This window comes from Arachis hypogaea, chromosome 18, assembly GCF_003086295.3.
Source record: "Arachis hypogaea cultivar Tifrunner chromosome 18, arahy.Tifrunner.gnm2.J5K5, whole genome shotgun sequence".
Classification (NCBI taxonomy): Eukaryota; Viridiplantae; Streptophyta; class Magnoliopsida; order Fabales; family Fabaceae; genus Arachis; species Arachis hypogaea.
In genome coordinates, this window is record NC_092053.1 from 21,766,817 (window position 1) to 21,838,905 (window position 72,089).

The 72,089-nt window shown below is 35.6% G+C and overlaps 1 protein-coding gene and 2 long non-coding RNA genes across 24 annotated transcripts; 2 read left to right on the forward strand and 1 right to left on the reverse strand.

The window, feature by feature from the left end:
* Positions 1 to 18,960: 18,960 nt before the first annotated feature.
* Positions 18,961 to 32,033, reverse strand: LOC112773123 (uncharacterized). 22 transcript variants are annotated; one of them, XM_072224145.1, is made up of 10 exons: positions 31,553 to 32,031; positions 29,768 to 29,899; positions 27,713 to 27,844; positions 26,610 to 26,831; positions 22,613 to 26,067; positions 21,903 to 21,999; positions 20,190 to 20,422; positions 19,820 to 20,090; positions 19,568 to 19,620; positions 18,961 to 19,255 (listed from the first exon to the last, which is right to left on the reverse strand). In XM_072224145.1, exon 5 carries the CDS (start codon positions 26,023 to 26,025, stop codon positions 24,130 to 24,132), a length of 1,896 nt encoding a protein of 631 aa, XP_072080246.1. In that variant the 5' UTR covers positions 26,026 to 26,067; positions 26,610 to 26,831; positions 27,713 to 27,844; positions 29,768 to 29,899; positions 31,553 to 32,031; the 3' UTR covers positions 18,961 to 19,255; positions 19,568 to 19,620; positions 19,820 to 20,090; positions 20,190 to 20,422; positions 21,903 to 21,999; positions 22,613 to 24,129. The 22 variants fall into 22 exon arrangements, with proteins under 22 accessions (XP_072080246.1, XP_072080247.1, XP_072080249.1 ...); XM_072224146.1 differs by lacking the exons at positions 19,568 to 19,620; positions 19,820 to 20,090 and having other exon boundaries at positions 20,132 to 20,422; positions 22,613 to 22,836; positions 23,508 to 26,067; XM_072224148.1 differs by lacking the exon at positions 19,820 to 20,090 and having other exon boundaries at positions 20,132 to 20,418.
* A 761-nt stretch (positions 32,034 to 32,794) lies between these two features.
* LOC112771830 (uncharacterized) lies at positions 32,795 to 35,072 on the forward strand. The gene is made up of 4 exons (XR_003187237.2): positions 32,795 to 32,968; positions 33,060 to 33,114; positions 33,203 to 33,331; positions 34,830 to 35,072. It is a non-coding gene; the product is annotated as an uncharacterized lncRNA (long non-coding RNA).
* A 4,630-nt stretch (positions 35,073 to 39,702) lies between these two features.
* On the forward strand, positions 39,703 to 41,587 carry LOC140181162 (uncharacterized). Its single transcript, XR_011875907.1, has 2 exons — positions 39,703 to 39,833; positions 41,332 to 41,587. It is a non-coding gene; the product is annotated as an uncharacterized lncRNA (long non-coding RNA).
* Positions 41,588 to 72,089: the final 30,502 nt, after the last annotated feature.

The following is a 72,089-nucleotide window of genomic DNA, read 5'->3' on the forward strand; positions in this document are numbered from 1 at the left end:
GATGATTTTTCTGCAGTTGGTTACTGTGATGCAGATTTTGCCTGTGATAGAGTTGGTAGAAGAAGCACATCAGTCTTATGTTGCTTCCTTGGGAAGTCCTTAAATGTTTGGTCAAGTAAGAAGCAGCCAACAGTGGCTTTATCCACTACAGAGGCTGAGTATATAGCTGCTTCTTCTTATTGTTCTCAGCTCATGTGGTTAAAAATACAACTTGCAGATTACAAGTTAAATGTTGTAAATATTCCCCTGCTATGTGATAATATGAGTGCCATTAATATTTCTAAAAATCCAATTTTGCACTCTAGGACTAAACATATTGAAGTGAAATTTCACTCAATAAGAGAACATGTTCAAAAAGAGGATATTAGCATTCAATTTGTTAAATCAGAAGAGCAATTGGTGGATATTTTCACTAAATCACTAGCTGATGACAGATTCTGCATGTTTAGGACTAGCCTAGAAATTTTGAGCTATGATTCATTGTTTGAAAGTTGCTGATGTGTTTGTTGGAGTTTTTGTCTCATGAACAGGTATGAGACAATTCAGGGCAAATGAAGAACGTTCTCTTCAATCAGCGTATTCTAGACTTGTTGCATGTACAGATTTATCTGGGCTAACCTCAAAATCAGATCTGGAGTGGTCCAATGTGTTTCCTTAAATCCAACCATCTCTGGGCCCAATATGAATGTTACATTGGTTTTGTTTTGGTTTTTTGTTGGACTAGTTGTTTTATTTTATTTTTTTGTTTTGTTGTTTCTCGTTTGAGTCCAAAAGGATTTTAAACTTTAAAATTGATTTCCTTTTTTAATTTCTTGAAAAAATCAAATCTTTCTCTTTTATGATGTCAAGTCATTTCAAGTCAAATCAGAAGGTGATGCAATTGCATGGTTTTAGAAAAACTTTTTTGGTACAGTTACCAATACTCCCTTCTCTCCCTCCATAACTCCTCCTCAAACTCTTCGGTTTCCTCCACTACCTTTATTACTTCTCTTTCTTCTTAGCCAGAAACCACCCAGATATACAAGCTTCCTGCAAAACCTAGGCCCTCTACTCGTTCCAGAGACCGAACCTTCACTCCCTCACCTTCTCCTCCTACCTCTCCTCCACGAACTGATCCCATGGCACGGACCAAGACCACACTAAGATTTCTTGCCTCTGCCAAGCCGATGCCTCCACCAAAAGAACCCCCTTCAAAACCTAGTTCTTCGAAACTAAGCTCATCCAAAGGCAAATGCCCTGCTGCTAAAGAACCAGTTCCTGAGATAACTCAGCCTAAACCTAGGTCGGTTCCCTTGTGTTCTCAAAGAGGTAAACCTCGTCTCCCTCTCAAATCTGTTAGAGAACCAGACATTGATCCTTTTGCTCATAAATCCCATTTCATGACATCTCACTCTAACTATAACTCTCATAGATTTAGGTCTGCCATGAATCATGACTTTTATGAAGGTATTATTAGGTACCGTACCCTGTGTCCCTCTTTTCTTGCTGACTTGCCAAACCTAAAAAAGAAAGGTTTTCCATTTGTTGAAAATTTGGAGTTTTTAGACTGGAATCACCTCTTTAACATCAAAAAGCCTGTTTACCCACTGTTGGTAAAAGAGTTTTATGCAAACATGACATATCATGAGGGTACTGTTCACTCTTGCTGACATAGTTTTAAATAATGAAACAATCAGTGATTCATTGAAGTATACTGATGTTGGGCCATGCGCTTATACCTCTGTTAAGTGGGATGAAGGAGTTGGTGTTTCTTACAATGATGCTTTGACTTATATTTGTGAACATTTTTCCTTGATTGATGGCATTACACCCACTCACAAATCCCTAGGATATGAACGTGCTCAGTTCTACCGTATTGTCAACCACATCATTCTCTCTCAAAGTGGTTCATATCGAAGAGTTTCTTACACAGACACACTTGTTTTGTATGCCCTGCTCACTAAAACAGAAATTTCTTTTGCTTATTTGATGGTTAGATACATGTTTGACTCTGTTAAAAGTGAGAAAGATAAAGCCCTTCCGTATGGCATGTTTCTAACTTGTATTTTTTAGCATTTTGGTGTTGACTTGTCCAATGAGGATTATGAAAATAGACATTCATATCTAAAGGGAGGTGGTGCAGTGAAACAGCAAAAAGGACCTGCTCGATCTAAGAGAGTGGTTCTAGATGACGAAGACGATGAGTTCATTCCTGAGGAATCTCCTCCTCCTTCCACCGAGGGCACTTCCATCTCCACAGGACAAAAATCTGCTCTGCTGAATGTTGTCAAAGATGTGGTTTAGGAGTTTGTCTCCCAATCCAATCACTTGATTGCCATGAATAAAGAACAAAGGAAGCTAGCAAGCAAGCATGAGAATTTCCTCCGGAAATCAAGAGATAGAGTAGCTGTATTCATGACGTTCATTGACAACCTTCAAAAGGATGAAGACCCTGCCACTGATGCTGATGAGGAAGTTGATTCGGAGGAAAATGGTTCAGATGCTTAGGATTGTCTCATCAAGTTGCTGCTGACTACTTCTTTTTGTCTCATGAAAACTGTCTCTTTTGATACTTTCAAACTTATGATTGTTATTTCTGGATGACTGTAATATCTTAACCACTGCTGCACTTAATTTTAATTTATTTGATATTTTGGACTGTGCTTTAACACTTTCTTGCAGGATTTAAGGTGCTGTTTTTTTATTGATCTTGTTTTGGCTCCACCCTTGATGACAAAAGGGGGAGCAATAGCAGCTGCTGTTAGCTAAACTTTATTGCTACTATTATTTTTCTAAATTGTGAATTTTGATTGATTGCTGCTGCTGATAGTTTTGAGCATATAAATTTTGATTTGCAACTATGCTGCTGCAGGGAATGTAATGACATGACAATTGGAACTTGCTTTCATATATTGTTGGGTTGCTCTTGGTTAATCTTGATGATTTGATTTCGCTACTGACATAATATGTTCAGCATTGGGTTGGATTTGTAATGTTATTTTTAAACTCCCTTAGTCAAGATAATTTTGTGTAGTTTTTTATGGTGCTCTCTATAAGTAAATGCAAATAGGAAAGAAAAGAAGAGCATAAATCCAGAGGGAGCTAACATTGAAAAAGAAAGGGGGAGCAACACAAAAGCAAGTAACAGCAAATCAAAGGGAGTTTCTAAACTTTATTCAAATTCATTTCCTTTTGATCATTATTTAAATTATGTTTGTCATCAAGGGAGAAATTGTTGAGTTGAGAAATCAACTAAATTAATTATTGATGAAAAACATTATTTTTGGGCATTTATCTAACTAATGTTAATTATTTGTAATTAAGCATTGCAGGCCACAAATCAATACAACAGCCCAAAGTGAATGAAAACAAAAACAAGGCTGGCGGGCTACAAACCAATAAAAGCCCAAAGAAAACAAAGCAAGGAACCAAAGGGCTGAACTTTATTTTAAACCCGATCCAAGCCCGTTTCCATAACTCCAAGCTGATCTCTCCAATTTGCTCTCACACCAAAAGCAATGTTCACTTTTGTGTTTTGGTCTGAAAATCAAAAAAGTAAGACAGAGCTTCTTCCCTAAGCTATTCACCAAAGAAGCAAGAAAGAGAAGGTTAAGAAAATGGTATAGGTCTAATCACCCACATCAATCTGTATCAAGAAGAGGTCAGAAGCTAAAGGTGATTTTTATTTCCTTCTACATGCATCTCATTTTCTTCTCTTCACCTTCAAATCTCTGCTACTCCATATTGGGATGAATGGGAAAGATAAAGTCTGTTCTTCCTTGCTGTGCATCTACGACCACAAATATAACTTGGGGACCAAGCTATTTTTCAATGGCCAAGATCTGGCTAACCATTGAAGGATTTTTTTTTGTGTTTTTTGTCCTGAGGCTTTCGGTCAACCAAGAAAGTCAGAACCAAAGTCCCTAATTTGAGTAAAAATGGAAGAAAGGGAACGGCAGAGTTGGTGAAGCACAAAGCTCCAGGTTTGACCTAGGGAAGAGCAACATGCAAGGAGATACAAAAGAAGTTGGTTCACCATTCTGAAGCCAAGGAGAGATAATCCAGAATATTGAGGTTTTGTTCTGTGAAGAAGCTCTCTGAGGAAGTTCATCTACTTGGACAATGCTTTCTTTCAAAGGAGCATTCTGCCAAAAATGAAGAACTGAATCAGAGACATGCTAATCTGGTTTATCACATAGCAAAGAGGATGTTGATGAAGTCAATCTCCTTCATGTTTTATAGATTGTAATTTACTTTTCTATGTTTATCTTTCTGTAATTTTTTGAGTGAAAAGGCATATTGAGAGAGCTCAAGTAAAAGCCAATGAGTTGAAAGAGGCTGAGTGATACACTTGAGAGAAAAGTTTAGAGTTATTTTTAGATTTCTTTAGGTAAGTCAGTGACTTGTATCTTGTACCTGTGAGGTACCCCTTTCTTAGTTGGTTGAGCACTAAGAGTGAAGATTTAAGTATTAGCATAGCCAAAGTCAAGTTAGGTTAGAACTTGAGTGTGAAAGGATTGTGTCAATCCTGTGAAATTGGTGTATGTAATACTTTAACTATAGTGGAAATTCCACCACTGTTGTGGAGGAGATTGGACGTAGGTTACATAGCACAAGGCAACCGAACCAGGATACATGATGGTGTTAGCTTTTCTCTTCTCTGCTCTGTCCTGTTTTCTGATATTCATGAGACAAAATGAAATTGTCTCATAAATTTTCCGCTACTGAGTCCAAACAGTTTCAGATTGCAAGCTTGTTTTAAAAGGGCTAATTCAGTAACTTAAAGAAGGTCATAGATTCAACCCCCCTTCTCTAAGCCTTCTACAACCTTCAGTTTTTCTTGAACTTTCTCCTTGACAACTAAGAACTTGATGTCTATATGCTTTGATTTCGTTGAGCTCTTATTGTTATTGGAGTATAGTACTGCTGACTTATTGTCACAAAATATCTTCAATGGTCTTTCAACGTCATCTATTATACGAAGTTCAGTGACAAATTTTCGCAACCATATGCCATGTTTGGATGTCTCAAAGCAAGAAACATACCTGCCTCCATTGTTAAAGAAGCTACAAGAGTCTGTTTGTTATACTTTCATGCAATAGCTCCTCCAGCCAACATGAAGACACAGCCTGAAGTAGAGCGTCTACTATCTTGGCATCCCGCAAAATCAGAATTAGAGTATCTAATGATCTCCAGATTTTTTGATCTCCGATAAGTAAGCTTGAAATCCTTTGTTCTCTTCAGATAACACATTACGCGTTTAACAACTATCCAATGATCCATGCTAAGATTGCTCAAGTATCTACCCAACACTCCCACTATGAATGATATATCGGGATGTGTGCAGACTTGAGCATTTATTAAGCTCCCTAGTGCTGATACATAACGTTTATCATGCATTGCTATCCTCTCAAGATCATTTTTGAGGCATTACTTGAGAGTGAACTCGTCTCCTTTAGTTATGGGTGTATCCATTTGTCTACAACTTTCCATGTCATTTCTACTTAATATTTTTTTGATAAGTTCTTTTGTGACAATCCAAGAATACCTTGAGAGTGATCTCTTAGTATCTCGATTCCTAATACAAAAGAGGCATCATCAAGATCTTTCATTTCGAATTTGTTCGATAGAAATTTTTTAGTTTCATGCAATAAGCCTATATCATTACTGGCAAGAAGAAAGTCATCAACGTATAAGACTAAAAATATGTATTTACTCCTACTGAACTTACGATATACACATTCATCTGTAATATTTACCTCAAAACCATATGAGGTAATTACTTGATGAAACTTGTGATACCGTTGACGGAAAGCTTGTTTGAGATTATAAATAGACTTCTTTAACTTACAAACCACAGATTTTGAATCGTCTGATACAAAATTTTCTGGTTGTACTATATATATCGTTTTATAAATGTCACAATTGAGAAATGTTATTTTCACATCCATCTTATGTAGCTCCAAGTTAAAATGAGCTACTAGTGCCATTATGGTTCTAAAAGAGTCTTTTGATGATAACGGAGAGAAAGTCTCTTTATAGTCTATACCTTCCTTTTGAGTAAAGCATTTAGCCACTAGATGAGCTTTATATCTCTCGACATTACCGTTAAAATTCCTTTTGGTTTTAAATATCTATTTACAACCAATTGGTTTCACACCTTCAGATAATTCTACGAGATCCCAAACGTCATTATCTTTCATAGACTTTATCTCTTCTTTCATGGCATTGATCTATTTTTCAGAGTTAGAGCTTTGCATGATTTAGTGAAAGTTGATTGGATCATTTTCGATTAAATCAATGCCATCCTCGTATTCTTAGAGATAGACTACATATTCAGCCGAAATTGTACTTCTCCTTTCTCTGTTAGATCTCCTTAATGGCACTTCTTGAGATTCTTGAGCTTGTTGTATGGGTTGAGGTTGAGGATGATTCTCATTATTCTCCTGTACTATAGTAGCATCTTGAGCAACAACAATATTCTTATTATTCTCTTGTACTGTAACTGGAACTATAGTAGGATTCTCATTGTGCTTTTGTACTGTAACTGTATCTTGAACAATAATAGATATGAAAATATGATCATTATCAGTTATAGAATCCTCATCAAAAGCAACATTCCTAATATTACCTTCCCCCAAACTCAACATCCTCAAAAAATCTTGCATTTTTCGTTACAAAATAGACCTTGATGCAGGATTGTAAAACTTGTACCCCCGTGATCGCTCAGCGTAACTAACAAAGTAGCAACTAATTGTTCTTGAGCCCAATTTTCTTTCATATGGCCTATAAGGCCGCGCCTCAATTGGACATCCCCAAATGTGCAAATGCTTTATATTGGACCTTTTCCCAATCCAAATTTCATAAGAGGTTTTGTTAACTATTCTGTTTGGCACCCTATTAAGGATATACACTGCGGTCATTAAGGCTTCTCTCCAGAGTGATTCAGGCAAGGAAGAATGACTAATCATACTTCTCAGCATGTCCTTAAGAGCTCAGTTCCTTTGCTATTCGTGCTAGGTTTCCTGGTATGGTATGTTACGGAACAAAACCACACTCCTCTAGAAAAAGCGCAAATAGCCCGGGACGTTGCTCACTGAATTGTCATACCTTTCGTAGTATTCACCACCACGATCAGATTTGACAGCTTTAATTTTCTTTCCAAGTTAAAGTTCAACTTCAACTTTGAAAGACTTAAAAGCATCCAAGACTTGAGACTTTTCATGAATTAAATATAGATACCCATAACAAAAGTAATCATCTATAAATATAACAAAATACCGTTATCCATTCCAAGAGACAGTAGAAAATGGATCACATATATCGGTATGTATTAGTTCTAAGACATCTTTAGCTCTCTCAACATCTTATTTTCTTTCGTTTGTCCTTTTTTTTTCTTTATGCACTCAATGCAGACTTCAAAGTCTGCCAAATTTAGGGGTCCAAGAATTTTATCTGACACAAGCCTCTAAATTCGCTGTTTAGAGATATGACATAGGCGTTTGTGCCATAATGATGTCAAATTCTCATTTAGTTTTCGTTTTATACTTGTTTGCAGTATTCATTATTATAGAAATTCAAATAAAGTCTATATTTTAATCCGTCAAACGACTAGAGCAAATATTATTCGAATTATTAAAGAGACTGACTTTATTATTTTTGAACGAACAAAAATAACCCGATTTGTCCAAATAAGAAACAGAAACTTAATTTCTTCTACATGACGGTACATAAAATGTCTCAAATAAATCCAAGTAAAATCCACTCGTGGAATATAATCTAAAGGTTCCTATAACTTCCACTGCAACTATATTGTTGTCTGCCACATAGATGTATCTTCAGCATCACTTGGTGGTCGGCTCCACAGGCAATCCTGCATAGTAATAGTTACATGTGTAGTAGTAGCAGAATCTACCCACCAAGTATTAATAGATGCATAACTTAAATTAGTTTCACAACAAACAAAAGTAAGAATTATACCATTCTTTTCACGCCAAGTGGCATATTTGGTATAATTTTTCTTCATGTGTCCCACCTTCCTACAGAAGAAACATGTTGATGTTTGATACTGTTTCTTAGCCTTTTTCTATTGAGAAAGTATATTCACAGTAGTATCACGTTTTCTTTTATATTGAGAAGAGTGAAACTATATGAGCACTTTCAGTCTTATCTCGTTGTAACCTCTCTTCTTCTTGCACACAGCAAGATATAAGCTCATTTAGGGATCAGATGTCCTTTAGAGTGTTATAACTCATTTTGAATTGTCTAAAGTGTGCAGGAAGAGAGATAAAAATAAAATGCACGAGTAAATCCTCAGACAACTCTAACTTTAGTGCTTTTAATCTGGAAGCAAGATGAGACTTTCCATGATATTCTCCTTTATGTTCCCTTTACCTTTATACCTCATGGAGACAAGTTTGCTCAAAAGGTTACTTGCCTTCGCCTTTTCATTCTTAGCAAAGAATTTTTCACATCTTTTAAGAATATTTTGGCATCTTTATCCTCAGTAATTAAGCCCTGAAACGCCTCAAGAATTAAGCATTTCATAATCACGATGCTCATTCAATTGGATCTCTCTCATTTCTCTATTTTAATCTCATTAGAATTTTCTGGAGTGGAAGTGAGTTTCTCCTCTCGAAAAGCTATATCCAGATCTATACAATTGAGGACAATCTCCACGGTATCCTTCTAAACTTTAAAATTTGTACCATTTAATATAGGAATACTGCTAGCTTGTGCAAAAATATTGGTAGCTGAAGCCATAGTAACTGAATTAGAACAAAAAAATATGCAGTAAATATTAGTTAAATAATGGAAAAAAAAAGTTCATATTGAGATATTTAGAACAAAATTAATTTTCAATCTTTGGAGAAAAAATTAATTATAAATGATACTCTCATTGTAGTAATAAAATATTTTTAAAAATTTTCTATCACAGATTAAGCCTTTCTTTGAACTGACTGAATACATATATAGAAACCTAAACTTCGTAACCTATTCATTACCGCATATATTTTCTATTAATTGGTCAAATCAATAATCTTCGTTTGGGTCAATTATTGACCACATAATTAATAGAAAATAAACAAAAGTGTATAATGTTTATTATTTGCTGGCCAAACAATAAACTTTCTTTGGTCCTATTATTGTTCGCATAAATAACGAACATCAGTTTATTTTTAATTTTTTATTATTAAAATATTATTAATATATACATATAACTTGACCAAATATAAATTCCTTTTTAGATCGATTAATATTTATATAAGTAACATACACAATATTTTTTATATTTTAAAAGAATAATTAATTAATTTTATGTCAAATTAATAGTATATACAATTAAACGGAATAATCATAATTTAATTTTATGAGTATTATTTTATATATATAAAAAAAACAAATAAATAAAACATACTTTTATTACATTATAAGCACACAACAATATATGCTTTCGAAGTTCGAACAATATATATATAGATATATCAGCAACCCAAATGACGACATTAAAAAGAGTATTATAATTGTGCAACTCTCTCGACATTAAAAAGAGTATTAAAGAGTATATATATAAGTCGACGCCGATGAATTTTGCCACTCTCTCGACGCCATTTTCTGTCACTGCTCGCTGAAACTCGTTAGCGTCCTCACTGCTTCTACCTCTTCTTCTCGTCGCCGTTGGTTCAGATAGGCTCTATCGTCCCTTCCGATTACATTGATTCTCGTCATCGCCGCTTCTACCTCTTCTTCTCGTCACCGTTTCTACCTCTTCTTCTTCTACCACAACTTTCATGGCTAAGATTACAGTTCTGACTTTATCGAATGAGCACTAGGACTTTCTTCATTGACTTCCAATGTCAATTAGGACTTTCTTCACTAATTTTGACAGAGAAATGGAAAATGACAACGTCGACATGAATGCCGAAGATAACAACGAACCTGTATTATCTCTTTCTTCTTTTGTTGCTATTTTCTGTTTCTTTGAGTTCACCTGATTTCATTGGATCGCGCTTCCCTCTTCTGTGCTGTGTTAGGAAATTATTTGATTTCCTAACTTATTTGTGGGCAATACATATATTAATTATAATCACAAATTATACTATTTCAAATTAAATGACTTATATAATGGTAATCTCATTTATTGTTATAAATGCTAAATTGAATAAGTCATTATTACTTTTGATTTGGAATTAAATGAGAATAAAACCAGATATTATCTTTTGTTCCTTAGATAATTATCTTTTTGGATTTTAGATATATTATCTTTTGGGCTTTAGATACTATTTTATTTGGGCTTAAGAGTTTAATGGGTGCCATGCTCAAATATAAATAGACCTTCAGGGTTTCGGTCCCCAAAATGCCAAAGCCGCCTTTGTTACTCTTTCCCCATCAAAAGAGTTGCAGTTCAGCATCCTAGGAATACAGAAGGCTTTGGTTGAGGAAGATCGAAAGAACCACAAGATCCAAACTCTTCCGATCGTATGATTCATGTTTATGAATTCAGGTACGCTTCCGCATTATGATATGACATATTTTTTTGATGATTCAATATGGATGATCTGGATTATTGAAATTAATTTATTCCAACAAGTGGTATCAGAGCCATCCATAATTGAACCATTGAAAATATTAAATTTTTTTTTTCACCGGATCAAAACATGTCTGCGTTGTTTGGAACGAATTCAATTTTGTGGATCCGGTGAATTCATATTTGTTTTAATGTGTGTACATTGACCTTATGAATTGCAGTGCCTTCTTTATATGTATTAATTTATTTGCTAATGTATTTTGTACATGTGAATGTACTGCGCCTTTGATTCTTATGAGTATGGATAATGATCATGCACCTCTTCACTGTCTGTTTCATGGATTCATTCTTTTTGGAGAAAATAGTGATAATAAGTTGCCGATAATATATACGAAACTAATCGGCGTTCTTATTTTTTTTTTTTAATTAAGATTTGATTCCTTGTGCGGTTTAAGAAGTTTTTTTTTATTTAATTGTTACATAAAAAAACTAGTAACAATTTGGATTAGTATACCTATCTATTTTATAAAGATTTGGTTTTAGAATAAATTGATTGAACATTATGCTGCCAAAGTAGCCTCTTTTGTGAAGATTGATTTATTCAAAACATAAGGAATATGGTGATATGTAATTCATGCGAATATTGGTCGGCCCAAAGGAAGGCCTATATTTGGCCGAATTACATACACATATTAATGGTAAATAAATATTTGGGTAACTAAGAATAAAGTAATACTTATTATTTATGTGAACAATAATCGGCCCAAAGGAAGTTTATTGTTTGGCCAAATAATAAGCATTGCACACTTTTGTTTATTTCCTATTAATTATGCGATCAATAATCGGCCCAAAGGAAGGTTATTGTTTGGCCAATTAATAGAAAATATATGCGGTAATAAATAGGTTGCGAAGTTTAAGTCTCCATGTGCGCATTAAGTCGGTCCAAAGAAAGGCTTAATGTGTGACAGGAATTTTGACAATATTTGATTACTGCAATGAGAGTATCACTTACAGTTAATTTTTCTATCTAAAGATTGAAAATTAATGTTGTGCTGGATATCTCAATATGGATTTTTACCCATTAATTAACTAATATTTACTGCATGTTCTTTTTGTTCTAATCCAGAAACTATGGCTTTAGCTACCAATGTTTCTGTGCAAATTAGCAGTATTCCTATGCTGAATGGTTCAAACTTTAAAGTTTGGAAGGATACCGTGGAGATTGTCCTCGGTTGTATGGATCTGGATATAGCTCTTCGAGAGGAGAAACCCACTTCCACTCCGGAAAATCTCAATGAGGTTAAAATAGAGAAGTGGGAGAGATCCAATCGAATGAGCATTATGATCATGAAACGCTCAATTCCTGAGGCGTTTCGGGGCTCAAATACTGAGGATAAAGATGCCAAACAATTCCTAAAGGATGTTGAGAAATTCTTTACTAAGAAATTCAGTGCTCACATGGCTTTATCTTCTCAGTATAAAAGAAAGTGTGATACTACTGCGGATGCGCCTTCTCAGCAGAAAAAGGCTAAGAAACAGGATCAAGTTTCAACCTGTTTCTTCTGTAAGAAGGTGGGACACATGAAGAAGGATTGTACCAAATATGCCACTTGGCGTGTAAAGAAGGGTATAATTCTTACTTTCGTTTGTTCTGAGGCTAGTTTAAGTTATGCACCTGTTGATACTTGGTGGGTAGATTCTGCTGCTACTACTCATGTAAGTGTCACTATGCAGGGTTGCCTGTGGAGCCGACCGCCAAGTGATGCTGAAAGATACATCTACGTGGCAGACGGCAATATAGTTGCAGTCGAAGCTATAGGAACCTTTAGATTATGTTCCACGAGTGGATTTTACTTGGATTTATTAGAGACATTTTATGTACCGTCATTTAGACGAAATTTGGTTTCTGTTTCTCGTTTGGACAAATCAGGTTATTTTTGTTCATTCGGAGACAATAAAGTCAGTCTCTTTTACAATTCGAATAATATTTGCTCTGGTCATTTGGTGGATAATCTATATAGGCTTAACTTAAATTCCTATAATAATGAAATACTGCAAACGGGTACAAAACAAAAACTGAATGAGAATTCGGTATCGTTATGGCACAAACGCCTAGGCCACATCTCTAAATAGAGAATTCAGAGGCTCGTGTCGGATGGAATTCTCGGACCCCTAAATTTGGCGGACTTTGAAGTCTGCATTGAGTGCATAAAGGGGAAAAGGACAAACGAAAGGAAATTAGGTGCCGAGAGAGCTAAAGATGTCTTAGAACTAATACATACCGATATATGTGGCCCATTCCCTACTGTCTCTTGGAATGGACAACGGTACTTTATTACGTTCATAGATGATTACTCTCGTTACGGGTATCTATATTTAATTCATGAAAAGTCCCAAGCCTTGGATGTTTTCAAGTCTTTCAAAGCTGAAGTTGAACTTCAACTTGGAAAGAAAATTAAAGCTGTCAAATCTGATCGTGGTGGTGAATACTACGAAAGATATGACGGTTCAGGTGAGCAACGTCCTGGGCCTTTTGCTCTTTTCCTAGAGGAGTGTGGTATTGTCCCGCAATACACTATGCCAGGCAAACCTAGCATGAATGGTGTTGCAGAGCGAAGGAACCGAACTCTTAAGGACATGGTGAGAAGTATGATTAGTCATTCTTCCTTGCCTGAATCACTCTGGAGAGAAGCCTTAAAGACCGCAGTGTACATCCTTAATAGGGTGCCAAGCAAAGCAGTTAACAAAACCCCATATGAAATTTGGACTGGGAAAAGGCCTAGTATAAAGCATTTGCATATTTGGGGATGTCCAGCTGAGGCGCGACCTTATAGGCCACATGAAAGAAAATTGGACTCAAGGACAATTAGTTGCTACTTTGTTGGTTACGCTGAGCGTTCACGGGGGTACAAGTTTTACAATCCTACATCAAGGTCTATTTTTGAGACGGAAAATGCGAGATTTCTTGAGGATGTTGAGTTTGGGGGGGAAGAAAATATTAGGAATGTTGCTTTTGATGAGGATTCTATAACTGACAATGATCAGGACCTTGTGCCTATTATTGTTCAAGATACAGTTATAGTACAAAAGCACAATGAGAATCCTGTTGTAAATCCAGCTACAGTACAAGAGAACAATGAGAATATTGTTGTTGCTCAAGATACTGCTACAGTACAGGAAAATAATGAGAATCCTCCTCAAATCCAACCCATACAGCAAGCTCAACAACCTCAAGAAGTGCCATTAAGGAGATCCATAAGAGAAAGGAGAAGTGCAATTTCGGATGAATATGTTGTCTATCTCCAAGAACATGAGGATGGCATTGGTTTGACAGAAAATGATCCAATCAATTTTCTTCAAGCCATGCAAAGTTCTAACTCTGAAAAGTGGATCGATGCCATGAAAGAAGAGATGAAGTCTATGAAAGACAATGACGTTTGGGATCTCGTAGAATTACCTGAGGGTGTGAAACCAATTGGTTGTAAATGGATATTTAAAACCAAAAGGGATTCTAAGGGTAATGTCGAGAGATATAAAGCTCGTCTAGTCGCTAAAGGCTTTACTCAAAAAGAAGGCATAGACTATAAAGAGACTTTCTCTCCAGTATCATCAAAAGACTCTTTTAGAACCATAATGGCACTAGTAGCTCATTTTGACTTGGAGCTACATCAGATGGATGTAAAGATAGCGTTTCTCAATGGTGACATTGATAAAACGATGTATATGGTACAACCAGAAAATTTTGTATTAGGTGATTCAAAATCTATGGTTTGTAAGTTAAAGAAATCCATCTATGGTCTCAAACAAGCTTCCCGTCAATGGTATCACAAGTTTCATCAAGTCATTACCTCATACGACTTTGAGGTGAATATCATAGATGAGTGTGTATACCGCAAGTTCAATGGGAGTAAATATATCTTTTTAGTCTTATATGTTGATGACATTCTACTTGCCAGCAACGATATAGGCTTGTTGCATGAAACTAAGAAATTTATATCGAACAAATTCGAAATGAAAAATCTTGGTGATGCCTCTTTTGTATTAGGAATCGAGATACTAAGAGATTACTCTCAAGGTATTCTTGGATTGTCACAAAAGGACTATATCAAAAAGATTTTAAGTAGATATGTCATAGAAGGTTGTAGACCAATGGACACACCCGTAGTTAAAGGAGACAAGTTCAGTCTCAAGCAATGCCCTAAAAATGATCTTGAGAGGACAGCAATGCATGATAAGCCTTATGCATCAGCACTAGGGAATTTAATGTATGCTCAAGTCTACATACATCCCGATATATCATTTATAGTGGGAGTATTGGGTAGATACTTGAGCAATCCGGATATGGATCATTGGATAGCTGTTAAACACGTAATGCGTTGTTTAAAGAGAACAAATGATTACATGCTTATTTATCGGAGATCAGAAAATTTGGAGATCATTAGGAACTCTGATTCTGATTTCGATTTCATGGCATATGGTTGCGAAACTTTGTCACTAAGCTTCATATAGTAGATGACATTGAAAGGCCATTAAAGATATTTTGTGACAATAAGTCAGCAGTACTATACTCCAATAACAATAAGAGCTTGGCAAAATCGAAGCATACAGACATCAAGTTCTTAGTTGTCAAGGAGAAAGTTTAACAAAAACAGATTTTCATAGGACATATAGGAACAGAGTATATGCTAGCAGACCCATTACCAAGGGATTGACCCCTAAAGTTTTCATGAGCACACTGCTCGGATGGGTGTCAATATTTTTGATGCCTTGGTTTAGTGGGAGTTTATGCTATATGTCCTATGACAGATATTGAGTTATTTTTCTGCAGAATTAAGTTGATGGTTTATTTCATGTTATGTGAAATGTTCATTTTGCAATATTTGTATTGTGTTTGATCTCAATAAAGTTGGACCAGCTGGAAATAGACATGCATGAGATCACTTGGCATGTAATTTCCATATTACTCATCCAAATTTGATCTATGTCGTTGAGTATATTAGGATGGTGATTGGCGTGGTTTAGTCACGGCATTTAATGTGATAAAAGCTGCGGTAGTTCCATATCTAATGTATGAGACGGACCAGATTGTTAAAGTAATGAGAGAAATAGCATTCAGATGCGCGCATAAAGTTTATAAAGATGTGATTATGTCAAGAAATAATATATGTATAGCCCAAGTGGGAGATTGTTAGGAAATTATTTGATTTCCTAACTTATTTGTGGGCAATACATATATTAATTATAATCACAAATTATGCTATTTCAAATTAAATGACTTATATAATGGTGATCTCATTTATTGTTATAAATGCTAAATTGAATAAGTCATTATTACTTTTGATTTGGAATTAAATGAGAATAAAACCAGATATTATCTTTTGTTCCTTAGATAATTATCTTTTTGGATTTTAGATATATTATCTTTTGGGCTTTAGATACTATTTTATTTGGGCTTAAGAGTTTAATGGGTGCCATGCTCAAATATAAATAGACCTTCAGGGTTTCGGTCCCCAAAATGCCAAAGCCGCCTTTGTTACTCTTTCCCCATCAAAAGAGTTGCAGTTCAGCATCCTAGGAATACAGAAGGCTTTGGTTGAGGAAGATCGAAAGAACCACAAGATCCAAACTCTTCCGATCGTATGATTCATGTTTATGAATTCAGGTACGCTTCCGCATTATGATATGACATATTTTTTTGATGATTCAATATGGATGATCTGGATTATTGAAATTAATTTATTCCAACATGCTGCTCATGTTCAAATCCGAAACCCTAATTTTGATGATACGCCACTGCTATTGTGAGTGCAGAATTTTGATGACATGGATAAGTGCTTGAAGGATATAGAAGATGAAACAGCTGCTCTTAAAGAGATGCAAGTCAAGGTCGAGAAGGAGATGGGATCTGTTCAGGGTAGCTATTTTAATTTTTATTTTGTAAATGATTTCTCATTCTGCATTGATCATAGACACATGTCCTAACTCCTTTCCCTACAAGATGTTTTGTTTCTAGTTGGATGATTACGATTTGGCTTGTTTGTTATTGGCTAATGAGAAGCGCTCTCTCACTTAGCTGTGAAGAGAAGCTATATTCTTGTATACTCATTTGAATATTCATGTTATGAACAAATTCAAACTGAATTTTGTTGACCTCTGTTTTAGAGTTCACAGGGCTTTATGACTTCATGCTTAATATTATTGCATTATAATACTTTTAGACCATTTTTTATGTGGTTTGTTATGTTTTTCTATCTCTTTTTCATTCCTTTTCATTCCTATTTATGTTAATGTGTAAACAATGTTATCCTAGTATATTGTTAGACTCCATTTTCTGTTATTGATTCTAATCTCCCAATAGATCTCGGAACTGCATCTGCTAGTCAGGTCAACAGAGAGGAGATAGATTCTCATTCAGTCTTTATAAGAAATGTGAGCTCTCTCATTCCCTCTTTACTTGAGAAAATTTTATGTTGTTTGGCTGTCTTCTCCTCAGCACTCATGATATGGACTGAATATATTCATGTCTTAACTTCTTTTGAAGATATCAACGTCATAACTTTTGTCTAATTCATTTGGTTATGAGCCAATGTCTATTGGAAGATAAATACATTAGACTTTGCATATTTTATCCTGGGAAGTTTAAATCTTTCGTTGCTGTTAAATAGTTCTTAGAATATCTCTGATTCGGGGGGTTAAAATTAGGTTCGAAATTTTCATGAGTTCCACATATAATCTTACACATCAAGCTCGTCAATGAAATTTTGCACCCATTTTTACCCCTCAAAACAAAAATACTCTAATAGCCTCATAGATTGATGCTACATGGCTTAAATTTCTATATATATTTCTAATACTGGTAGCTAATTTTGCAGATAGATTCAGCTGCAACTATCAAACCTGAAAAGGTTGAAGACATTTGGAACTTGAGAGGAATATTAAACACTTCATTTGGAACTTGAGGTCATCGACAAACTTATTTTGTATAAAATCAGGTTTATTTTACAACGAAAAAATCTAAAAAATGCTGTTTTACCTTACTGACGGATTTATAAACGGATTTTCGGTCTGTATTCATAGTTGGAAATGCTTTTCCTGGCTCCAATTATCGACGAAAAATCTGTCGAAAAATTAGACGGTTTAAGCGAAATTGAAGTGACGATTACCAAGAAAAAATCCGTCGGTAACGAAAAAAATCTGTCGCTAAATTACCGACAGAAAATCTATCGAAAAATTTGACATTTTTTTAGCGAAAGGGGACCATTATCGAGGGAAACTCTAGTGGTAATGGGAAAAAATCTCTCGGTAAATTACCGACGGAAAAAATCTGTAAGTAATTTTTGACAAAGTTTTTACAGGGAAATAAAATCTGTCGTTAACCAAAAATTCATCGATAAAAGAGACCAAATTTGTCTATAAATCCATCTATAATAAGCAATTTTCTGATTGTGTGCGTGCAACATCAATAAACTACTGAAGAATATAATATAGAAAAAAATTTAAATGTACTAAGTATATTGGTATTATAATAATTTTAACAATTGATTTTAATTATTTAAAAAACTATATAATATAAAAAAATTTTAAATGTACCATTACGTTGGTATTTCAGTAATTTTTAATTGTTAATCTTTATTATAAAAAAATATATAATATATATAATTAAGATCAACGATTAAAATTTACTGAAACACAAGTGTATCGATATACATAAAAGTTTTTCTATAATATATATTAATTAAAATTAATGGTTAAGATTAATGAAACATCAATATTTAGAATACATTTAAAAATCTTTCTATAATATATAATTTTGTTGTTCTACAATTTCATAATGTAAACAACGCATATATATGTTCATCCAGTAATAAAAAAAATAAAACTAAACATTTTCTATAATGGATGACTCCGATACCATTTGTTAGAACAAATAATTTTATAATCCTTTAAGAACATGTTTTCTTCAGCATGGCATTTGATAATTTAAGAACATGTTTTCTTCTGCAGGTAGGGGCTGATGTCCCAACAGAGAGTTTTGATTTGTCGCCTGTGGACCGTATCTTTGTTCGCATGGGTGCCAAAGATAATATCATGGCTGGCTAGAGTACATTTTTAATTGAGCTTTCAGAAACTGCAACAATGCTGGTGAGACCCCGCTGGCATCAACTTTAATAACATGAAATAAGGGTTAAGTAGGCACGAAAATAAGAAAGACTTGGGACAAGCTTTATGAACCCTTTTATTTGGCTTGTTACATATTTTAGATCTATTATGTACATGAATTTGATCTGATTAAGGTATTCATACTCTAAATGTGTTTGATGATGAATACAGTCTTCAGCCACTTGTAATACTCATGATTCATTTTTTTGAAAAACAACGTTTTTCTTCCTCCTATTTGTATTTGGTATTGTTAGGTTGGTGGGTGATAGAAACTAGAAGGTATGAATGCTGCATGCGTAAATGGGAAATTCATTTCAATTTGACGAGGAGCATCCCTCAAAAAATTTAAAAAAAAAATGACGGGAAGCATCTTCATAATGCTCCTGGTTAATATACATGAATAATGTTTATATACTTGTTGCATAAGCATCAAGCCGTCTTGACTTGCTTTCGTCACTTGTATCAGACAATGATATTGCGCATTCATAATCCCCGTAGTGTCGCTGAACACGGTTGTGAATGGCTCCGATCGTCCTAATAATTATGTACATGGGTAAAATTTATTCCGCTAGCCTTTAGTATAATAACCTACATAAAAGACAAGTTCCATTCAGTTTATCATATATGTTTTACTTATTGTTACAAGTGTAAATGGAATAGGCCCAATTTTATTATCAGCTGGTACATCTTTGGTCAGAAACAAGCATTGATAGATCATCAAACACGTCGCATCGGAGTTAGGTTGGATTAAAAACATTTATTATTTTAAGGTAGGATTAAAAATAGGATAATGTTATCTAACTAATAGTTTCGGTAGCAGATGTTTCTAACTCTATGTTCTATGATTCAATTGAACAACTTGGGACAAACTTGAAAAAAAGGAAAAAACTGTTTACATACCTGGGCTAATTGGATCTTCTAAATTCTCAATTCAGACATGCATTTCCATATAGCTACAGAAGCATATGAATGCATATTCATCTTACTTGCACGTATATTTTGGAAATTAAAAGGACTAAAATTTTCTAAAGAAAAATAAAGTATTTGATAGGATAAATAATCATAGTTAAAACAAAAAAGTCTATGATTCAAGATCCTAGGCTATAAAAAACTGTAGAAAATTTAAAATATAATATAGTTTATAACTCTCACTTTTTGTTCTTGATGACATCCGCTGGGTCCACCAGGATACGGCAAGACATGGGAGAATTGAGGATATAATGTAATTCCGATAGTAGAAGGATAATGATTAAAAGTACGGCATGCTACTTTGAACAGGATGAAAGGGAATGGAGAGAGCTCCACTATAAAGTTGATAAGAATGGACCATTGGATAATGATGTATAGGATATTGTGGCAATCCTAGTTTCTTGTGTTTGGTCTTTTTTTTTAATGTTCCTTGAGTTAGAATAATCTCTTTAGTCTGAAAATAAATCAGAATTTTCAAACAGTTACAATCCTTACCTTGAAACCAATTCCTTCGATTCCGCTTCTGCAGCAGTATAGTTTCTCGGTACCTTACCTTGATGCCTACAGCTCAATTTGTTTTCGAGTGAGGGCAGCGATTTTTCTTTTGGTTGTTCTTGTGGCGTCGTCTCTGGGTGGCGCCTTCGGAGTCCGATATTGCCGAAGGACAGTGTGGACCGCAGCTCTGCCGCAGAAGGGGAAGATGTTGTTTCCGACCAGAATGCCGATTCCGCCATCCGGCCCCGAGGAAGCGAGATTGTGGCACTCCAGTCAGCCATCTTGGTCTCACTCATATTACAAAATTTAAAAAAAGAAACTAGTAAGACAAGCTACAGTCAAGTAATACTTTTAAAAAAATAAAAGTAAGATAAACCAGAGTCAAAAGAGAGTGCAACCAAACTAAGTGCATCAACCACCAAGACAATGGCTTTCCAAATTCTAATTCTTTTACAATTTATAGTTTCAACAATGCTATGAATTTATTACGACCATGTTAGTTCTCCATATCCAAGGCTTGCGATTGATTTCAGACAGTATTAATATGACTCTTTTTGAGTTGTTATAACTATGAGTATCACATTGTGGAAATTATAAGGATACCAATAATTGACAACCTAAATTTCATAAGCAATCAATGCATATTTTTACAAGTAAAAAAGATCATGTATAATCTTACCTAAGAGTAGAAGAGATAAGTGTAATTGACCCATGGAAAAAGTTGTGGTGCATTTTGTATTAAAGGAAGTATCTAAAAAATATTATTCTTAGGAGAATTTAACATATCGGCTGGATCTTACATATCTACTATACATAGATATATTGACACACAAAAAAATGACATTTATCTACCACTGTTGGAGCACTCACAAGTTTACTCCGACTCATAATGTACATTTTGGGATATTTCAATATCACCACCATATCCTGAAGTAGTTACCGACATTAATAAAGATAATGCATACATCAAAATAATAACAAGTTCACTAATATATTTTCTTGTTTTCTATCTTCTGATACTGATGATATAGTATAATGTAAGCTCAATTAGAATCAAAAGTGTGCTAAAAGAGCACTATAATGCTCCAAATGGAATGAGTAAGCTAGTTTTAGCAATAATCAGGAATAATCAGGAACAAAATAATCAGAAATAATAGCATGAATCTTGCACCTGAGATGAACATTAAAAGGGGAAAAATTGGCACACAATTAAGCAATAAGTTGATTTTAACAAATTCAAATTGTCACCTAAAATCACAGGCCAAGTCCAAATTAGCAACAAAAAACCCAATATTAACATCAGTTTCATTTTACTGAGTAATTCTTTAATACTTCATAGGTAGCATCATGCAAGATGCTAGAATTATATTCCATAATTAATATGGAGATATAAAAAGCTAAGACTATGGACAATGAGATGATTCAAGGGTAAGTGAACAAATTAATTATTTGAAATGGCCAAAATACGTGACAAATTAATTATCTGAAATGGCAACGACAAAGCTTGAAAGTGAAAATCTATAAAAGATGCACCATGTGGCACTTCTATATATTTCCTTTTTTACATGGCCTACTGAAGCAAAAAATTTTAACACAATTATTGCTTTTAAGATTAGAGAACAGAAACTCGACCAGAATGACAAAAGACAAATGCCATATGATAAAACAATTTCAAGGCAAAGTAAGGGGTCCAATAACACTTTCTTTATGTTTGGAAATATAAAAAAGAACCGAGTTAAACTGTAAGTCTGTAACAAAATTATTATCTTACCTGTTATACTGTTATGACGCTTGGGAGGGACTTTCATAACAGTATTCAAAAACTTATTGATGGAACATATGGTAAAATCCTTTTTCCCTCACTGGTCCTGCAGAAAAAGCCATGGATACAAAGACATTTCCAGCCTTAGAGAATAACCAAGGGCATAAAAAAAGTAAAGAACAAACCTTCAAAATATAAACACTTTAAGATATCACTTAACAACACTGCTATTTGTACTCATCTATTTATATATAGTTATATAGACATCAAACTTGACATGTAAGTTGAAGTAATAATAATGTCAAACTGATACAATATTTACACAAAACATATATTAAATCTAAGAGCAGCGCTACCATTGAGGTTTGCAAAATGCCCATTTCAGCACACTATTTCTTAAGACAAAACACTTAGAAACAAAAACAACTAAAAAGTTAGTGGAATAAAATAATTGGCACAAATAATGAAAGGAAGGAAGAAGGGTAGTTAAGAGAAAAAGAATTTTGAATTAATTTAAAGGAACTATAAAATATTATAGGTGAATCTTGGAGTAATGGTTGAATTGTCTTCCATGTAATTTCAAGGTGACAGGTTCATACCGTAAATTCATAAAATCAGCCACCGTTAACTTCAATTGAAAGAATACCATTAGCATAAATGAGAGAGAAAGGGTAACCAACAAAAACAAAGAAAACATTTACATTATACAAACAAGTTACCTCAAGGTATTGAGATACTAAATTTTGCTCTGGAGTCACCCATTTCAGCTCCAAGCTAACAAAACTGAGATTTCTTTGGACTTCTGGCAATAAATTTCCCACGTAATACCATATTTGTTGGATGAACCAAACTGCAACGAAAATCTCATCGCAAGTTCTCCAGAACAATTTAATTTTAGAACTGATTGCCCTCCCCGTAGATGTATCAAGCCAACATGCATTTCCTGAGACAAGTGAACAAACTTTGTAACCATTTCAAAATATCCAGCAGACTAAAATCTCATCACTATGTTCCAATTCCAATCTCGTAGGAGAAATGTAGTTCTCCTTATCACTAACAAGTTCAGCATATTCAGTGATTTCTAGAATGGTGAGTTAAATTACATGGCAATATAAGCATTAATCTTGCCACCACTAGAGCAGAAAACTGAAGTTGTCGGCTTAACAATATGAAGAAAGCACATAGCAGAATGGAGATATTCAGTGCATATAATTTATCATCACCTTATCGGAATTTAGAATGACATAGGTACAGTTTAGTATCTGAGTTACCCAGGATGAAAAGAAACGAGAAAAAAAGTAGAGAAAGATGCCAAGAGGAAGGAAGACTCAAAGGAGAATAAAAGAAACATCACACTTCATAGAAACACACCCCTTTTCTCATGTGTTCCCACATAAATTAATACAAAGGTGCCCCTATGGGTCTCGCTTAACAACCTAAGTTGATATTTTTGCATAACCATGGGTCTCACTTCTTTATAGGCAGAGTCAGAAATCGATTTGACTTTGATAACAAAAAATCTCCAAATTCAAATACACACCACCACAAGCACATTTATTTCATCAATCAAGGGAATTCAAGAAGTCAGCAGCATTTTCAGTTTTCTAATAGCACCTGATGATAGGAAGAAAACCACGGTGGTCATGAGATGACAAATCCCACGAAAGTAATCAAAGCAACAGTATACATGACATGTCCCTGTTCAAGGAGGAAGCTAATTCCAGATATAGGCTGTATTTGTTTACAGAGACAGGACACTGAGACAGGGACACAGAGACACAAAATTGCGTTTGGCAGAGGAGACATGGACAGAGACAATGTGTTCAGAGACACTGAATTAGTGTATTTTGTGTCCATCCTGACAGGAAGGACACGGAGACACTAACAAGGGACACAACTTATTTTTTATTTTTTCTTTCATTATTTTTGTTAATTTTTCATAATTGTATTTTTTATTATTATATTTTTCATCTCATTTTTTGAATGAAAAAAAATGAAAATAAATTGGATTTTCATAATTTGTTCTAGTTTATCACCAAACAGAATACAAGAACACAATTTTGTGTCTCTGTCCATCAATGTCTTGTCCTGTCCTGTTCTCAGTGTCTTGTCCTGTCCTGTTCTCGAAAACAAACGCAACCTAAGTGTACGACCAGGTAAAATTTCTCATATTTCCACTTCACTGCACAATAGAAAGCTTCAAGTAATAGAAAGCTTCAAGTAATAGAGATTCATGCTATAAGAACTCGACACCAACTAATACATCATCATCTGGCATATCTCCAGCCCTTCTCATTTTGTTATGTAGATCAAGAAGTAAACCCCCAAGTAGCTCAAATTGAGAATGGGACTTATCACCAACTACAAATATTTGCACTGTATTGCCAACTCCAATCCAACTACAACCCGGCTGCTTCTTTAGCCCCTTGTCCTTCATTTTCATCCTAACATTGGCAGCTTCTTTCCATTTCCCTACGGAAGCATACATATTGGAAAGTGATAAATATGTGCCTGCGTTCTCTGGTTCAATTTTCAAAATTTTCTTAGCTACAAGATTCCCAATAATTTCATTCCCATGTACATTGCATCCAGCAAGGAGCGCTCCCCAAACAGATATTGATGAATCTTCCCCAAGTCTCTCAATGATATCGAAAGCTTCTTTCAGCCTTCCTGCTCGTCCACAAAGATCAACTAAACATGCGTAGTGTTCTTCCCTGACTTCAATAGACCTGTTTTTCAAAAGCTCGTCAAAGTATTTAAGCCCCTCCTCAACTAAACCAGCATGACTGCAAGCAGTGAGAAGTCCAACAAAGGTGACATCATTAGCTTGGAAACCTTGATCTTTCATTTCATTAAATAGGCTAATTGCTTCCTTGCCACATCCATGGTGTGCATAAGCAGCAATCATACCATTCCATGATATCAAATCCCTTTGGCTTAATAACCCATCATCAAACATCTTCCTAGCAGTACGCAGCTCTCCACATTTTGAGTACATATTTATCAGTGCTGATACCACATATGTGTTTTCCTGAAAAATAGTTTTACTTATCAATTGATGAATTTGTTGCCCCTCAGCAAGACCAGCTAAGTCAATGCAAGCACCTAACACTGTCACAAAGGTTCCAGTGTTGGGTTTTAACCAATCATGAGATTGCATTTTGTTAAACATTTTCAGTGCTTCTTCACTTAGGCCATTCTGCACATAGCCCGTCATCATTGCAGTCCAGGTAATCACATTCTTTTGTGGCATCTCATGGAACAACTTTTCTGCCCTATTCAACTCCCCATTCTGAATTAAACCAGTGATCACTGTATTCCATGAAGGCATGTCTCTCTCAGGCATCCTTTCGAACAACTCTAAAGCCTCATTCAATCTTCCATTTTGTGCATAACCTGTGACCATTGCATTCCATGAAACCACATTTCGAACAGGCATCACATCAAAGAGTGTCCGAGCATCATCAATTCTCCCATTCTTAGCCAATCCTGCAACCATGGTAGTCCATGAAACAACATCTCTTTCCACCATCTGATCAAAAAGCATCTGTGCTTCCTCAATCCTCCCACATCGAGCCAAAGCTGTTACGATTGTATTCCAAGAAACCACATTCCTCTCTGGCATCCTCCTAAACAAGTCCAAAGCCATTTGTGTCTGCCCATTATGTGCATACCCATCCATCATAGTATTCCAAGAGACAACATTCCTCACAGGCATCTCATGAAACAGCCTCTCAGCTTCCTTGATCATATTGGACTTTATGTAACCGCTAACCATAGCAGTCCAAATGACAACATTCTTCTTTGCATCCACTCTGTCAAACAACTTCCTAGCCTCCTTGATCATGCCACACTTGATGTACCCACTTATCATTGTGGTCCACAAACCAATGTCCCTTTCAGAAATTTTATCGAATACCTTGCGTGCATTGTCGATTTTCCCTTCCTTGCAAAGGCATGAAATGAAAGAATTGCATTGTTTCATTTCCAACTGAAGATCAACCGTGGATTTCAGCCTAATTGCAAGGTTTCTCAGCATTGGAAAGCCACTTATGAAGCATTGGTAAATGTGTGTATTGTGATAACGAATTTGCATCAAAGTCAATGACGACAAATAGTGTAGCTTCTTCATGTTTCAATGATAATCAGTAGGTGTTCTGGCAGTCTCAAGTACCTGTTCAATAAAACAAATGTTTATCTTTTTTTTTTTTTTTTTTGATAAAAGAATTTCATTCTGAAATTGACTTAGGGTTGTGGTTACTAGCAATTACGCATGATAATTGAATTCCAAAAGCTAATTACACATGACCCATTGGGAAACATGTTGAGTTCACCCAATGAGGGAACTTCGCAAAAAACAAAGATAGATATCTAGATCCTAAACTCGTGGTGGTCATTACGGGACAGAAAAAGTGAAATAGAACATGAGACAAGATAAGCTCAGCTATTGTATATGCAATAATATAGATGGAATGCAAAACATAATATTAGAACCCAGAATCTCATATACAAAGAAACATAAATATAGATGCCTGTCATAGTGTGGCCACCACACCATCTTTGGAATCACCACGACACCACCTTACTATTATTAATTGGAGAAAGGGATTATATGCGAAGACAGACAAAGAAGTATGTGCCTACTTTGCGATTGTAGATAAATATGTCTCTAAAAATAAATCTATTCAATCTATAATACCTTTCTGAAATTCAAACCTTTTTTGCAATGCAAGGAAATCAGTTGCCTTTTTGGATGGTTGAAGGGGACGGGTGTCGATGGAGGTGCATCCGAGGAAGAACGGCAGTACGGCGTGGAAGAGCGGCAATGGGGCAGCGAAGTTAATCAACCCAGCCGTACCTGGGCTTGCTGGACCACCATGCAAGGCAGTGAACGGGGATGATGTTTCGCAGCAGGAAACATGATCTGGGTTTCTAGGTCTGGGCCAGATTTAAGAAAGGAGAGGTGAGGTGTGAGGATTTGATATTGATTATGTAAAATGGATTCAGTTTCAAAATGAGAAAGGGATCCAGTTCCAAATTCAAAGACATTTTAACTGTTTCAAAATTTGTTTGTAAATCACAATCCTTTATTGGAGTACACTGTTGGGTCTAACCAACTCTGGAGAGAATTTTCCTCTCCTGAATTAACACACTTTAACAGAATTTTCTAACTGAATTGAAAACTAACTAACCACTAGTATTTATAGGCAGCTATCTATCAAATATCTAATATATCCACAGTTAGTCCCAGTCCCACGCACAAGATCTCAGCTTCAAACACCTCCGTGGCCTAATCAAACAATAGATTCACTGTTGCACTAATGCAAATTGGCAAATGAAGTTGCAGAAGTTCAGAAAAGGACAAAAGGTAACCTCCTGCTGTTCAAAGTGGCACAGGAAAAAGGTGCATGGGTTATGGGCTTCTATGCACATTAAGAGTTTGTGTTAAGCATATTCATGAAAGGGTGATGTTAAACTGTTTATTGAAAAATTAATCCAGTTCACCTTTTGCTTAAAGCATGCATTTTTTTAATGCTTCTACAAGTCCTACTATCTGCTAGGTTGACGGCTATTAGGAAGCAATTAGAGGTTCCTGGTGGTTATCTATTTATGAGATGAAAGCATATAATCACTGTCTTTGAAAATTAATTATATTACCTGCCACTGCCAACATATCTCACCAATGAACAAACCAATTCTAAATTATTTTAAATTTTAACTAACAATTTACATATGCATAATCTTTACACTCACATGACTTACCTTTTACTGTCACCCTAATTAATCAACAAGTTTTAACTTTAAAAACAAAACCAAACCTGATGATTTGCTTTAAGGTAGCATGTTGCCACCCAAAGGCTCATATGGCTCAGCATCATCACTAGCTTTCAGGAGAGGAAGGAGAAGACATTGAGGAGGATCTGGAAACAAGGAAGGTGCAACGTGTTTACCTGTGTTTCAAAGCAAATCCAACTGAATGTTAGTCACATAATTATCTTATATCTATCTTCTATCTATCTATCCTATCTACATAAAGATATCTCATATCTATTTATCTTCTTTCTATTGATTTATCTATCAAACATAATGTTTTACCTGTGCTGCAGGAAGAAGAATGTCTCAATGTTTTATAATTGGAGACAAAGTGGATGGCATTACAAAATAGTAGCCTACTTTCTTCCAATCGTTCCCCAACGCACAACCAACACTAACAGTTATGCATAGATACTTTTAAGTTCAAGATAAAAAGGCATAATGCCTTAAGCCCTTCTGTTTCAGTTATTTATTCATAATATTTTTTTGGTGATTGCTTCGGTACGATTACTAAATCATTAGTATGCTAACTGTACCTAAATTCAGATTTATCTTGAAGGAAAAAATATAATTATTAAAGGCAAGAGACGGTGATTTTTTTAATTAAAAAAATATATATATATAAAAGGAGTAGGTAGCAAAGTATTTAAAGTATAGCACCTTTTGCCGATTATTGGATTTAATCTTACTGTGATAGTTGAAGTTTGGTTTGTTACGAAATACCATTTAGATGAAGAATCCAAATAAATTTCCATTTAATACAATACAGTACAGGTTTCTTTGCGAAAACTCCAAGGTTCTGAAAACCGGACCAGTCATCGAACCACTCTAGTCATTGGTTCACTGGTTTACTGGTCCAACCGTGATCCAACCAGAAAAACCGTTTTATAATAAAATAATAAATAAATTATAAATAAACACTCTAAAACATAATTATAGTCTAATATAAATGTTAAAATATCTTCTAAATTTAAAGCAATACATGAAATGTCATCAACCAAAGTCTTAAGATCTTTAGAAAAAAGTACAAATTTAAATCCAAATATGAAATGCCAACATAAAAATGTCATCAATCATCAAAATATGTAAAAATTTGCTGCAGATTTGCATATGAAATGAAAGTAAAAGCTCAATTTAGTTCTCCAAAGATTTTAGCACCATCAAGTTGGTCCTTTACACTCTCAACATTTTGTACAACAATTTGGTCTCTCTATTTAAAATGGCATCAATTCAGTCCTTCAGTCTAATCTATTTAAATACCAGTTGGTCCTTAAATTGATGATTATTTTGTTCTACAAAAAACCAACTCAATGTTAAAAATCTTGGAAGTAACTGATTTGATATCCTACATGTCTTAAACCAATTTGAACATTTACTCTACCAATTAACATATATAGAGGGATAAGCGAGATGAACTATGTATTTCCTTTAAACAATACCACAAGGTTAATTTCAATATTTGAAATTCATTCCCAATATTACCCAAAACTAAATAAGCATACAAAGTTGACATAATTGGGTTACATACGACTAATTTCATTAATCTTGTACTATTAGGCAAAGGAACCTCAATCATTCACAACTTTAAAAAAAAAAAAAATTGGTCAATAAGAAACATATCATATTCAATCATCAATGCATAATAACAAGAATCATGTACAAACAAGCATTGATTTTCAAAGATTGAGCCAAAAATTTCATTAAAAGCTCTTTGAGGCATATTGTCGAACACTTGGCGTGCAAAAGCATAAATAACACAAAATAGCACTAACAAACATTCTTTGCAACACCAATTCAAAATTCAGCACCAATGACATGAAAAATCAGCAGCATTTCGCAGTAACTCAGCAAAGTATCAGTCAATCAATCCAAACAAATTGAAATTCAAACACAAGAAGCTCCTAACAGCAAATTTAACTATGTATAAACTAACACTAATTCTAAAACCTAAACTGAACTGACAGCAGCAAATAATCCTAACCAAATCAAATTAACACTAGAATCAACATATAACTAATCCTAAATTAACTAAAATAGAGAAGAAAAGGTGATCTGAGAACCTGAGTCAAAGAACAGAGCAAGAATTCAGGAGAGAGGGATGCAGTGGCAGTGACCAGCCGCTGCTGCGTCTGAACTCCCTGCAACTAGAGTGGCTCCTGTTCTGATTCTGCGACTGGGAAGCAACCAAGGTTCTGAAAACCGGACCAGTCATCAAACTGTTTTAGTCACTAGTTCACACTGGTTTACTGGTCCAGCCGGTCTAACAGTGATTCAATCGGAAAAACCATTTCATAATAAAATAATAAATAAATTATAAATAAACATCCTAAATATCTTTCAAATTTAAAACCCTACATAAAATATCACCAACTAAATGTAATTAATCATCAAAATATGCAATAACTTGCTGCAAATTTGTTGACAATTAACATAATTATACTTCCATTAAAAATAGCTTGATCGAATTACAATGCACAAGTTAAAGATAGAGAATATTGTCTTAATATAGCTAAGTCAAAAAGTAAAACATAAAATGATAGTGTTGCACAATAAACACACAATAGAGCCTGAAACAAACACACAACAGAGGCTGAAACAAAAACACAACAAAGCCTGAAACAAAAAGAATCCAACACGGAGGAGGGGTAGCAAGTCGGCAGAGATCAAGAACAGGGACAGTGAAACCAAACAATGAAAACAGAATTTTTTTATATAACAGAACAATCAAAACATGAACCATACAATCACTAATTGCAAATTTTTTCTTCATAAGAACAGAACAATGAAAACATGAAGCATATAATAAATCAAAAGATCACCAATTGAAAATTTTTTAATAAGAACAGAAGTTAGAACAGTGAAAATTGAAGAAAGATTAACAGTTTTCAACCCAATTTTAACAAAGATCATCACAATGATTAACAACAAAAAAAAGCAATGAAGGAACAGTGAATCAATAACATAGGCAGTGCAAATTCAAGAAACTTTAATAAAATTTAACTACAGAAATAGACAGTAAAACAGAAATAGAGTTATCAATTTAAAAATTATCATCAAATACAATTAGTGAGCAATACCAATCAACCAAGTACTGACTGGGCATTCGGAAAAATAAAATCAAAAGAACATTTAAATCACAGCAAAAACACAACAACAATAGGAACATTTAAAACAAAGCAACCCAAAAAAAAAAAAATTCTAAAAATCACCATGGCTCTAAACAATGATTTGATACGTGTATGCTCAAAGAATTAAAAGCTAAGCTTACACGAAAGTGAAGAATACCCAAACCAAAGAACCTTCAATTACAGCTTAAATCAAGAACAGAAAACCACAACAAAAACAAAAAAAATTAAAAGTATCAGAAGAACAATAGAAAAACAACACAAGAACAATTAGCAAATTCACAATAACAGTTAAAATTTACCAGAAGAACACTAATGCAAGTGGAATCATCATGCTAATATGTTTTCTGCAAAGATGCTATTTGTGCAGCTAAAATTCCCTAATTACTAAGATCCAATTATTCTAATTTCACATGCAATCAACTTATAAGTTTCTAAAAGCTAGAAATTATAGAACCAACCAGAAATATGGTTAAAGCATTTCATCAAACATGTTGAGTGCGGTAAAATTAAAACGAAATAAGAGAATTCAAAGCTTCATATCAATGTGATATAGAAGAGAACATAACTATTGTAACTTTAATTCAGTCTATGAAAAAATCCAAACCACTACCAAATCAAATAGTTACTTATTGTAATAGAAATCAGAAGTTGCACAGTTTGAAGCAGAGTATTGGTGTTGTGTGAGTGTATTGTCTGTGGCGGGTTTAGGGAACTCACGGCGGCGACAAAAGAGAGCAGTTCGACGGCTAGGTGGAGCGCGCGGGTTGGTCGCAGAGTTTGAAGCAGAGCAACGTGGCTTCCAGACGAACGCGAATGCGAACTCGAATGGTGAACGGCGAGTGAACGCGAACAGTGAACGCCGAGAGAACGTGAACGGCGAATAACGCGAACGAAGACGACGGCTGAACGAAGACGCGAACGTGAACGGCAAACAAACAGCGACGGAAGCGCGGCTGAGCAGACAAATACGACGAACGCCGAGCTCGAGGAAGCAGCCGCGATCGGTGACAGCGAACAGGGGTTGAAGACTTGGAGCACGAGGGAAGCTAGATAGACGGACGGATGGCGAATTTGAGTGCGACGGACGGCGGCAGTATGCCACTCCTTGCGGCGGTGGTGTATAGGCTTAGTGGCTTACAGTGCAGGTTTTTTGGCTGGGGTTGTGTGATTTCTTTCTGAATGAAAAACAAAGGGAGAAAGAAACGAAAGAGCTTCCGTTTTTGTGTAAGCCGGGCGGGTTTCGGTTCGGTCCGACCGGACGGTTTTTGGCTGATTCAATAGTTTTTTATCGGTTTTTTAAACAACGGTTTTACATGTCTGACCGAATTGTTAATATTGTCGGTTTGCGGTTGAATCGGTCCGACCGATCAGTCCAGTTCGATTTTCAGAACATTGAAAGCAACAAATTCAAGTTCCAACAACAAATTTAACAAATCCTAGTTCAATCACGATTTACAACAACAAGGCAAATTTATTGATTAGCATTTCAACAACATGCAAAAATATGAAGGGAAATTTGGAAAAGAGAAAACAGGAGAAGATGGTGCAGGGACTCACCAACGGTCGATGGCGAGTCGACGACTACCCCATGGAAGGCGAACGAAGCAAGAGTCAACCTCATGAGTTGTTTCTGCTGCCGGCGACGAGACAGACAAACTACGAGATGCCAACAGTATGACTGAGACGAGACTCAAATGAGACTGAGAGGTAAATTTGAGCAGAGACTGTAAACCCCGATAAATTAGTAGATAATTAATCAATAAATTAGTTTTTAATAAGGAAGATTAGAAATGTGAATATTAAATTAAATTAGGATAGAGCCCATCGAAACGAGAATTTTGACACTAATTTCTAAGAAAACGGCCCAAGATTGGACGAACGGGCCGAATCGGTTGAACCGAGCCCGTGGGCCCAACCGGACCAACCCATTACATGAGCTTAAAAGCTCATTTCTTTCTTCCAACGCAGCATAAGAACAACGTAACAGGGGGAGGGAGAAGAGAAACGTACCGAAACCCCCTGCGTCAACTCCCAAACGCCGTAACTTCTCCGTCCGAGCTCCGATCGCCGCACCGTTTGCGGTCACGCGTCCACCGTGTCGAGCTCTACATTTCTACCGGAACAATTTCTTTGGTAAGCCACTAATCACTTCCAGCCATTCTTTTCCCCCAATTTTCAAATAATTGGAAGAGATGTTGAATTCCTTTGATTTCTGATGTTTTAGGATCCAATTAACTTGAGAAAAACATTTACTCTTACTTATGTGAAGCTTGGGTAAGGTGAGGATACCATAGTTCTATTTTAATTTTACTGAATTTGAGCTTTGAGTATTAAATTGGGTATATATGTGTTATAAATGTGTATTAGGTTGTGAATAAATAATTGGAGCTCGAAATTGTGAATACTGGAACTTGGAGGAAGCGGATTAGTTGAGGTTTTGAGGACTGTGTTCTTTAGAAAAAATTATCTTGGAATAATACTTGGGAATCGGCTAAGGTATGGTTTAGGTTTCTTGCATTTAATATATAATGTTTTGTGAAAACTTAGGCTAGATGACCATAGGATAAGTTGGAATGCAGGTGTATGTTTAATGTTTAGTAATTTGTCGATGAATATATTTGGTTGAAGTTTATTGGATAATTAGTTATTAATTTTGGATGGTGAATGTTGTTATGTTAATTTGGAGAAAATTATGGTTGAATGTTATTATTGATGAACATGGTTGGTTTGGTGTTTGTTGATTAACTAATGATTTGATGAATTATTGATTTGAGGTATAACTATTATGGAGGTTGTTGTGATAATGAGGTATTTTGTGTTAGAAGCCTAGGATTAGTGAACTATGATCCTTAGTTGAATTTTGGTTGTTGGATTTGAATATTGTATGAGTATAATTGTTGATTTAAGGTAGATTTATTGTGGTGACTGTTATGATGATAAAGAAGGGTATGTTGAATTGAAAAGAAAGCAGGTTTGGACCCGAAAAGGGTGGCAAAGTCCGAGTTTTAGAGGAGATGCTGCCGAAATTTTATGAAAATTAGAGATTTTGTTTATATGATTATTTAAAAAGATTTAGATTCAAAGGTTATATAGTTTGATTTTGAGTTATTAAGAAAATGAGCATGTTTTAAGTTTGATTCATTTAGAAAAGAATGAATTATGTTTTGAATTGGAACTATTGATGGACGGAATGGGAGGTGTGATAATGAAGGATAAGGATTGAATATGATTGATGTATGATGATGAATGAGATGTGATTGATAATGATGTGGATGTTGATGAATTATAATTGAATTATTTATATGGCTTATGAATTTGAATGATCTGAGATACGAGGTTCCTGGATTAAGTGCCGTGGCTTGCCACCACGTGTACCAGGTTGAGAACTCGATACTATGTTGACCCTACGACGTAAGTGTGACCGGACACTATATAAATTTCCGGGAATGTTACCCCCATTGAGCAATATTGATTATTTGAGAAAAAGCTATGCATAGACTCTTGGGGATGCACGTCGGGGGACAGTCTAAGGACAATTCAGACTTGTCGGGTTGGCTGGATAACTGACAGATGAGCCTCATCAGCCATAGGACAGGCATGCATCATATGCATTCTATTTGAATACTTGTTGTGCATTAACTGGGTGTGCCTAATTGTACTTGCCATGCTAAATGTGTATTTGTTACTTACAGTATTTGTAACCTTCTTGTGTTTGCTTTTATCTGTTTATTTGTCTATGGAATGCTGACAGAGATGGAGGTATAGAGGAATGGCAGTATGGGACTTAGATTTAAGCTTAAGTTAAGTTAGGATTAAATATTTTTAGAAAACCACCTTTTATTGCTTCAGTTTAATACTTTAAGCTTTATAATCTGAATGTCGGCGTTCTAGGATTGCCTCTGGCATTCTCAGGACCTTATATATTATGTGTGTGGCACCTTTACCATACTGAGAACCTCCGATTCTCATTCCATACTATGTTGTTGTTTTTCAGATGCAGGTCGAGAGGCATCTTGTTAGGCGTCTGGACTCTTAAAGCGGAGGTGGTTACTGGGTAGTTTTGTTGTACAGATATATATAAATATGTACTTAGCTTTCTCTCCGCTTAACTTGTTCTTTTTTATCCTCTTAGAGGTTTATGGAGAGACAGGATTATGTATATGTACTTTGGGTTTTGGATATATATATATATTCTCCGGCTAGTCTTAACTTCGCGGGCTGAGTTAGGAGCTTGTTATTTTGTATCTTTGGCACTCTATTCCTACTTCTGTTATCATATGTTTAATAGTTATGTTTTCCTTAGCACGCAAGTTAACTCGTTCTTTGAGCGTTGCGCTTTTATTTCGCGATTTTTATTTCCTCTATTCTTCAAGGCTCCTAGCATATTATAATTCTTCTGCTATTATATATATACATTTTATTTTAGAGGTCGTAATACCACACCACCTCTGTTTTACGACTTAAGCGTAAAACTCTGTGTGGTAGGGTGTTACATTATGGTATCAGAGCAGTTCGTTCCTATAGAGCCTGAAAGACGGACTGATTATGCTTCTGTGCATTCTCTGTGTATGTATTTATGTGCTATTAGGATATCTGATTGATATATATGGCATAAACGTTTATGAGCATGCATTTGGAACTTAAAGCATTAGACATGTGATATTGAGACTGATCAACTTAATATCACTTGTTTAGTGTGTATAAGGACCAGATATCGACTCGCGGACGCGATCGCGTGTGAGGTAGAGGTAGGATAGGCACCGTTACTCCTAGTTTGGCAGGGAATGATCTAGTAGACTTTATGGCTGCCCTGAGAAATATGGTTGCAGTTATGCAGGCAACAGCTGAGGTGTTGGGTAACCAAATAAATCAGGGTAATCATGGGAACAATAATGACGAGGACGGTCCTATGACACTTGCTACATTTATGAAAGTTCGCCCTCCGACTTTTAGGGGAACCTCGAATCCCACTGACGCATATAATTGGATTCAAGCTATGGAACGGGCGTTGCAGGCCTAACAGGTTCCTGAGAAGCAATGGGTTGAATTTGGAACTTATCAATTACAAGGTGAGGCTCAGTATTGGTGACGGGGGACACGATGTATCTTACAGGCAGGTGGTGCTGTGATAGTCGGGAGATTGGTTATTTAAGAATCATGTTTTGCTTGATTGTTCTGAGAAGTCAATACAGTTTATGCCAGAAGGGTCAGAAGCACCGGTTGTGGTGAATAGTTACTATTTGAACTCTATGATAGTAAACTGTTTTGGGACTGAATGTCAGGGTATTATGTTATTAACTGCGGGAGTATCAGGTGATGATCAGAGTTTAGAGTAGATTCCGGTTGTATGTGAATTTCCAGATGTGTTTCCGGATGATATTAATGAATTTCCACCTAACCGGGAAGTTGAATTCGCAATTGAGTTGGTGCCGGGAAGCGGTCCAATTTCGATTACTCTTTACAGGATGTCACCTTTAGAAATGGTTGAACTGAAAGCTCAGCTGGAAGATCTGTTGGGTAAGCACTTTATTCGACCAAGTGTTCCTCCGTGGGGAGCGCCAGTGTTACTATCGGTAGTTGAATAAGATTACTGTGAAGAATAAATATCCGTTGCCTAGAATTGACGATCTAATGGATCAGTTACAGGGTGTCGGTGTGTTTCTAAGATTGATCTGCAATCCAGTTATCATCAGATAAGGGTTAGAGACGAGGATATTCCAAAAATTGCTTTTAGGATGCGTTATGGTCATTATGAGTATACAGTGATGTCTTTCGGGTTAACTAATGCTCCGGCAGTATTTATGGATTATATGAACAAGATTTTCCGACCGTATCTGGACAAGTTTGTTATTATCTTCATTGATGATATTCTTATTTATTCTAAGACTCAGGAGGAGCATGCTGATCACTTGCAAACTGTGCTACAAATTCTAGGAAACAGAAAGTTATATGCTAAGTTATCTAAATGTGAGTTTTGGAAGAGTGAGGTAAAGTTTCTCGGTCACGTGGTGAGTAAGCAAGGAATAGCCATGGATCCTGCTAAGGTGGAAGCAGTAATGAATTTGGAGCGACCAACTTCAGTGACAAAGATAAGGAGTTTTCTAGGTTTGGCGGGGTATTATCGAAGATTCATTAAGAGATTTTCACAGCTCGCCTTACCTTTAACTAAGTTGACTAGGAAGGATACGCTTTTTATTTGGACCCAGAGTGTGAAGAGAGTTTTTGAGCATTAAAGCACAGATTGACTACTGCACTCGTGTTGGTATTGCTTGGATTGAGTGAACCGTTTGAGGTGTATTGTGATGCATCACTGAAGGGTTTGAGGTGCGTTCTGATGCAGCACCAGAATGTTGTAGCATACGCCTCACGGCAATTAAGGCCGTATGAGATGAACTATCCGACACATAATTTGGAACTTGCTGTTGTTGTGTTTGCTTTAAAGATCTGGAGGCACTACCTCTAAGGCATTAAGTTTCATGTCTTCTCAAACTATAAGAGTTTGAAATATCTTTTTTAGCAGAAAGAGTTGAATATGCGTCAGAGGAGGTGGATGGAGCTTCTGAAAGATTATGATTTTGAATTGAATTATCATCTAGGAAAAACGAACGTTGTGGCGGACGCTTTGAGTCGGAAATCTTTATATGCAGCTTGGATGATGCTACGGGAAGAAGAATTACTGAAGGCATTTCAAGGTTTGAATTTGGGAATTAGAGAAAAATTTGGAATTTTGTGTTTGAGTTAGTTGCAGATTTTAAGTGATTTTAAATCAGAACTTCTAGAGGCTCATCGAGATAGTGAAGCGTTGCGTAAGGTATTACCAGCAGTTGAACAGGGAAAACAGTGGAGAGTGTCAGAAGGACAGGATGGTTTATGGAGGTTTAAGAACCGGATTATTGTGCCGGATATTTGAGACCTACGACAAAGTATCTTGAAGGAAGCTCATAAAAGCGGGTTTTCAATTCATCCAGGGAGCACTAAAATGTATCAGGATCTGAAAGCGATGTTCTGGTGGCCAGGTATGAAGAATGATGTGGCATTGCATGTATCTAAATGTTTAATGTGTCAGAAGGTTAAGATTGAGCATTAGAGACCATCAGGGACCCTTCAGCCTTTGGAGATTCCACAATGGAAATGGGAGAGTATCGCAATGGATTTTGTGATAGGTTTTCCTAGAACCCGGTCTGGTTGTGACGCTATTTGGGTGGTTGTGGATCGACTAACGAAATTAGCTCACTTTCTTCCTATTCGAATAAGTTGCACAATGGAAGAATTGGCTCGAATGTATATCAAAGAGATTGTCAGGTTACACGGCGTGCCATCTACTATTATATCTGACAGCGATCCTCGCTTTACATCAAGATTTTGGGGAGCTTTTCAGCATGCATTTGGGACTCAGTTAAGCTTAAGTACTGCGTATCACCCTCAGACAGATGGTCAGTCAGAGAGAACTATTCAGACCTTGGAAGATATGCTAAGGGCCTGTGTTTTGGACCAGCCGACGAGTTGGGATCAGTATATGCCATTAGTAGAGTTTGCTTATAATAATAGCTATCATGCGAGCATCGGAATAGCTCCATATGAGGCTCTGTAAGGCAGAAAATGTCAATCTCCGTTGTGTTGGTATGAAACTGGAGAAAGAAGTTTGTTAGGGCCTGAGATAATAGCTGAAACTATTGAATAGATAAAGAAGATTCGTAGTCGAATGCTTATAGCCCAGAGCCGCCAGAAGAGTTATGCTAATTAGAGGCGAAAGCCTTTGGAATTTGAGGAATGGGAGCATGTTTTTCTGAAAGTTACACCAACCACTAGAGTGGAAAGAGCTATTAAGACTAAGAAACTGAATCCCCGTTATATTGGACCGTTTGAGATCCTGAAGAGAGTTGGGTCAGTGGCTTACAGAATTGCCTTACCGCCATATCTTTCGAATTTGCACGACGTGTTTCATGTGTCACAGCTTCAAAAGTATACTCCTAATGCAAGTCATTTTCTGGAACCAGAACCAATCCAAATAAGAGAAGATCTAACACTTCTAATAACTCCGGTGAGAACTGATGACACCAGTGTTAAACGATTACGCGAGAAGGAAGTATCATTGGTAAAAATAGTTTGGAGTCGAGCTGGTATCGAGGAACATACTTGGGAACTTGAATCAGATATGCAAAAGGACTATCCACGTCTCTTTTCAGGTAACTGAATTTGAATTTTGAGGGCAAAATTCTTTGTTAGGTGGGTAGGATGTAAACCCCGATAACTTAGTAGATAATTAGTCAATAAATTATTTTTTAATAAGGAAGATTAGAAATGCGAATATTAAATTAAATTAGGATAGAGCCCATCAAAACGAGAATTTTGACACTAATTTTGAAGAAAACGGCCCAATATTGGACTGAACGGGCCGAACCGAACCCGTGGGCCCAACCGGACCAACCCATTACATGAGCTTAAAAGCTCATTTCTTTCTTCCAACGCAGCAGAAGCACAACGTAACAGGGGGATGGAGAAGAGAAACGTACCGAAACCCCTGCGTCAACTCCCGAACACCGTAACTTCTCCGTCCGAGCTCCGATCGCCGCACCGTTTGCGGCCACGCGTCCACCGTGTCGAGCTCTACGTTTCTACCGGAACAATTTATTTGGTAAGCCACTAATCACTTCCAGCCATTCTTTTCCCCCAATTTTCAAATAATTAGAAGAGATGTTGAATTCCTTTGATTTCTGATGTTTTATGATCCAATTAACTTGAGAAAAATATTTACTCTTACTTATGTGAAGCTTGGGTAAGGTGAAGATACTATAATTCTATTTTAATTTTACTGAATTTGAGCTTTGAGTATTAAATTGGGTATATATGTGTTATAAATGTGTATTAGGTTGTGAATAAATAATTGGAGCTTGAAATTGTGAATACTGGAACTTGGAGGAAGCAGATTAGTTGAGGTTTTGAGGGCTGTGTTCTTTAGAAAAAATTATCTTGGAATAATACTTGGGAATCGGCTAAGGTATGGTTTAGGTTTCTTACATTTAATATATAATGTTCTGTGAAAACTTAGGCTAGATGACCATAGGATAAGTTGGAATGCAGGTGTATGTTTAATATTTAGTAATTTGTCAATGACTATATTTGGTTGAAGTTTATTGGATAATTAGTTATTAATTTTGGATGGTGAATGTTGTTATGTTAATTTGGAGAGAATTATGGTCGAATGTTATTATTGATGAACATGGTTGGTTTGGTGTTTGTTGATTAACTAATGATTTGATGAATTATTGATTTGACGTATAACTATTATGGAGGTTGTTGTGATAATGAGGTATTTTATGTTAGAAGCCTAGGATTAGTGAACTATGATCCTTAGTTGAATTTTGGTTGTTGGATTTGAATATTGTATGAGTATAATTGTTGATTTAAGGTAGATTTATTGTGGTGACTGTTATGATGATAAGGAAGGGTATGTTGAATTGAAAAGAAAGCAGGTTTGGACCCGAAAAGGGTGGCAAAGTCCGAGTTTTAGAGGAGATGCTGCCGAAATTTTATGAAAATTAGAGATTTTGTTTATATGATTATTTAAAAGATTTAGATTCAAAGGTTATATAGTTTGATTTTGAGTTATTAAGAAAATGAGCATGTTTTAAGTTTGATTCATTTAGAAAAGAATGAATAATGTTTTGAATTGGAACTATTGATGGACAGAATGGGAGGTGTGATAATGAAGGATAAGGATTGAATATGATTGATGTATGATGATGAATGAGATGTGATTGAAAATGATGTGGATGTTAATGAATTATAATTGAATTATTTATATGGCTTATGAATTTGAATGATTTGAGATACGAGGTTCCTTGGATTAAGTGCCGTGGCTTGCCACCACATGTACCAGGTTGAGAACTCGATACTCTGTTGACCCTACGACGTAAGTGTGACCGGGCACTATATAAATTCCCGGGAATGTTACCCCCATTGAGCAATATTGATTATTTGAGAAAAAGCTATGCATAGATTCTTGGGGATGCACGTCGGGGGACAGTCTAAGGACAATTCAGACTTGTTGGGTTGGCTGGATAACCGACAGATGAGCCTCATCAACCATAGGATAGGCATGCATCATATGCATTCTATTTGAATACTTGTTGTGCATTAACTATGTGTGCCTAAGTGTACTTGCCATGCTAAATGTGTATTTGTTACTTGCAGTATTTGTAACCTTCTTGTGTTTGCTTTTATCTGTTTATTTGTCTATGGAATGCTGACAGAGATGGAGGTATGGAGGAATGGCAGTATGAGACTTAGATTTAAGCTTAAATTAAGTTAGGATTAAATATTTTTAGAAAACCACCTTTTATGGCTTCAGTTTAATACTTTAAGCTTTATAATCTGAATGTCGGCGTTCTAGGATTGCCTCTGGCATTCTCAGGACCTTATATATTATGTGTGTGGCACCTTTACCATACTGAGAACCTCCAGTTCTCATTCCATACTATGTTGTTGTTTTTCAGATGCAGGTCGAGAGGCATCTTGTTAGGCGTCTGGACTCTTAAAGCGGAGGGATTACTGGGTAGTTTTGTTGTACAGATATATATAAATATGTACTTAGCTTTCTCTCCGCTTAACTTGTTCTTTTTTATCCTCTTAGAGGTTTATGGAGAGGCATGATTATGTATATGTACTTTGGGTTTTGGATATATATATATATATATGTACTTCCGGCCAGTCTTAACTTCGCGGGCTGAGTTAGGAGCTTGTTATTTTGTATCTTTGGCACTCTATTCCTACTTCTGTTATCATATGTTTAATAGTTATGTTTTCCTTAGCACGTAAGTTAACTCGTTCTTTGAGCGTTGCGCTTTTATTTCGCAATTTTTATTTCCTCTATTCTTCAAGGCTCCTAACATATTATAATTCTTCTGCTATTATATATATACATTTTATTTTAGAGGTCGTAATACCACACCACCTCTGTTTTACGACTTAAGCGTAAAGCTCTGTGTGGTAGGGTGTTACAGAGACAACCACGGACGATGAACTGCAACCAACACGTACAGCTCGAGCACTCACTGGCGGAGGGAGGCGCGAGCAGCCGAGCATAGAGGAGAGAGGCGAGACGCGAGCACACGATGCGGAGGATCCGGCCAGAGGCCCGATAGCACGAAGACGGAAGTTCTTGACTGCAATGGACGGCGGCAGCAGTCTCTCACTCCGACAGAAGGCGACAACGATTGGTGGAGGCTAGGGGGAGTTGGAGAGGGGGGACCGCGTGCAATCACTTTTTATTCCTTTCAAGAAGGAAACGACGTCGATTCTTATAAACTGACCGGATTTCGACCCGACCGACCGATTCAGCGATTCGTAATCCATTCTTAAAATAGCAATTTTTATTAGTAAATTAAACTGCCAAAAACTATTAATTCACAATCAGACCAGTTCAATCCGATTCAGAACATAGAAAACTCATCAGCACTAAAAAGGGAGATATGGACATGCCATGAAATAAGTATGACAGGTGAAATAAGGGCTTGTTTGGACGCTATTTTAAAAAAAAAATTAAAAAGATTTTTGCAAAAGTAAAAAAAATTTTGTGTTTGTATATCTCATGTAAAAAGATTTTTTTATCTATTAATTATGTTTGGATAAAATAAGATAAAAGTATTTTTTTGTTTATTTATTATATGAAAAATATTTTTTTAAGAAAATAAATATCTTTTTAAAAAAAGATGTAAATTGTATCTTTTCAAAAAAAATAATTTTTTTATTTTTCTAATATTTTTACTTTTACTATTAAAAATTTGACAAACACACTAAAAATAAAAAAATATAATTTTTATTGAAAAATATTTTTTTATTTATTTAATAACATCCAAATCCTATAACAATCCTTTAAAAGAAGGTTTATGCCGTAGTGATTAATCCTACGTGGATCCTCACAATTTTTCTCAAATTTTTAATGTATGATCTTTATTACAATAACACCCTATTATTAAACCATCCTCATTCCACATTTTCACTACTCCTCTAAACATTGTGCCTGAATTCCCTATTATTAAACCATTCTATCTCCACATTTTCTCCGTTTAAAAAAATATAATTTTTAAATGGAGTTCAGTACCGCGACGGATTAGTCCTTGACCTGCCGGGTTGGGGGATACCGTGGGAAACCAAAAAAAAAAAAATTTCAAATTTTGAATTTAAAATCAAAATTAAAAAGGGAATTCTCTCCATTCTTTGTTTTCAGTTTTATTTCTTCCTCCTCTTCTTCGGTTTTTCTCCTTCACCTTCTTTACGTTCAGTTCTTCTTCCTTTTTTCCTCCTCCGTTCACTGATTCTGTTTTTGTATAATCTTCTTACTTTAAGTTGGAGGTGGAGATTAGACGTCATGTACGCACCAAGGCAGAGTTACGGCGGTGGATGAGGTTGCGACCGCTATGGTGGTGGATCATAATATGGCGGTAGTGTTGTAGTGGGTGCAGTGGAGGTTGTGGTGGTCATCGAGGATGTGATGATGGATACGGAGGAGGCAGCGCCGGCAGAGAGCAAATCGATGAAAAGTACTAAGTCGCGCGGCCACATAGAACACATGAAGTGACACTATAAAAGAGAGCACAACAGGTTATTTTCCCTATTCATCTTCATTTTCAAATTTCAAGACTTCCTGATGTCTGTCCTTTTACAGTTTTTTCAAATTTTTATTCTAACTAAATCTGCATGTAATTTGAAATTCAAATTTGAATTTTAAATATGCACAACCTTATCAAGCATTCAATCCATCTCTAAGATAATCAACTTTCGATTTTCTTCTTACCATAACCGTCTTTCTTTCTCTATCTTCTCTCATGTCTTTCTCTCCTAGATCTATATATATCTTTGCATCACTTTTGTTTTTCTTATATTTTTGTTCTCTTTGTCAAGCGGAGAGTTTTTGATGGTATTATGGCACGGTGTTTGTTGCAGGGAAGTAGAGGAATGAAGTAGAGACACGACATGGAGGAGCGAGAGATGCATACTGGCGTCGACAACAATGGGCATGCAATTTGGTGCGGCTGAGATGATTCGGATGGCGATAACACGGCACGAAAGAGAAGTCAGTTGCAGCACCGAAAGCGACCAGCAACGGTCTTGGTGCGATGATTCTGTATGCTCTGCTTATGTAAGTAGTCGTTGTCTTCTTCAAATGAAAGTATATATAAGATTTCTAATTTTATCCCTACTCATACTCCTCTTTGTTTTTTTAATATTATTTTTTTATATAAACTGTACCTTCTATGATGAAGTTAAGTGTGTTCCTTATTATTTGATCTGATGTATATGTTCTAATTTCGGTAAGATTTGAAATGTTATTGATGTTGTGCAGATGCATCTTTGTCAGGTGTGGAGCTGTTGATGCAGAAAATCCAGAACCTCATTGTTGTTGCCGGAATTCTATTTGCATTTCGCCTAAATTTCATTAACCTCTTTTCCTCTTATATTCAATTTACATCCAATATAGAAAACCAAATCAGATTTCAAAGTAATGCAACATGAAGTATTCATTTTTCCTTTAGTTTTTGATGTCTTGGCTTTTGTATTTTCAGAGTAATTTAGGAACTAAGGCAAAAGAAGGTCCTGCTGTGTAGCTACTGTGGAAGGTTTGCATCCACCCACTCTATTGTGTTTTTATTAGTTCTTTTTTGTTCAATTGCTTAAATTTGTTTTTTGCTTTTGCTTATTATTATACTTCTACTTATTATTACCTTATCTATCCTCCTTCCTCTCAAGTTTGGCTATGTTCTTCACTCTTCAGGGTGGTAGTTTCAATTCTCAATTTTTGGGTCTTTTCCCTTCTAAAACTGGGTTAATTTCTTAGAGGAAATTCTCCTTTGTCACTGTATCTGAGATATTATACGTATATATCTTTTCATTCATAATTAAAGCTTATTCGTGAAAATAGTATTATCCTATGGACTACAATTTTTATATTATGCATTTGAACAAGATTTTGAAGTGAAACAAGTCCAAGTTATGTTGTACATATGGTAATGACACACTCCATTTTAATCATCAAGTATTAATTATAGACATACTATGCTTAGATTCACCGTCTTTAGAAAATTTGTTGATGAACTAAATTCCCATTTTTGACATGATCGAAATTGAACCACTTATTGTTGCTCTGCAACTTTCAAGTCTAGAAGATAAAATGGTGATATCAATTACTTTTGATATGATTAGTTAATGCCTTTCTTTTAATTCTTAACTTTGGATGGTTTGTCCATCATAAATTCATAGTCTTTTCTTGAACTCTATTTTTTTGGCTGTCCTTAATGTTTGAGTCTTTTTGGACTATGTTTATGAGTTTGTTTAACTTATAAACTTAATTCTTTTTGAAGAAAAATCCACGTTCATCTCTTTTTTTTCTTTTTATTTTTTTACATAATTAAAATAGTGTCTAGAAAATATTCTTGGTGCTTTTAGTTTTTCTCTCTTATCACAGTGAACGATTTACTTCGTGTATAACTTTCAAGTAAGTATTTGCCTTGATTACTATTTTGATATCTATACAGTATATCCAAAGTCATATAAGCCTTCGACTTTTTTTGTCTTCTCCGGTGGTTAGCTAGACATGGAAACTACTTACCACAGTTGTGAAAAATAATTTGTTTATTGGTTGGAGTTGTAGCAATAACTTTCGGTTAAGATTTAAGACATACCATAACAAGTTATCTTTTGGCAATGTCATATAATACAACTTAAAATAGTTCAACAGAATAATTGATTATATGTTGAATCTGTTTTTGACCAATTTTTGGCACATGTAGGTTATCAAGTTTCTAGCTTCCCTTCTATTGCTTTTTCTATTTTTTTCCCAAATTCATTTGACCCTTTATATGATATTAATAATTTCATTAGTTGATTATAGAAAGACAAAAGGTCAAATTTGATGGTTTTGAATTCCAATCTCTTTGAGGAATGGCCTAATTTTATTGCTTCTCAATTTTAGTATTTGTTTGAAGAATTTTTTTACGCATCGAGGTGTTGGAGTTAAATTTTGATTTATTTCCTAATAGTGATGTAAATGTTAGTATCACCACTATCTTGAACATATTATATATAAGGTATTTTCATAATTGCTATTCAGTAATTTTTTTTTTTCATGTTCCTATTGTTCATTATTTTCTTCTGATTTTGAATTTAGTGTTAATTCTGGTCCACAACGTCAACTCTTTTGATAAGATGTCTCTTGGTCTCTGATTTTTAATGTAGGCTGTCTTTAGATTGACACAACTAGATAGAGTAGCAGAGTATTTATCACGTCATATTAGGGAGCATCATGAATAATGAGTAAGTTTAATTCAATGATTAGTTCTCATCAACTATGGCTCTTTTCATATTTGTGTGATGGTTCTTTGGAAGAATCTAAATTTTATTGTTGATTAAGTTTATATCGATTCTTGATTTTTTTTTTGAGGAAAAAGTATTACATAATTGTTTTTTTTCTTTGGATATCATTACTCTATTCATGATTTTTGGAATGGGGTATTTTTGTTGTCTATTGTGTGCCACAAGCTTTAATGCTATTTGTTACTATGGTAAATACAAAAAACTAAGTTTTGTGGCTAGAGAGTAGTAATAATTATAAGAATTTTGTTGTTATTTTTCATGATTAATTTTATATCTCATTCTTAGATGTGTTTCTAGGTTGGTTGATATGGATTCTATAGCATAGCCATACCAACATCGCTCACTTTTAACCTTACAACTTCATCTAATACTTTTATAAGGACCCTTAAGGTGATGGGAGTTCTGCCGTGCACATTTATTGCAAAGAATTGAATAACCTCATGTTGGAGGTTTTGAAAAGAGGGCCGAGAATGAAGGAAAATGGAGTGTTGGTATCTGACAAGACCATGTAGAGGAAGCTGCAAAAGTTTTGGAGCCACTGAGGGCACCCAACTCTTATACTAAGATAATTTTTAGCAGTAGGAGTTTTGGCTTGAAGCTGCTCGCATTGTTGAATTCCATTCAAATGTCAATTAAGGATTAATTGAAGGAAGTAGACCTGTCAGATTTTATTTCTGGTAAGCTGGACAGAAGCTCTTGAAGTGATGATTATATTCCCTTTTGTACTAGAAGATTATGTTTGAAGTTATCTTAGCCTGTTTTTCATGATCTAACCAAAGATAGAGTGGTAACTTATAATATGCGTTCAAACTTTTTTAAGTAGTTCTATTATTTTAAATGTTTTACCTGCTTAATTTTGCACATTTTTTTACATGTTTAATTTTACACCTTTATTTTGATATTGATAAAGTATAGATAGATGTGATTGGTCCTCTAATAATTACTAACTTAATCATTTTAACTTAAAACACTTCAATAATGGCCCTAAAATGGCCTTTAAATTCTTCTAATCAATTAAAAGGGCATTTGGAAGTTGGAACGACCTAACAGGAACAATGCATACCAAGTTCTTATGGAATCTCCTTCTCATCGAGTTCTTAACTTCATAGTTCACATCTTTTTATGGAGATATTGATGACTTAGTGTAACTATCAGTTTTTAAATCGCTTAAAAAATTAAGAAACCCTTTCTCTCATGTTATCTTTTGTTTACTACTACTAATAATAATTATAATAAATATGATTATTAATTAATATTAAATAAGTATTTCTCTAACATTTTTTTTTTTAGTATTTTTCAAGGTATGATTAATGAGGAATTTATACATTTTTATTAATTAGAATAGTTTGAAAATATTGGTCTTTTTGGTAAACAATTTTCACATAAAGCCTTACTTTTTGTTGAAGTTCCTCGACTTAATAGCAACAATACTATTTCATTAAAACCACCATTAGTAAAGAGTTTGATAACATTTGTTTATAAGGTAATATCAAGTTTGACAATGGTTAGAAAGAGTTCTGCAAAGCATACAAGTTGGAACAATTATTTGTTACATTATCAAGGGTCAAATAAAAAAAGAGGTATTATAATTCTTAATCAAATAAAAAAGAGGCATTATAATGCTTATTCAAAACAATAGTTTGATGCCCAACAGCACTACTATAAAGTTTAAATGTAGTATTTAACAGAGGTCTTTAATAATATTGCATGATGTGATACTTAGCTTTATTTATTTTTGTTCACATACAACGACAATACACGATATATTTTGTCATTTTTTCATAATTATATAAGCATATTTCTTTGAAGTAATGAAGATAGATGGTTAAATTCTTTTTTTTATGGAGTTCAGTAGTTGATTAACGTATTTTTATTTAAATCACAAACTCAAATTTCATCCTCATCTTCCTTCTGATTTGATACTTATGTCAATCTTTTATAATATTTTTGGTATCTTGCGACTCTTTTGAATAAAAGTTATGTACATATATGTGAAATTACTTTTCACTTTGTTTGTGCCTTTTAATAAGTGCTTTGAATCCAAATATCATGGTTTTAGACATTTTTTTAATAAAAAAATAATAATAACTGATAATAGGAAGTTAATCTTCTTAAGAACATACCCTATTAGCTTTGATGTCTGAGAATATTTGCTCTTCGTTTTTGAAGAAAAAAAATTGATGAAAATTCATTTTATGTTTATATGTCCAAGTAGTCATATAAAAACTAAGGAAGGATAGTCATTTTCATTTTATAGCAATTTTGTTTGATTGAATATGATTGTTTATTTTTAATCATTTTTTATTTGGAACTGTTTTTCATCATTTGAGTTTTTGGTATCGAAGCTTTTAAAAGTAATTTTTTTTTGGTCTTAAAAAGGAGAAAAATTAGAGAAGAACAATGAATTTTACATAAGAGTTTTGAAACAAATGTAAAAATTAAAAAATAATGAAAATTATGGGATTATTTTGTACAGTTTTCATTATTTGAAAAAAAAATTAACTTTATTATTGTAATGCAAATTGGGTTGTATTTTAGCTTTAGATTTTTTTAGTATTTGTGTTGATTCGTAAACTTTTTTTTATATGAGACTTTAATATTAAATTATTTTGTTCACAACTTTATTATATAATTATATTATAATATATTTATTATAATTAAGTCATATTTTTTATTTAATTTTATTTATTTTTGCAATTTTTTCAAAAAGTAAAATCACATATTCTTATTCTTATGATCTAATTTTATATATATATATATATATATATATATATATATATATATATATATATATATATATATATCAAGTCTTTAATTTAATAATATTTTAATATTAAATATTTTTCATTATAATTAGCACCGGCACTTCTCTAGTAAATACTAAATTACGGCAAAAAGTTTAACTATGACATATTTTTCCTTCTTTCTCAGAACAGTAGTAGTAGTAGTGCATGTTTTGTTCCAATTGAATCAAAGGCACATGACTCACTCGCACGATTAGTTCAAGGGTACACATATGTCCCATGTAAATATATGCTTCCATGAAATTATAGCCAAGACACCAATCAATACCGATGAAAATGTATGTAGCAGTACAATAAAAGCCAACGGTTAATAATCAAAATATTTTTTCGAAGTTTATCTATCAGTTAAGTGTTTTGTTTTGTTTTTTACTTTTAGGGTGCAAATGTTTGGTTTGATCTATTTAAGTATAATAAATGTCCGAATCAATTATATATCATAAAAATATAAAGAGTTTTGCTATACATTCAAACAATTTTATATTTAAGTCATTTAGTTTGCATTGCAGGATTTTGTCTTTTTCTTCTTCTTTCTTCTCCTCTTCTTCCTCTCTCTTTCTCTTCCTCTTTTTTCTTTATCTTTTTTCTATTATCGTCATGGTTACTACCACCATACTACCACATCCATCTCCTCCTCTTCCTTTTCCTCCTCCTATTTCTTTTTTATTTGAATTTTTTTTATCTTCTCTTTCTTTTTCTTCTTCCTCCTCCATCATTATTATCGTCATCACTAACAACACTAACATTTTGCTAACATCTTTATTGTTTCTGATTCTCTGTGGTGATCAAATGAACCAAAAATATTATCAAAACGAAACCATTGTATAATACCAAATGAACCGAAAATGGTGAATTATATAAATTCGAATTCAGAAACACATGCGTCTCGAATGAACCGAAAATATTATAAAAACGAAACAACTGTATAATACTAAATGAACCAAAAATTGTCCATTATATAAATTCGAATTCAAAAACACTTGCGTCTCGAATGGACCGAAAATTAGCTCAAGATGAAACCATTGTATAATACCAAATGAACCGAAAATTATCCCTTATATAAATTCGAATTCAATGATAACGATAACGATGATACGTATTAGAAAAAGATAATGACGATAACGATGATGATGGTGATGATGATGATGATGGAGGAGAATGATGAAAAGGAAGGAGGAGACGAAATTCCAATAGGAGGAGGAGAAAGAGAAAGAGGTGTTGCTGATGACGACGGTAACGAAATTGAAAATTAATAAAAAAAAAAGGAGAAGAAGAAGAAGATGTAACATCTGGAGTGAAGAAGAAGCGCAATGGGGAAGAAAACGGAAAAAAGAAACGCATAACTCAAATTACTTGGATGAACTTGAATGTAAAATTGTTTGGATGTAAAAAATTACTCAAATATAAATATGAGTATTTAAGAAAAGTTAATCCGTTTTTTATTTAAATAAATTTTAATTAAAAATAAAGGAAAAAACTAATTGTTGGATTAAAACTTTGACTTCGATCAATTATTTTACCCATTTAACAAGTTATTGAATTAAAACTCGAGATAGCGAATTGCAACTTGATATATTTGAACTAAATCATTAATAAAGTTGTTAAAAATATTAAAATATAGAATACAATGAGAACAATATTATGAATTAATGTGATATTAGGTTAGTTTGTTCATATGTCTCTAGAGAATTTTGCTAGAATTTCTTTTCAGAAATATAATTTGGTCTAACGGAGTCTCAACCAATCTGAGAAAATATGGAGGCCACTACTGATGATCCATGTCCTAAATTGAAGAACATGATTTCTTATAAGAATTTTCTGTTATCTACTTTAGGAATAGGGAAGGAAAACATGGAAGATATTGATCAGTTAAATCATATTAATAAAGACTCTGCTAGTCCAGAAGATCGGTGGTATAGAGAGGAAGCTGATCCTCTCAAAGAAAACGAGGCTTTTGATTCATGTCCCGTCATTTCAATTTCTAAGGAGGAATTTGATGAGTGGTACAAGCTTTGACATGCGGATCTTATAATCAAAGTCCATGAGAAAAGAGTAAGTTTGGGATACATGGAGCAAGTCTGCAAAAAGATTGAATAAAAAAAGGGTAAGATTAACATTATTGATATGGATCGTGACTATTTTTTAGTTCACTTTTTATATGAAGAAGACTCTTTGTATGCACTATGATAAACCACAATTTTATGGTTTATTTTGTATTAATTTGATGGATTTCATCAACTTTTCCTACACTTATTACCTAAAATAGCATGATTTTGCGAATTCTTCCTAAATTATGCTTAAGATTAAAAACATGTTTTTTAGGCCTTTAATTTGCTAATTTTATTTCACTTTAATTCTATTCAATGCCTTGATGTGTTTGATGAAGTGATTTCAGGTTTTCAAGGCAAGTATGGTTGAAGGAGTGAGGAAAAATCATATAAAAGTGAAGAATTAATGAAGAAATGAAGTTTGGAGTATTTTACAGCCATGCATATGCACAAGCATTCATGCATACGCACAACTGCGGCTTTTAGAGCCATGCTTACGCACAATATTTGATGTGTATGCACGATTGTATTTTTTACAACCATGCGTACGCACGAATGTGATCACGTGACTCATTAATGGAAACGCACTAGGAGCGATTTCTGGACCTGCCAAAGTCCAATCCAACTCATTTTTGAAGCTATTTGAGGCCAAATTCAAGAAGGATGAAGGGGAGAGCAATTAGGTTTAGTTCAAAAACATACTTTAGGTTATATTCTAGAGAGAGAATCTCTCTCCTCTCCCTAGAATTAGGGTAGATTAGATTAAATTCCTCTTAGATTTAAATTTTAATTCTTGTCTTGATTTAGTTTTTCTTGCGATTTCTTGTTGCTACATCTTGGTTCTTTTAGTTTACATGTTATTTCCTTTATTTTGTCACTTTTATGTTTATGCACTATTGTTGGATTTGGATTTTCTATTAATGTAATTTGATGTTTCTTTGTTATTGATGTTTAATTGAGTTGTTATTATTGTTGTCTTGCATTTGGTAGCTTTAGATTTTATATTTCTTGCTATTTTCATATGCTTTCATTTTATGCCTTCCAAGTGTTTGATAAAATACTTGGTTGGATTTTAGAGTAGATTTTTATACTCTTGGCTTGTGATTGAGCACTTAGGTGCCTTGATATCATTGATGTCCAGTGCAATTGATAATTTAGGGTTGTTAGTTGATTTTAGAATCAATTATGTCCACTTGACATTACCCTCCGATGTTAGAAGAAAACTAAGTGGTATTAACCCTTTGTAATTACCATGTTGTGGTCAATGATCTAGATAGGAAGCCTTGACTCTTGATCCTTGTCATGAGTGTCTTTCAGCACTTATATTATCTTAGTTGTTAGCTTTGCTTTCTTTTTATTTACATTTCTTGTCTCTTATTACAAAAATCCCAAAATATTTCATAACCAATAATATGCACACTTCCCTGCAATTTCTTGAGAGACTACCCGAGGTTTAAATACTCTCAGTTTTTATTGGTTTGCACTTGTAACAAACAAATTAAACTTTGATTGAGGGTTGATTATTGGTTTGGATCTATACTTTGACGAGATTATTTTTGTGAAATTCTAAACTGACGATTTTCCTCTGTCACACTACTTGAAGGACCATCGATGATTGCAAGACATTATCTGATTGTCCAGAGCTGGAGGCCTTTTTTTACCACGTCAGAAAATAGTGTGAAGAAGATTGTTGTTTGGATTCGTATTCCAGATTTGTCTATTGAGCTCTATAATAAAAAATTTTTGTGGAGGGTTGGTCCGGCTATTGGGACTATGGTAAAGATTGATCGTGCAACATCTATCCACTCAAGAGAAAGGTTTTCCAGAATATGTGTTGAAATTGACATGTCAAAGAAGCTTGTCCTAGAATATATGTTCTTGGAATTACTCTAAATATAGAGTACGAAGGGTTGCATCTCATATGTTTTACTTGTGGAATATACGGTCATAAAACCGAACAATGCATCAAATCGGTGAATGTCACGGCGCCATCGCTGGAAGAGGGAGTGTCCGACGGGGATAAGGAAGAGGGGACAAATACAATTGAGGGAATGAATGTTGAATTGATCATTGGGCATAATTCTAAAAATTATCAACGTGATTCCCGCACCAATCAAGATCCACTGGACTTCGGTTCGTGGATGATGGTAAGGAGGCCTATTCGAAGAAAACAAGAGAAATTCTTGCAAAGCAATAAAGATGGTCCACGTGCTAGAGATCCTTCCCCTAATAAGAATAATATGATTTGATCACAAATCCAAATAAGGATATTGGCTCAAGATTTGTTATTCTTGCTGAGGATGGTGCGAGACCGATTGATGAAGGAGTAAACCTTTTAAAAGCCACGGTTTTGTGATGCCATGCAACATAGGCCACAAAAGCCACAAGAACATATAGCAACTAGCTCAACCAAACAAGAAAAGTCCATCATTGATCTAAGTTCTTCAAAAGTTAACCAAAGAAAGGTCCTTCACAGTGGAGCTGGAAAAAATCCACAAGGCCAAAAGAAGAATTCCTCAATTAGGATTGGCCCTATTTTACCAAAGAAAGGGTTTAAACCAAAGCAAAAAAATAATGAGAAAAACTCCTTTATTTCTTGATTCTATCCTTATGGCAGTGAAACCCGTAATGAACTTAACAAAAAATTAGGACCTTCAAGCTATGGAGATGATCGTTCTTGACAACATGAAAGCAATGGTTCATTAGTAGTGTAAAGTATTTGAAGTGGAGAAGAGGCTTAACACAATCTCAAAGGAGATGGTGCCATCGTCAATGACCCAGTCATCTACTTCCAAAGCCCCACATGTGAAGGAACCAAATATTTTAAAGGAAAGGTCCTCATCAAACAGACCACCGGAAGGCGATCTTGGATATCAATCTGTGAAGAGGGATGGACAAGGCATAGAAGGTAGAGCCATTTTGGCCATGGGCTCTACTTCCATTAGTAGGTGATTATGCTCTAAGTTTTATCCATGCTTTTTCTCTTTTCAGTTCCCATGAATATTATCTCCTGAAATTGTCAAGGAGCTGGGGGAAATCCTTTTCCACACTAGTTAAAGATTTTCTCACATGAAGATTGAAGGAAAAGATTATATTCCTTGGGTTCTCACGGATGTCTATGGCAGTCCCCAAAGAGTTACTCATCGAAGCTTATGGAATAGTCCCCATATGACAATATCAGTTTACCTTGGTGCACCATGGGTGATTTTAATGCTATTTTGTTTGATCACGAAAAAAGAGAAGGGTCTGCTAATAACAATAGTGGAGTTTACCCTGATTTTAACTCTTATGCTTCTGATTGTGGTCTGATGGATTTGGGTTTCTCAGGTTGGCCCTTTACTTGGAAAAGAGAAAATTTAGTGGAGCGACTTGATAGGAGTTTGTGTAACATTGACTGGCAAATCTATTGTCTGGAAGTAAGCATAAAAAATCTCCTTCATTGAAGGCTGATCACTCTCCTTTATGTTTGTGTCTCTACTCTACCATTCCTCCTAATAGGGGAAAGAGACTTTTTAGGTTCATTGCTGCCTGGCTTGATCATACCAATTTCGATAATATGGTTACAGATCATTGGAATGCTCAGAGTTCTTGGAATTCATATGTTGAGGGTTTCAAAAACTCCCTTAAAGATTGGAACTACAAGGTCTTTGGGTATATTCATAGAAGAAAGGCTAAAATTCTTAGAAAATTACAAGGTGTCACTAACAACCTCTAAAGAAGCAACAATTAATTTTTTTAAGATCTTCAGAAGAAGCTTTGGGGTGAATATGAAAAAATTTTGGCTCAGAATGAGCTTATTTGGTTTCAAAAATCTAGATGCAAGTGGATTGAGTTTGATGATCACAATACAAAATATTTTCATGGTACTACTATGACTAGATGCAGAAGAAATAAAGTGGATTCTCTTTAGGACGAAAGTGGTAATTGGATCTCGGACAGGGTTCATTTTGATGCTATGGTTACTTCCTTCTACTCTAACCTTTATCTAGATGGTCTTTCTGATACTCTCTTTGTTCTTAATAATGCCTTTTCCAATTTGAGGAATGGTGAATTGTATCAAATTGGGTGTGATTTCTCGAACTAGGGCATTAAGGATTACATCTTCAGCATGGGTGGGTTAAAAGTACCAAGAAAAAATGGTTTTCTGGCGATTTTCTATCAGTAGAAATTGGACTATGTAAAAAAGCATATTTTATAATCCTTCCAAAGTTGAGGAGATTGATGAGATTCCCATTACTCTTATTCCTAAATTTGAACCTGTTGACAGTCTCAAGCAGATGCGTGCCCATTAGCCTTTGCAATGTGTAACACCCTACCAAGAATCTTGTGTTTAAGTCATAAGACAGAGGTGGTGAGGTATTACGACCTCTAAAAGTAAAAATATATATAATAATAGTTGAAAAGTTTTATATCTAGGAGCCTTTGAAGGAAAGTTCAAAGCGAAAGTCATAACACTCACGTAAATGGAAACTTGCATACGAAGAAACGTAAGATATATTTGTATGAAATATAAAAAGGGAGTGTCAAAGATATAATTAACAAAACTTCCAACTCAGTTCGCGAAGATAGACCAGCCAGAACAATATATATATATATATATATATATATATATATATATATATATATATATATATAGAGGATCCCAAAATGACCCAAAGCAAAAAACGATAACCTGTTTCTCCGAGTCAACCTCTAAGAGGGACAAATATAAAATACAAGGTGGAGAATCTATATATATATATATATATATATATATATATATATATATATATATATATATATATATATATATATATATATAAGTAAAAATACAACTCTGAGTCCCAAGAGTTCTTTGCTTCATCAGAGTCTCCAGAATACAGAGTGGTGCTTCTCAACCTGCATCTGAAAAATAATAATATTGAATGGGATGAGAACCGGGAGTTCTCAGTATGGTTAATGTGCCCACATATATAATAAATAAGGTCCCGGCACTCAGATTATAAATCTTAAAGAACTAAAATAGAAACCATAAATAGGGGTAGATATCTATGGTTCTTAAGGTTCTAACTTAATCTCTCAAATTAAAATTCACTCACTGTCTCATGAAACTCTAACTTTACAATTCACCTCCTACCTCCTCCAACTCTCTAGATTCACCAATGCACAGACAAATAATACAAGCAAAGACAAACACAATTAGAATACAATTACAGCTGGTAGTAAATATAGCAGGTAAGCATAGATTATCAATTAGGCAATCCCAAGAAATGCAAACTCAAGCAAAACTGACAAATGCATATGATGAATTCCTTTCTTACTGGCTGTGAGCTCACGTGTCGGTTACTTTACCAGAACCTAACACATCTGGTAGCTAACCCAGACATTTGTCTCTAGGTTGCGCATCTCCAGTAGGATCATAAACGAAGGAGAGTGCCTTTCCACATCGAAGGAGTGTGCCTTTCCACCTTCTCTTGGAGGATATATGAATGAGAGTGCCTTTCCACATCGAAGGAGTGTGCCTTTCTACCTTGCAACCAGAGAAGAATGTGGGGTAAATAATACGAAGGAGATTGTCTTTTCACTTTTCCCACACCCTCATCACGACAAGAGAGGGAGCTTCCGTCCTCAACTTGCCATCCGTAAACATTTCAAGTTAACGAGCAAGCGGAATCGCACCCAAATCTTGCCCTCTCGACCATTCCGGCCATACACATCTCGACCATTCCGGCCACACACACAGTCATCCCAATCTCATCATTAACACCTCAGTTCAGCTACTCTAGACCTTCCTTTCCTTCCCAGTAACCTTTCTTTCCATAGCCTAATCTCATCACTACACTTAAAACTAAACTTTAGGGGTTAAAAGAATGAAAATAGAGGTTTAGAGGTTTAAATTTGAGCTTTAAAACACAAGATCCATTTTTGCTGAAACAGGGGCCACGCGTATGCGTGGGCGTACTTTTTCCTTCCTCGCGTACGCAAGCACCTTGCTCACGTACGCAAGATACCCAACCCGAAAAGGTTGGTCGCGTCGCGTGTAGGTGGTCGCATACGCAAGCTTATGCAGAACAACAAAAATGCTGAATGCTGTAGAAATTTCAGCTTTGCACTCCAAACTTCCAACGGGCATAACTTTTTTTTTGTTTTAAAAAATTTTTCGTTTGTTCTTCGAATAACGTAAAAAATTTCACGAACCTAATTTTCATATGAAAAAAGTTTGAAATCATTCAAGGGTCCAGAATCCAAGTTATGGCTCGCTAAAGTTCGTCCAAAAACCAATTTTCACAAAAACCTTCTAACTTCTATTTCATTGATTCACCATTCAAATATCAACCATTCTACACTTAAAAATCAGTCCTAAAATATGCAATATCATAGCAACATAATTCTATACCCTGCTATCATCCATCACACATCGACCTTACACAATTTTACACCTAAATTCTTACTTTAAATAATAAGACTATGAGCAATCCACCAATTATGCACAAACAAAGCTGTTGCAGAAGTTTCCAAAGCACTGAGACCTCTGCTCTTACACAGAGTATATGTGAAATGACTAACCTACTGAAGCAAATGCAGTTAAATCAATAACAAACTCAGCCTTCCCCACCACAACAAAACCAACAGTTAGTTCCACAAAGAGTATGCGGAATATGTGATGACTATAGTCATTATACTGATGAATGCCCATAGCTCCAACAAGAAGACAACACTGTGGCAGCTACTCATAACTTCTATGATCGCCCGAATCAAGGATACAATTAACAAGGTGGCAACTACAACCAAGGTGGAAACTATAACCAAGGATGGCAAGACAACTCCAACCAAAGTTGGAGAGATAACTCCAACCATGGCTGGAGGGACAACTATAACAGAGGAGGCAGAGATAACAATGAAAACCAGAGGTGGAATAACAACAACAGACAACAGAATCAGAACCAACCTTACAGAGCTCTTCACCTAAGACAGTCACAAGTACCCCAGCATAACCAACAACAAGTCCCACATATCACTTGTCCTACTTCCTCATCAAATGACGAGATGCTTCATTCTCTTGCACAAGGACAACAAAACATGCAGACTACACTGAACTCTACTCTAAATAGTCTGAATGCTACCTTACAAGCTCTCGCCACCCGGATAGATTCATTACCTACTTCCACTAACCAACCTTTAAGCTCCAGTGGAATTTCTTCTCAACCCTTACCTAATCCCAAGGGTGGCATCAATGCCATCACTTTAAGGTCCGGAACCACACTGCCAGAGAGAAATCAGGAGGAGCTAAGCCCAATAGAACACACCCAAATTGAAGACTCAATGGAAGTGGAAGATGCTGAAATGGAAGATGCTAAAGAGGAAGATCAAGTACAAGACAAGGTTGAAGAAGAAATAGCTCAGCCAAGGAATGGAGCACCAAAGGATGAAGAGGCTGCAAGTGGCTCCATCCCTATCCCATTCCCACACCTTGCAAGGAAGTCCAAAAAGCAAATGGAACTTGATCCCAAAATGGTAGAAATTTTCAAAAAGGTTGAGGTAACTGTTCCCCTTTTTGATGTCATTCAGCAAGTACCTAAATATTTAAAGTTTCTGAAAGATTTATGCATTCATAAGGATAAAATTTATGAATTAGAAACTATTCCTTTAGGTAGTTCTATATCTGCTTTAATGGGAGGTATACCTGAAAAATGTAGTGATCCAGGTCCATGTATGGTAAATTGTACCATTGGAGGTGTAATATTTTCTGATTGCATGTGTGACTTAGGAGCATGTGTTAGTATAATGCTATTGTCTATATATGATACTTTAAGGCTTCCTCCCTTAAAAAGGTTGACAGCTCGTTTTGTGTTGGCAGATAAAAGCATTATTACAGTAGTTGGAATTGCTGAAGATGTATTAGTGAGCATTAAGGGGCTCACATTTCCCATTGACTTCTATATCCTGGAAATGCCCCCTAATGACTCAGGAAGACCATCATCAATCCTGCTTGAAAGACCATTCCTGAAAACTTCAAAATTCAAGCTGGATGCATTCTCAGGAACTTACTCCTTTGAAATAGATGGCAGAACAGTGAGTTTCAATTTAAATAAAGCTATGAAGCACCCTCCGAAAGATCATTCTATATTCCAGTGCGACATCATTGATGAAACTATAGCTGAAGTTCACCAAGAAGAAGTAGAAGAGAAACACATGGAGCAAGGTCCAAGTGTGGGAACACCCTCTGAACATAATGAAGACACTTTGCCATTATCACTAGCCCCGGATGATCCAGAGCCTAGCCATGAGCAGAAATTGGAATTGAAACCCCTTCCTCCACACCTCAAGTATGCTTACCTTGAGGATAATCAGAAGTTCCCAGTTATCATTGCAAGGGAACTCACTTCTCAACAAGAGGAGCAACTGCTCGGTGTACTGAGAAAGCACAAAAAAGCAATTAGATTGAGCTTGGCGGATATAGTAGGCATCAGCCCTCAAATTTGTGAGCACAGAATATATTTAGAAGAAGGAGCAAAGCCTGTCCGTCAACCCCAAAGAAGATTGAATCCCACCATCTTAGAAGTTGTCAAGAAAGAAGTGACAAGGCTACCTGAAGCAGATATCATTTACCCTATCTCAGACAGTGAATGGGTCAGTCCAGTACAAGTGGTGCCCAAGAAGTCTGGAGTCACAATAGTAAAGAATGAGCATGGAGAGCTCCTGACAACTAGAGTGCAGAATTCATGGAGAGTTTGCATTGACTATAGGCGTCTCAACCAAGCTACTCGCAAGGATCACTACCCCTTGCCATTTATTGATCAGATGCTTGATCGCCTGTCAGGTAAATCCCATTACTACTTTTTAAATGGTTATACAGGCTATTTTCAAATTCATATAGCTCCTAAAGATCAGGAGAAGACTACTTTTACATGTCCCTTTGGAACGTATGCATACAAAAGGATGCCTTTTAGCTTATGTAATGCACTGGCTACTTTCCAAAGATGCATGATGAGTATCTTTTCAGATCTTATTGAGAACTATATGGAAGTATTTATGGATGATTTTAGCATATATGGTGATTCGTTTAACCTTTGCTTGGATAGTTTAGATAGAGTATTAGACAGGTGTGTTAGTTCAAACCTTGTATTGAATTTTGAAAAATGTCACTTTATGGTAAAACAAGGGATTGTTCTAGGACATGTTTCTAATACTGGTATTTCTGTAGATCCAGCAAAGGTGGATGTCATTTCTAGTTTACCTTACCCCTCCTCCGTGAGGGAAGTCTGTTCGTTCCTTGGCCATGCAGGTTTTTACAGGAGATTCATTAAGGACTTCAATAAGGTAGCATTACCTTTATCCAGACTGTTGCAGAAATATATTGAGTTCGAGTTCAGTGAGGATTGCATGCAAGCATTTGATAAGCTGAAGATCACCCTGACTCAAGCTCCAATTGTGAGAGGACCAAACTGGAGCCAGCCATTTGAAATTATGTGTGATGCCTCCAACCATGCAGTAGGAGCGGCGTTGGCTCAGCGCGAAGGTAAGGACCCCTTCGTAATTGCTTATGCATCTAAGACCTTAGATGCTGCTCAGTCTAATTACACTACTACTGAGAAAGAGCTTCTAGCTATTGTTTTTGCTCTGGATAAATTTCGAGCCTATTTACTTGGTACTAAGGTGGTAGTGTACTCAGACCATGAAACTCTAAAGTATCTATTAGCTAAAAAAGAGTCTAAACCAAGATTGATACGTTGGATACTGCTGCTGCAAGAATTTAATTTAGAAATTAAGGATAGGAGTGGTAACCAGAATTTAATGGTAGACCACTTGAGTCGCCTTGAGCACATTAAGGATGACTCCACTCCTATCAATGATACTTTCCCATTTGATAGATTGCAAGCAATATCCGAAGTAGTTCCTTGGTATGCACCTATAGCTTATTATCTAGTTAGCCATACTTTCCCTCCCAATTTTACTAAGCATCAAAGGGACAAGCTGAAAAGCGAGTCTAAAAATTATATATGGGATGACCCATATCTATGGAGGTGTGGTGCTGACCAGGTAATTAGAAGATGTGTGGCCCAATCAGAATTCCAGTCCATTTTAAAGGCCTGCCACTCTTCTGAGAGTGGAGGACATTTTGGCCCTCAAAGAACAGCTAGAAAAATTTTAGACTATGAATTCTGGTGGCCTACTCTTTTTAAAGATGCTGCTGAATTTTGTAAATCTTGTTTCCCATGCCAAAGATTTGGTAATATATCCAAGAGAGATGAGATGCCTCAATAGATTATGCTTTTCTGTGAAATTTTTTATGTTTGGGGCATTGACTTCATGGGTCCATTTCCAAACTCTAATGGTTACCTTTATATACTATTAGTTGTAGATTATGTTTCTAAATGGGTGGAAGCAATCCCTACCCGTATTGATGATGCTAGCACTGTTGTTTCCTTTATTAGAAACCATATTATTTGTCGCTTTGGATCACCACGAGAAATCGTGAGCGATCCAGGCACTCATTTTTATAACAGGAGACTAACAGGATTACTGAAGAAGCATGGGATTGTTCATAAAGTAGCAACAGCTTATCATCCCAAGACCAATAGACAAGCAGAAGTGTCTAACAGGGAGATTAAACGCATTCTAGAGAAGATAGTAAAACCTCATAGGAAGGACTGGAGTGCTAGGCTACAAGATGTACTCTGGGCATATAGAACAGCATACAAAACACCCATTGGGATGAGCCCCTTCCGCTTAGTATACGGAAAGGCTTGCCACCTTCCAGTAGAGGTAGAACACAAGACTTTCTGGGCTGTAAGGGAGTGCAACATGAATTTTGAAGAAGCTGGTGCTGAAAGAAAGCTGCAACTAGCAGAATTAGAAAACCTTCGCCTAGAAGCATATGACAACTCCAGATGATACAAAGAGAAGATGAAGGCTGTCCATGATAAGCACATAAAAAAGAGAAAGTTCAGACAAGGGGAGTTAGTTCTTCTTTATAACTCCAGACTGAGGCTTATGCTAGGTAAACTGAGATCAAGATGGGAAGGTCCCTATAGAGTAGAAAAGGCAGAGCCATACGGTGTTTTTCACCTGCGTCATCCTTCAAGCTCTAAATTCATCAAGGTCAATGGACATCGCCTAAAGCTTTATCATGGAGAGAAGATTAAGGATCAGAAAGAACTAGAGGTTTTCCTCTTGGAAGACCCACCAACAGAAGCATAATGAACCTGAAGAACATCTAACTTAAGGACGTAAAAGCAAAGTGCTAGGTGGGAGACAACCCACCATGGTATGATCATTCCGTTTCAGTCTTAGTTTTATTTTACTTTATTCTATTTTGCTTTTGTTAATGACTCTTCTCATAATATCTGCATATAGTTTGCATTTGCATTTGCATTTTGCATAAAAAAAATGAATGCACGCGACGCACAAGCGTCGCTGATTTCAAACCAAGAAGAAAAGAAGCAAAGAGTCACGTGGGAGTGTGGCTGGAGGCGTGCCTTAGGCACAAGCATGCCCACGCGAACGCATGACCCACGCGTCTGCGTCATTTGAAAAATAACCTCCCACACGTGCGCGTCGCCCATGAGCACGCGTGACCCTGCAAAATCAACGTAAAGAGGTATATGGTAGAGAGTTATGATGGAGTGGGCTGTAATGATGCTGGAAGCACAAACCCTATCACGCGAATACGTGCCTTACGCGTCCGTGTCATTTTTCAAAAAGAGGTCATTCACGCGTGCGCGTCACCAAAAATTTTTGCAACACGCGAACAAAACAGAAAGTTGCGCGTGCGCAAGGCTGCACTCGCGCCAATAGCCTAAATCACTTCACGCGAACGCGTGACCCACGCGTCCGCGTCACCTGAAATTATCACAAACCACCCGTCCGCGTCGCCTGCGCCGCACAGCTTATCCAAATCAGCGCCAGATATCTTATCTTTTATTCCCCAAATCCTAATTTTTCTTCCCCCTTCTTATTTCTTTCTTCTTCCTTTATCCTTCTTTACTCTTTCTCACTTTTTACTTTCTCCCTTCTTCTTTTATCATCATCATCAAGGTTCTTTTCTTTCCTTCTTCCCTTCTTACCTTTCCATCATTATTTTTATTTATGTTTTCTTCTTCTTTTTTTCCTTTCATTATATATGTTTTCTTTTTCTTTTTTTTTTCTTTTTACATTATTTTAATTGGTGTTAGAAATTTAATTGGATGATTATTTTCTTCTATAATTGCTTGTGGATTGTTTAAAAGTTGTTTGAAAATTATTAATTATTTTAGGGTTATTTTCATGTTCAAATTCAATACTTTCCATAACATATTTACCATGCATGCTAAGTGTTTGTGAAAAAGTCCGTATGGCATTGTGCATATTTAATTATTATATTCTTCTACTATAATGCATGTTTTTCACAAAACCCCTTTTTATATATAATTCATTAAAAATAATTGTCAATACAAACAGATTGTTAGTTTGAAAGAGTTGGTAATCAAACTTGGACATTTAATACTTGATCTATGCTACTCATGCCTTTGCCAGCATGCCAATAAACATCTTGCATTTACTTGCCATCACATGCACTTGCTATATTTCCATTGATGAACTTTTCACATGGATTCGTGACCATGTGTTAACGACATCCTTCTTTACCGTGCATTGATTATCACTTGTACCATCCTCTTCCTTGCTCTAACCCTTAGTTTTAAAGTTACTTACTTTTTCCCTTTTCAGGATGGCCACCAAAAAAGGTAAAGAGAAAGCTACTCCCAAACAACCGGCAAGGAAAGGAACAAAAAGAACACTAGCTGCAGAGCCATCTTCAACAGCAGTAAAACCCTCAACAAAAAGAATCAAGAGGATCATTAAGGTCGATGAAAAAGAGAAAGCCTTTCCAGCAAAGGACACTGCACGGTTCACTAACCGCTACTGTGAGCAGATCCTCCCGACCAACATTGCTGAATTTGTTGAGCCCCGAATTGAACAAAGACAATGGAAATTCCTACGGAGACAGCCACGGCAGGTTAACCTTTCATGGGTAGTTGAATTCTACTCCAATTTTCACATGCCAACCATGCCATATGTCTATGTCCGTCAGAAGTAGGTCCCTATAACTGAAGAGGCCATTCAACGAGTTTTAGATCTTCCCCCTACTCCAGAAGGATTAGACGTATTCCAAAAAACCTCTTTCAAGCACCAGACATACCAATTTGACTGGGACGCAGTTCTCAGAGTTATAGCACAACCTGGCAGCAACTGGATCTATGGATACTATCGATCTCGACCTAAGAGCATATTGGCTTCAGCACTCACCTTGGAAGCTCGAGTATGGGCATAGATCATGTCCCATTACATCTTTCCGAGCACTCACGAGTCCTCCTTCACTGCAGACATGGCTGTTTTACTCTGGTGTATCCTTACAGACCAGCATCTCAACTTACCAAGACACATTCGGCATGCTATGGGACACGTACAGATTGCGGGTAACATACCTTTTTCCACCTTGGTTTTAGATCTAGTCTCAGCAGTCAGAGTCTCCTACAGAGCTGGGGACACCAAGGCCATGATTCCACGAGATGATCAGTACATCCCTAACGGGAAGTATATCAAACCTCCAGCAGCCACTATCAACCAGAGCACAGAACCAACGGAAGATATCCCTTCTCCTACCACATCACAAGCACCGTCAACAAACCAACTGCTCCATCAGATACTTGAGAAATTGGACCGGCTTGACCGGAAAGCAAAGCAAAGGGAGCGCCGTAACAAGCGCAGATTTACATACCTCAAGGAGCTACTTGTTGGTAACCGCCCACCTGAAGAAAACCCAGATACCCCGGACTCCACTTCATTTACCAGCACAGCGAGCCATGACGGTCCCGATTGTGGAGATGCTGCTACCAGCCCCCCTTTGTTCCTGACTGATGGCACCGAGGACGGTGCCAAGCTTTAAGTGTGGGGAGGTCGGTTAGTACCTGACTTCCAGAGGTAATTTCTCTTTCTTAACACCAATAAAATAGGATATTTATTTATTTTTCTTTTATTAGGATAAGATAGATAGCATAGTAATAGGTAATTGCATGCATGTTCTATTTGGTTGAAAAATAATAAGTTTCTTTTCAAAGACTCTATTTTGAAAAATTTCACTAATTTAAATCAAAACTTTTCCTTAAAACTTGTTTGAAGATTGTATTTGGAACATAGTTTAAAATTAAGAACACACAACCTGTGAGATTTGAGCTTAATTATATGGTTACATTATTTAACCATAAAAATTTTTATTCTTGTGTGTTTGCTTCTCTATGATTGTAATCTATATTTTATTCCATCTTATATGTCCAATGTTTAATGTGTTATATGCATGCATATGATTGAGGCCATTATTTGATTAATAACTCACTTATCCCAAATAGCCTACCCTTCCATTTACCTTTGTTAGCCACTTTGAGCCTTTTAAATCCCCTTTGTTCTATATTTTACCACATTACTAGCCTTAAGCGGAAAAACAAGTAATATCCCAAATTGAATCTTTGGTTAGCTTAAGATAGAAATTGTGTGTCAATTAAGTGTGGGAAAATTGTGGGAACATAGGTTAATAAGGGAATGTGTCATGATAAAATATTAGAAATTTGGGTACCTACTCATGTGAAACTAGAAAAATTAAAAATCCATGTGCATTGGCAATGTTATGTTTATTTTTGTGCTTCAAAAAAAATCCAAAAATATTCAAGTAATTAAGTGATTAAATAAATGAATAAGGGGATAAAATTACCCCAATGTTAAGCTTAATGAAAAATCAATGCACATGTGATACAAGTTAAAAGAAGAGTTGATGCATGAGTATGTAATACAAAAGTGGGAAAACTTTGGGTAACTAGGCATGAATTTAAAAGTATAGAGTGTATGTATAGGTAAGAGCTTAGGTTAATCAAGGATTCAATTTATAGCTCACTTAGCCATATATATACCCTCACCTTTACCTTGGCCCCATTACAACCTTAAAAAGACCTCATAATGTTTGTATTGGTACATTAAATACTTGTTGATTGGTTAGGTGAAGAACAAGGTTTAGAAAGCATGATTAGAGAAGAGCAGAGTGATTACCCTATACACTAGAGTGACTAGAGTGCATATACACCATCAGTGAGGGTTCAATGCTTGATTCTATGTTTCCTGCTTTCATGAGCTGTCTTCTCACAAGTTTAATTACTTTTACTGTATGAATTTTAATTAGTAATATTTGATTTAAATTTGTCTTGAAGAACTTATCTATTTTTAGCCAGGCAGGCAAAATCATTTTAGCATATAGTTATATTCATATACATAGGTTGCATTGCATGAGTCTTACTTTTCCCTACTCATTTATTTTATCTCCTTAAGCTAAGCATGAGGACATGCTAATGTTTAAGTGTGTGGAGGTTGATAAACCACTATTTTATGGTTTATCTTGTGTTTAATTGAGTGGTTTTTATCAAGTCTTCACCCACTTATTCATATGATTTGCATGATTTTATAATTCCTTCCTAGTATTGTTTTATGATTGAAAACTTGCTTCCTAGAGATCTTTAATTAGTATATTTTAATTATCCTTTATACCATTCGATGTCGTGATCCGTGTGATAAGTGTTTCAGGCTTTATAGAGCAGGAATGGCTTAGAAAATGGAGAGGAAGCTTGCAAAAATAGAAGAAACACAAGAAACCAAAGAGATGACCAGCGAGTACCGACGCGCACGCATGGCTCATGCGAGCGTGCAAAATGGAGAAAATTGCAGTGACATGTGCGCGTGCCTGACGCGAATGCGTGGATTGGAGTCTGCACAGATGACGTGCACGCGTAGACGACGCATACGCATGACAAGGAAAAATGCCGAATGACGCGCACGCGTGACTGACGCGTACGCGTGACCTTCGCGATCTGCAGAATTAACAGAAAACGTTGAGGGCGATTTTGGGCCGTGTTTTGACCCAATTTTCGGCCCAAAAACACAGAATAAAGCCAAGGAACGTGCAGAGACTCAAGGGACGGAGATACACATTCACATATTCTCATTAGGATAGTTTTTAGGTTTTTTAAATCTGAATCTAGAGAGAGAATTACTCTTCCTCTAATTTCTCTTTACATTCCTAGTTTATTACTTTTGCTTTTGGATACTGAAGAGTCATTACCTCCGTTGAAGACACTATTCTAGTTTGTTTCCTTACTTACTCTTTTATTTAGTCCATATTCTTAATTCTTGTTTAGAGTGGTAATTGGATTATTTTCATGAATTATTGATGCAAAGGATTACTTTTATTTTTAATTAATTTTGAATTCCTATTTTATCATGTCTTCTTCTTATATTTTTATGAGTGCTTAATTCATGTCAATGGAGTAGATTCCATACTTGACATGGGGGTTGATTAAAAGGAGACACTTGAGTTGGAAGGCTTAAGTGCTGATTAAACTGGAAGTTGTTGGCTAGTTCTGTATTTACTAACACTAGACCTTCCCAAGGGAGAGGACTAGGATTTGCGAATAAGAGTTAGCTCAATCACTTAACTTTCTTTTATTTAGTAAGGGTTAACTAAGTGAAAACAACAACCCTTTTGATACTACACTTAAGAGATCCCAACAAGGATAGAACTTCCAATTAATCATTCCCCCAGTCAAGGCTTTTTATCTAGAATATTAATAATCATTCTTAGTTTTTATTGCTTTAATTTACAATTATTTAATTGCTCGTTATTCAACTCTCAAACTCTCTCGGAAACTCCTAATTAATAAATTAGTACCCTTTCTCGCAACTCGTTGGGAGACGACCTAGGACTCATACTTCCAGTATTTTTATTTTAACTTTTTGTGACAACCTTTCTAAATTGATGAGGCGGATTTTTGCTGGTTAAGAGCTATACTCGCAACGCTATTCTATTATATTATAATCTCTTAATTGGTCTAACTTCTGCCGCTCGTCACCCATATTTACAAGAAAATGACGACAATTATTATGATGACAAGCATATATTTTATTCATATGAATACTTTTTTCTAACCAGATTATTATGTGTAAGAAAATTGCACAATATAAATATTTTATGAGAAAGTATAAAAAAACAACACATATAGTAAATAACGTGAATGCAGTTGTTGCCGTATTTTTTTCACGATTCTGTTCTCCGCCAGTTGTTGCTGTTCACGACCCCAAGACCGTCGCCACCGTTGCTGTTCATGACCATAGGACCGCCTCATTGCTGCTGTCATCACAACCCTAATACTATCGTTATCCCTGCTGTTCATGATCCTATTACCGTCGTTATCACCGCTGTTCACGACCCCATCATCTTCTTCTTCGTTGTTGTCACGTGATCAGTAATAAAACTATGAAAGAATGAGAAAAGAAACGATGAAAAAAATTTATTGTGTTTGTATTTCTCGATTGATTGAAATTGATGATTGATTGAAAATTATGAAGGTAAAACTAAATATATACAAAGCATTGCCTACGAAAGATAACAACAAATAAAGTTAAGATAAAGATAAGATAAGAACAAGCGATTTAATACGCCCCCGCGAACTAGTGGATGAAAGATGTCAATAATCCACAGCTTGGATAAGTTCTGATGAAATGATTGAGGAAGACGCGTGCGATGTTGTGACACAGAGGGAGATGCATGCAGTGGAGCTAGAGCTGCCGGTAGCACAAACATAGAAAGAGATCTTTAGAAAGCACGTGCGATGCAGAGGAAGATTAGGAAAGGGAGAGACGCAGCAGAGCTAGGGCTGTCGGCGGCAAAAATAGAGAAAGAGATGCTGTGTCTTGAGGGAGAGAGAGCAAGCAACAATCTTCAGAGAGCGCGTAAAGTGTAGTAAGAGTGATCTTCAGAGGGTGCGTAGAGTGCGATAAGAGTGATCTTTAGAGAGCACATAGAGTGCGGTAAAAGAATGCAGATGAAACTGTGAGAAGGAGGCGCAGATGAAACTATGGGAAGAAGGCGCAAAAGAAACTGCGAGAAAAAGGCACAGATTGAGGAGTAACAATGTCTCAGTTCAGTAGTAAAAATCACAATTAATAATCAATTCAAGACAAATACAGTCAAAGAGCAAGTACAACAAATATTACAATTAGCAGTTAAACAGAAAGATTCAAATAGACAAGCCAAACCAACTGAAACATAGCAATTAGATACACATGATGCATGTCTAGTCCTAAACAGGCCATGAGCTCACGTGTCGGTTGGTTGCCCGTACCTGACAACATCTCAGACATAGACATTACGTATCGCCATCCCTATCTCAGAAAACGTCCCTTCCATGAGCGTTCTATATCGCCGTCCTCATGGGATCACCCTTCCGGTCTCAAGTAAGCGTTACGTATCGCTGTCCTCACTGAGTCGTACTCATTGTCTCAAGTGGGCATTAAGTATCGCCGTCCCCACTAGGCTTTAATGCACCATATCTCAAGTGAGCATTATGTATCGCCATCCTCACGAGATTGGGCTCAATAATAATTATGCAAGCAAACAAAGCCTTCATCCTTGCCAATCCAATATTCATATCACATTTAATCATATCACCAACTCCATCAATTTCAAAGGTTATAATGTATATTAACCCCATTAATTTATCACTTAATCATTCTCATTATCTCGTGAGCGAGACTAACCACTGTCCTCACCGTGTGCAGGATGAACCACCATCCTCACAACATTCTCATCCGGTTAACTAAGAGTTTATCTAAGAATAATTTAATTTAATCCACTATATTCCTCCCCAGTGTATTCAAAGTTTAACAATTATTCATTCGAATCCATGCGGAGGTTAAAAGGGGTTATAAACAAACTGGGAAGGCTAGATAGTTCAAAGTCATCATTTTTGGCCAAAACAGGGTAGTCGTGTATATGCACACCTCGTGCATACGCGGGGAACTTGAATCGGGTGTTCGCAAAAATTCAATATCGTGCGTATGTGGCCCTTGTGCGTACGCGCGAGTCCAGGGTCATGCATACGCGTCACTCGTGTGTACGCATAGAACGTGCCACTGCCCCCTTGGGTGCTCAAAGTGATGCATACGCATGCATGGTGCATACGCGCGGAACCTGGGCCAGCCCAAGTTTTGCAGAATCTGCAATTTTTCAGTTTTCAATACTAATTTTCAATCTTTCATGACTTTTGCTAAAAAATTCATTTTTTCTCTGTTCGTTGGTAGTTTTAAAGTATTCATTTCCAGTTTTATTTCAAGATAAGTTTCACCCAAATCTAAACTCCGAGTGCTAAATTCTGCATAACTCTGTTTTACCATTTTCTCAAATTTACCTCCTTTAAAAACCAACATAAATCAAATCTCACCCAAACACTCAATTCATTACCAAGCCTAAATCTCCATTTAAAACTAAAAACAACTAATTATCAATTAACCACTTCCAATTTCATCTCATTTTTTCATTTTCAATTTCAACAAAATCTCATTCATCAATGACACATCACCACATATCAATACCAACAAGCTTACCAAAACTTACCCAATTACGGCCTCCGGCCCAATTTCTCATCCAACCATCAATAATCAATCAAACCACATCAATTCAACATACCAACATTCAAACCCTTATCCAACATTAACGATTCTCACTAAACCATCAATACCAACCACATTAATTATTCAACAATATCATAGGGTCATCTAACCTAGGTTTTCACATAACGTTACAAAATGTTTACCCAAAACTAAAATCTATACCTTTGGTGACGGTGGTTCCAAAACCCTTGAATTTCCTTTATGATCAAATCCAAGCTTTAATTAGCATACCCAAGCCTCCACTGAGTGCTCCCCAATCAAGCCAAGCATCCAAGCTATTACATTCAATCTAATTACATCAATTATCAAGCATTTACATTATAGTTTTTACTCAAAATTGGAAATAATGGAAGGATTGAGTTTCTTTACTTTGTACTATATAATCTTGGGTCAAAACCTCGCTAGAGATTGTACTTAAACTTCCCCAAAAGTATCAAAATTACAATGTTCAACACCCACTAACCAAAAACGTAAATTTAAGAAAAAATGAAATTGGGTCAAAGTTCTAGCAAGTACTCACCACAAAAGTTATATAGAATTGAAGAGGAAGATGAGATGAACGCGTGGTCACAAACAGATCTTCGATCAAAGTTTCAGTTTGAGAGAAAATTGGATTTGAGTGGGATGGTGAATAGTGTTAGCTAGGCTCTTCCCTCTTCACCTCTTGCTTGAGTCTCTCTCTCTCTCTAACGGGAAAAAATGAATTGAATTTGGGATAAAGGGTGTGTCATGTGTTTTTACTTAAGTGTGTAAGGGGTATTTTTGTCCTTTTTCTCATTAACCCTACTTAGGGCTAAAATTTTTAAGATAAGTGTTCTAATTTTTATTTTAAATATTTTTCTAATTATTTTTACAGTTTTAATTTTCTCATACGCAGAACTGGACACACTTAAGCATGTACAGTTAATTATAATGCCGGTACGCGTTTTTTCGCAATTAATTATATTTTCGCGCTCCAATTAATTTTCTAAGTTAAATTTTTACTGGTAAATTTCTAAATTATAAATTTTAAATATTTCAACCCTTTTAGCTCACTTTTATAGATTTATTATTTATTATTTTAGCTCACTTTTTAGCAACAATAACATGGATGGATATAGAGAGGGCGCACTACAAGAAAAAAGTTGAGTACCATCGGAAAAAGAAATAAAATCTGACAGTAATTTAATTATCATTGGATTTACCATAAAAAATAATCAGACAGTATAAATGGTGCACGAATTGTAAATCACACTTTTCACAACTCGTACCACTAACCAGCAAGTGCACTGGGTCGTCCAAGTAATACCTTACGTGAGTAAGGGTCGAATCCCACAGAGATTGTTGGCTTGAAGCAATCTATGGTTATCTTGTAATTCTTAGTCAGGATATCAATTATAATTATCAGTTTGGATTACGAAAGATAAAAGAGCATGAATTAAATACTTGTTATGCAGTAATGGAGAATATGTTGGAGTTTTGGAGATGCTTTGTCTTCTAAATCTCTACTTTTCCCCTGTCTTCTTCTTCACGCACGCAAGTTTCCTC

Bases quoted from the DNA above. Each gene is read 5' to 3' on its own strand.
- LOC112773123 (XM_072224146.1), bottom strand. From the start codon at position 26,025: ATGAAGAAGCTACACTATTTGTCGTCATTGACTTTGATGCAAATTCGT.